General features: G+C 34.4%; 1 protein-coding gene across 1 annotated transcript; it reads left to right on the forward strand.

The window, feature by feature from the left end:
* Nucleotides 1-20,528: 20,528 nt before the first annotated feature.
* Nucleotides 20,529-53,754, forward strand: LOC114325810 (maltase A1). Its single transcript, XM_028273934.2, has 7 exons — nt 20,529-20,628; nt 20,686-21,211; nt 28,794-28,919; nt 31,216-31,457; nt 39,599-39,800; nt 47,080-47,672; nt 53,606-53,754. The coding sequence occupies exons 2-7, from the start codon at nt 20,714-20,716 to the stop codon at nt 53,670-53,672; spliced, it is 1,728 nt and encodes a 575-aa protein (XP_028129735.1). The 5' UTR covers nt 20,529-20,628; nt 20,686-20,713; the 3' UTR covers nt 53,673-53,754.
* The last annotated feature ends 7,194 nt before the right edge of the window (nt 53,755-60,948 follow it).

Here is a 60,948-nt window from a genome sequence, read left to right on the forward strand (position 1 = left end):
TTCCCAACACAAGGGGAGACGGCTTCATGCTAAAGCATGATAACGCTCGATGGCACACTGCGCAGATAACGAAAGATTACCTGACCAACACCAATATAACAACAATGGACTGACCTTCGTTAAGTTCGGATATGAATCCCATCGAACACCTATGGGATAAGTTCAAACGCAGAGTTCGGGTTCGTAGTCCAATACCAGTCACAGTGGCGGAGCTAAAAACTGCATTAGATGAAGAGTAGGAAGCGATTCTTCAGTAACTTCAGAAAGTTAATAAGGTCGCATGGAAAGTGTTAACAACGCAGAGGAGGAAATACACAGTATTGATTTTGATTTACTCAGATTTTTTAATAAGTTTCATTCATAACATATTTTCTGACATACAATATTAAGTTGTCTTTCTTATGTTCTTTAGTTACTAATTTTATAAATATTTGTGTCATTTTAATAAAAATTACTACTGTTCACCATATTTTACTTGTAAATTTACATTGTGTGTGGATAGACTATAACTTATTTTACTTCTGACTCGATTTTTTTTGCTCTTAAGTGTAATTTAGCTCATTTTTTTTGTATCGTGCTTTCTGTCGTTCATGAAATAGCTATTTGTATAACAAGGGAGAAAAGTGCTACTTTTCCTCCCGAGAAGTAGCTCGTAGTAGTTCCTCCCGGGCAGTAATCATTCAAGGGAGGAAAAGGCACTTTACTCCCATGTTATACATATGGTTTTTCCACCTTCCTTAAATTAATAACAAATAAGTTTTCATTTTTACCTAAATAAGTTATATTTCATGAATGACGTCACTTTTACTTTTCCTTCTTAGGGAGGAAAAATATTTTCCTCTCTAGGGAGGAAAAGTACAACTTTGCTCCATACAATCAGGTCAGGAAAAGTATACTTTCGGTAGAGGTAGGTGGAAAATAAATTATCTTATATTTTTGACTAATTCAGCTTGAACTTTTCTATTACTACTTGGAAATGGGCAAACAATTAGTATTGGTATCTTTAATTTGGTTAATCTTTAAATGCTTTAAAATTGTCATGTTCAAACCAAAACATAAAATAAAAATCCACGAGGAAAATAAACTTCCTGTAGCTGGCTGTATACCATAAATCACAAAAATACTAGATTTGTTGTAAAAGGTATATTTTAAAATACCCTAAATAAGGGTCACAATGAGACAAAACGTTTTTGAATTAAGAATTAATTCCATCATCAGTGTTCTAAAAGCCCAAAAATAGCATGTCTGAGCCACCAAAATGTGTTGACAACTCTGTTGTCAGTTGGCCATTGAAATCCAATATGTGAGGTTTTCTCAAAAAAAAATTCCAACCACGTGGGAAGAGTCCTGTGTTGCCCTGGATAACATCCAGGCATATCTAGAACATCATTAACATTTTATTCAAATATGTAACATAACATAATCTTTTACATTTAAAGGGTTTTTTACCCAACACATTTTGGTGGCTCAGGCATGCTATTTTTTGCCTTTTAGAACACTGATGATGGATTTCTTAATCCAAAAACGTTTTGTCTTGTGACCCTTTTTTAGGGTATTTTAAAATATACCTTTTACAATAAATCTAGTATTTTTTTAAAACATAAAATGTTAAAAACCAAATTGAGAATTACCTGAATCCCGTTCATATCTCCCAGAAATTATGCATATTACGATGTTTGTAATAAAAATGCACTGATTATGATTATGTCTATTAATCTTAATTTGTTTACATATTTCCACAATATTTTTCTGGTATAAACACGAAAATTAGTTTTAATAAATCTTACTTATTTCAATTATTTAATAATCTGACAAGGGGATCTAATAATAAATTATCCTCTACTATTAGTTTAATTTGCAATATGTGAGAATGATATTCTGAGAAGGCGATATAACTTCGAATTATACGGGAAGTATAAAGAAATAATAAATGGTAGAGATGTAATAGAGAAGCAAAAAGACGAAAAGAGCTATGAACAGAGAAGTATACATGGAGTCTTTTAGACCTTAGGAAGGCATACGACACCGGGCCAAGGAAAGAACTATACAAAGTAATCTCAAAAATAAGGATATAATCTAACCTAACACAAGCAATAAAAAACATCTTCTTCTTTGTGTGTCGTACTTGTTTTCAAGCGTTGATTTTTGGATACGAAGAAGATTTATCCAAATAATAGCAGTTATATATTGCATTGTTAGCAAGTTCGGAGCTATTCTGGAAATTTCAGTTGCCTAGGTAGCCTAGAACTATTTTTAAAATGAATCACAAAATTTGCGGAGACAGTGGCTAAGACGAAGCCAAGTATATAAAAACGTTTTAAAAATAGGTTGAGACAAATTAGATTTTGTATAAGACAACTCATAGTGTAATAGGAAATAAAAATATCAATTAATAAACAAACAAAAAATGATATACTAAACAACAGTACCATGTATCATGATATATACAGCAAAAATTGCGATCATAAACAAAAAATAAAGCAACATTCTAGCGACCAAAATGGAATACTGGAGAAGATACTGTGGCCTGACAAGAAGACCGGATATAAATTAGAGATAAGGAGAAGAATGAAGGAGGAAACAGATACCCTGCAGTACCTGTATAGATGAAAAGAGACTAAAATGGTACGGCCACGTACGTAGAGCAGAAAACACATGGAAAAACAAGGGTGAAAAACACCAAAGGCAGAGAGCTAGCAAAAGTTATCCAGGATAAAATCTACTCATTCCTATCGACGGGATCACCGACATATTGGCCAACCGATCCAAATAAAACACCAGACCTATTGGATTTCTTTATTACAAACGGAATATCTCAATCATATACAGATGTAGTACCAAGTTTTGATTTATCATCAGATCATAGTCCCATAATTGCCACAATTAGCACAACGGTGATAATCAAAAAACCAACACCTCGACTGCATAACTTCAAAACAAACTGGGACACATACCGGCTAATCATATAACAGGAAGTAAATCTACTAGTGAGATTGCAAACTCCCGAACAAATAGAAACAGAAACTAATAATCTAATCAACTTACTTTAAAATGCTGCCAAACAGTCTACCCCTCAACCTGGACAAAAAAAATTTTCAACCAACATTCCTCTTGAAATAAAAAGACTAGTAGCAGAAAAACGAAAAGCTAGATCAATTTGGCAAAGAACTCACAGACCAGATGACAGGACAATTTATAATAACAAAACAAGAAACTTAAAAACAGCTCTAGAACAGATGAGAAACAACTCATTTGAAAACTATGTATCAAACCTTTCGCGTCAAGATAACTCTATCTGGAAACCAATCAAAAACAAAAATAAACCAATAAATACTTCACCTCCAATTCGGAAAAACTCATTACCACCAGAACCATGGGCAAAAAGCAACAAAGGAAAAGCTGATTTATTTGCTGAACATCTAACTGAAGTCTTCAAGCCACACGACAATGACCAAGTAAAAGAAGTAGAGCAGGAACTAGCCTTACCAATTAATCAACGAGAGCGACTAACTTTAATTACACCGAAGGAGATCAAAGATGAAATTAATCATTTGAATGAAAAGAAGGCACCAGGCACTGATCTCATAACAGCAACAATGCTAAAAGAACTTCCCAAAAAAGGTATAATTAAGTTATTGTACATATTAAATGCAATCTTAAGACTTAATTATTGGCCTATATTACTAAAAATTGCCCAAGTAATTATGATACCGAAACCTGGTAAAGCTTTGACGGATGTTTCATCATACCGCCCAATAAGTCTACTGCCAATAATGTCAAAACTTCTTTAAAAGCTGTTACTTAAAAGAATTATGAGCGACCTAGAATTCCAAAACTGGATCCCAGAACACCAATTTGGATTCCGGCAAGGTCATTCTACAGTGCAACAATGCCATCGCATATCAAATATAATTAATAGAGCTTTGGACAATAAACAGTATTGCACAGCAGCCTTTCTGGACATCAGCCAAGCATTTGATAAGGTGTGGCACCCAGGATTACTTTATAAAATCAAAAAATCCCTACCCAACAAATACTTTGACTTATTAAAATCATATCTAAATCACAGAGAATTTGAAACTAAAGTGAAGGATGAACTATCAAACCGTAACAAAATTCAATCAGGAGTCCCACAAGGTAGTATATTGGGTCCACTTCTTTATGTACTGTACACATCCGATTTACCAACCTCTCCACAAACCACCATTGGAACTTTCGCTGATGATACAGCAATATTTGCAACTGGAGAGGATCCAAGAGCTGCAGTATTAAAACTTCAAGAACACCTAGACCAAATTGGACAGTGGTTAAAGAAATGGAAGATAAAAGCTAACGAAACTAAGGCAACACATATAACTTTCACACTAAGGAAAGACCAATGCCCAAATATTAGCCTTAATCAAGTCAACATACCACAACAGAACATCGTCAAATACCTGGGGCTTCATCTTGATTCTAAATTAAACTGGAAACAACACATTTTAAAGAAGAAGAAACAAATTGATTTGAGAGTGAAAGAAATTAATTGGCTTATACGTAGAAAATCTCGACTCTCAATTGAGAACAAACTGCTGATTTATAAAACAGTCATCAAACCTATATGGACGTACGGTATAGAACTATGGAGTTGTGCCAGCAAATCAAACACAAAAATTATCCAAAGAACTCAATCAAAAATTCTACGCACCATCGCAAATGCCCCGTGGTACATTTCCAACCAAACCCTTCATACAGACCTGAGAAATTGGAAGACCACCCCAACCAATTAATATTACCATTACTGCAGCCACTAAACAACAGAAGATTGCGAAGATTATGGCCCATAGATCTTCGCTGAAAGTGAGGTGAAACCGCTGGGTGATGTACCTCATAACGCCATTTTAGTGTACAATAATACATTGATATATATGTTATTGTACTTGTTATCACATTAGCTTATAGAATATGTAATCCTGATTGTTAATAAATGCTTACAAAAAAAAAGGGTGCAGAATGGACCCCAAGAGAAAAAGAAGCAGAAAACAACCCAGAAGATTATAGCAAAATGAAATTGTCGAAGCCATGTCAAAGAAAGGATTGGAAGATGAGGATTGTTAAGATCGTGAAAAATGGAAGTCCTTGTTGACGGGAGGGAAACAGAACTAGCTGTAGACAACCCTTTGAAGTATATAGTCAAAATTATAAAGTAAGTAAAAGTATACAGTAACATTACAAATGAACAGTACGGAGTTTATGTAGAACAAACCAAAACTCACATGATGGCGATGATACCACAATAAACGACAGTGTTTAATTAAAATCTTTTCAATTCAACAGATTAACTATTCCAATTTTCTTAATTGGTAGTAAAGACTGTATTTCTGTAATGTGTTTTGAGTTTTTATTTGTTCAGAATATATTTTATTGATATAAGTGCATAAACCTCGATACAACGTTATTCTTTTGTCCTGCGCGATAAGATCCTGATGTGAGTATACCGGGAAGCAAACTATGAAATTAATAACGATATGTAATGACACAAAAATTGTACTCCAAAATATGAATATAATGACATATCTAAATTATCAGTTAGTTTCGAATCATACACGTTACTTTGTAAATAAATTAAGATTATTTCATTCATAGGAGATTCTGACCAATAGAAAGCTACAGAAATCTGAATTAAATCGATAATTTTTGATAATCTCCCGTCGCTAAGTATATTACGTCAGATGCCCTTCGTTGCTACGAAAAAATACATTCAGTGACATTAATGGCAAATAATGTTTTAAAAATTATAAAAGTGATGACTTTCAATCGTCAAATATTTATAAAAACTGTGTGTTTAATGGTACTTACATAAATAAATTACAATAAAATTTTGGTTTTGAACAGTTTTATTCATGAAATAATCGCAACAAATTGCACTCGACCTCTGAAATTAATATAGAATTTTTGCTCTCGTGACACTTTGACATAATTTCACTCGCCTTCGGCTCGTGAAATTAAAACTGTCAAAGTGTCACTCGGGAAAAATTCAATAATTTCAGAGCTCTTGTGCAATTACCACTGATAATTTGTTTAATTAAAAAATGTATTAAGCAGGCGATATGAAATTCGAAAGTAAACGAATTAAAAAATCTTTATCAACCAAAATATTGGAATAAAATAGCTGCAGATGGAAAATGCAAATGAGGGCATAAAACTAAACGGTGAGTTAACCAACAATATAAGATATGCCGATGACACGGTGATCCTTGCCAGTAAGATAGATCAATTACAACAGGTAATGGACAGGGTTAATTCAGTTAGTGATGAATTCGGCCTGAGCCTAAACTTCAAAAGAAGACAAAATGGGTGCTGATAAGCAAAAAGCCACAACCTGCTGACAGTTATGGATAAACAACATACTAATTGACCATCCAGAATCTTGAATCTGTGAATGTATTTGTTGGTACCAACGTAAATGAAAAATGGGAACGGGACACAAATTAAGGCCAGAACAGAACGAGCTATAGCAGCATTTAACAATATGAAAAAGCTCGTCATAATCAAAGATTTATATCTTCCCCTAAAAATACGTCTAGTTAAAGGCTACATTTTTTCGATTTTACTATATGGTGTGGAGGCCTGGAAGCTGACAGAGACGCTCACGAAAAAACTAGAAGCATTTGAAATGTGGGTGTACCGACGCATTCTGAGTATATTCTGGACCGAACATGTCACCAACATAGAGGTAATCCGCAGAATCGGAAAAGAGAAAGAAATCGTGAGCACAATTAAACAAAAAAAACTTGAGTATCTAGGCCATATGTTGAGACACGATAAGTACCGTCTACTGCAATGGATTGTCAAGGGGAAAATAGAAAGTAAGCGGGGGCCAGGCAGGAGAAGACACTTGTGGCTCCAAAATCTGCGGAAGTGGTTCGGGCTCACATCAGTCGAACTATTCAGAAGTGCCGTAAGCAAGATCAGAATTCACATGATAATAGCCAACGTTCGCAACGGACAGGGCATTTGAAGTAGATATGTTGAAATAGTATATATTCGTTACAAAGTACTCGTTACTTACGAATACCTAAAGTAACGATTACTGTACAGAGATGCAAATCGTTACTTTGATTACTCTGATTACTTCGTTAATTCGTACCAATCGTATCAGAGCGAGTAACGACTATTGTATCTACTTTGATTACTTTAATTACTCTGATTACTTCGTACCAATCGTATGAGAGCGGGTAACGACTATTATATCTACTTTGATTACTCTGATTACTTCGTAGTAATCGTATCAGAGCGAGTAACGACTATTGTATCTACAACCAGTACACTTGATTACTTTCTACCAATCGTATCTCAGCGAGTAACGGACGGGACCGGTGTTTTACGAGTGTTATCGAATATCGCTATCGGTATTAAGCGTTTTAAGGATGTGAAGACCTACTGAGAAATACGATTCTCGATATTATTACCGGTACTCAAATACAAAAGTAACAAAAGTAATCATAGTAATCAAAGTAACGAATACTATAAATGATTCTTGATATATGATGATACTTGATGATACTGAATACTTTATACAAAAGTAACGATTTGTAACGAATACCCGAAAGTAACTATAATCAACATCACTAATTTGAAGATGAAGAAGCTTCAGATAAACCAGACACTATAAAAAATTTCCACAAAAACATCACAAAAGTGTGTATTTATTTAACTGCTACTTTTATTCTCACAATTATGTTTTACATATTTTATGTATTTTACTAATTTTTATAAATTCTTTGTTTTTGTTTTCTTATGCTGGTATATTCCGTTTATTTATAGATTCCTCTTTTTATTACACAATATGATTTTTACATATTTGTTATGTCTAATTGATAGGTAAATGTTTTGAGTTAATGGTTGGAAGACATAACACCTTATGCATATTCAATTCACGTCGGCGTCGCTCATATCATTTATTATACAGAGTAATTCTATTAGGCAACGAAATATATTCGCTCACTGACTTCTACAGGTGCACATTTTCAGAAAATGGTGTTTTGTTTAAAAATCACGAAATTTCACTTTATAATAAAACGAAACCGGCATATAGATAGTCTGCATAGAATCCCGTAGATAGCGTTGTAACACGTGCATATTTCCCTCCATGCCGTTTACTTTCGGTGTGCTTGTGTTGCTTTGCTTGTACGTGGAAAACCGGCACGTATTAATTGTGACTGTGATATTGATCTAAGTAAGATTTGTTAAAGCAATACTGACATATTTTTTAAGTTAGGCCGGTGCTACTCAAAATTTTGACTATTTTGGTTAGATTATTTTAGTAAATGTTGACACAACTAAAGTTATGCCACTTTAGGATGTTTATAACCTTCAATAAAAATATCTTATTTTTTAGTCTATACCGGCACATTAAAAGTTGTGCCAGTATGAAATTAATTTTTTGACAAAAGCATATTATTTATGCCACCAAAATATAAGATTGTGTCGGTATAGAACTTATTTTATTTGAAAAACTTTACATTATGCCATGAAAGAACAAAGTTATATCAGTATAGGTATACTTTATTTTGCTGTCCACATTTGTAACACTACCAAAGTCAATACATGCGACAGAATGCTCCCAGTACAGAACAATTTCTTTAATAAGCCACACACTTAAGATATTCCTCAAAATAATACATGGAAGACTATACAAAAAAATAGAGGAAGATATAGATGACACCCAGTTTGGTTTCAGAGGAGGACTAGGAACGAGAGAGGCTCTGTTCGCTTTTAACGTTCTCGCGCAAAGACGACTAGATATGAAAAAAGATCTCTATGTCTGCTTTATAGATTATCAAAAGGCTTTTGATAGAGTACGACATCAGAAACTCATAAAACTTTTAAAAGAGAAGAAGTAGAGATATTCCGGGTTATTGTCAATCTATACTGGAATCAAAAAGCAACGGTTGAAATCGAAAATGTCGAAACAGAGGCCATAAAAATCAAGAGAGGTGTTAGACAGGATTACGTGTTGTTTCCATTGTTATTCACTCTGTACAGCGAAGCTATTTTTAAGGAAGCAATGTCAGAGGAAGAACAGGATATATCAATAAACGGAAAAGTCTTGAACAACAAGATTCGCAGACGACACCGCTATTTTTGCAGACAGTCTAGATGCACTGCAACTATTAGTAAATAGATTACATCAAGTCAGTATGGACTATGGACTACAAATGAACATTAAGAAAACCAAGTTCATGATTATTTCTAAGCAACATACAGTAGGAAGGTTGGATATCGAGTGAAAACAAGTAGAAAGAGTGAATAACTACAAATATCTGGGAACCTGGGTAAATGAAAACAATGACCAGGGTAGAGAAATCAGGACACGCATTGAAATTGCAAGCCAAGCATTTATAAAAATGAAAAAGATGTTTGTTAATCGAGACCTTACTCTGGAGCTAATTCTAAGAGCCTTGAGATGCTACTTGTTCTCGACTTTGTTGTATGGAGTGGAAAGCTGGAAGCTAAAAGTAGAAAATATTAAGAAGTTGGAAGCCTTTGAGATGTGGTGCTATAGAAGGATTTTGAAAATACCATGGATCCAACGAGTTACAAATGCAGAAGTGTTAAGAAGGCTGCAAAAGGATTGCGAGGTGATAAAGAACATCAAAACAAGAAAGCTAGAATATTTAGGCCACATTACCAGAGGTGCGAAATATGAGATATTAAGGCTCATAATGCAAGGTAAAATAAAGGGTAAAAGATCTATAGATAGAAGAAGAATTTCCTGGCTGAGAAACTTAAGAAGAGTGTGGTATAGTTGCAGCTCAGTAGATCTTTTCAGAGCAGCCGCCAATAAGGTACGGATAGCTGTGATGATAGGCAACCTCCGATAGGAAAAGTAACTACGAGAAGAAGGTATACTTTTTCTTATATTTCACTTAGAATGTAAGAAGAATAAGAATCTAAGAAAATAACGAGAAAAGGGAAAGCCTTACCTTATCGGTGGATAAAAAACCGAATTAAACGCCTCCGAAACTCGGGACAATCTTATCAAACGTACAAAAGGAAGATGGACGTTCCAGCCATATCAATTACAGAGCCGTGTGAGCCGTGTGTTTTATGAACTCTTTGTGCCACTACATACGACCACCTTTGCCAAAACCACTATAAAACTTAAATTCAATACTAGGGTGGTCCGAGAAGTATTTAGCCTTAAAAAAAACGAAAATTTTGTATAAGTGGCGATTTATTTCTGAACGTAGTTTCCTTTTAGCTCAATACATTTGACCCAGCGATGCTCCACCTTCTTTAACCCTTCTGAAGAATACATTTTCTCAAGGTCTGCAAAATAGACTGCCGTGGCGGTCATGAACTCCTTATTCGACTTAAATTTCTGCCCATCGAGTGACTTTTTCAAGTTTAAAAACAAAAATAAGTCGTACAGGCCCAACTCTGGAGAATATGTTGGATGGAATAGCAGTTTGTAGCCAATTCGCCCAATTGGAACATGCCGATGGCGGTGGTGTAAGCCGGAACTTTGTCATGGTGAAAGAGTATTTTTTCTTCCCTAATTGTGGCTGTTTTTTTCTGAAATTCGGCGTCGAGTCGGGCTAATAATGCGGTATAGTAAAGCCTTGTGATCGTTTTGCCCTTTTCCAGAAAGTAGATATAGATCACCCCTTGTGAATCCCAGAAAATTATGGTCACCCCCTTTCCGGCCGTTTGGACAGTCTTCACCCTCCTCGGAGCATGTTCGCGGGGTGACGTCCACTCTATCCACTGTTCCTTGGACGCTGGTATAGGAAAGGTCGGGTACAATTGTAACAATTTTTACTTGTAATTTTTTATTTAAAAATGGGTTCCAGATAAGTGGGATATAAACATAGAGGACTATAGGTTGAACATTTGACTTCAATTTCCAATTTTATTTTGTAAGTTTTATTGATTACGTAACTAGAAAAATGCATAATTTTAACAACAACAAGTGTTACATCTGTACCCATTCAAGGGACAATTGTAACACATAAAGGGGACAAATGTAAAAATGTCAAAATCATGGAATTTTTTCCAACTTATTCCCAAAGTAAATACTTATAAACAGGTGTCTTGTAAATCAATAAAGAATTAAATATTATATAAAGACCTACTTACTACTACTTCAAATAAAATCAAACATATAAATCAACAATGTTTTCCAAAACAGACACACACATTAATAATATAATATATACATATATATTATTAATAAATATATTTATGAATATATTTATTTATATATACACACGCATACATAGTGATACATAGGTACATTATATAATGTGTATGTAGGTATATACTGGTATGGGAAATAGACGTTACAAATGTACCCGTTGCTAGTGTTACAATTGTACCACAACGACATGCCAATGGTTTGTCAGAATTTTATAACAGATCTCGAAATCTGATTTCAATTTACTAAATACATTGATAAATATATAATATGACTCAATTATTATGCCACCCTTTCTAAACAATAACTCTAAAACTAGAGCGATTATCCAAAAAACACAAAATTTAATTAATTTTACTGGCCAGGCGCAAAAACCAATATTCTCGTCTAACAACCTAACCCCCTCACTTAACATCGCCAAGCTACGGTCAACATTACACTACTAAATACTTTCTCACATGCAGCGTTGCCAGCTCTAGTCGACCAGAAACAAGATGTTTAGAAGCAATGTTACATTTGTACCGCGTTACAATTGTACCCGCTCTCCCCTATACCAGTGAAACCATATTTCGACGGTTATGAGACAACGTAGAAACTCATTTAGAATACGCTTAAACAGCATCAGACACTGTTCTGAAGTGGTCTCATGGTTGAGTTTATTGTTCAAAGATAGAAAATGCTGCAGCCATCGCGCCGACAGCTTTTTTGTGTTCAAAATTTCATGCAGGATATGACCAACGAGATCTTTTGAGATGCCTACTGTCTCAGCTATCTTACGTACCTTCAGTCGGTGGGGGTCTAGGACGTTTCATCGCCGCCAGTTCATCGCCGCCGTTTCGATGCCGCCAGTTCATCGCCGGCCGATTCATCGCCGGCCGTTTCGATGCCGCCGGTTCATCGCCAGTCAGTTAATCGCTAATTGATATATTTCCGAATTTTCGACCAATTTTCGACAGTTACATTTATTATTTATTTTTAGTATTTATTAGGAATTCTAGGAAATGCGAGATATGACCATTCCCGTTGCCATACTTAATCTTTTAATAGACTTTTAAACTTTTATAATATAAAATATAATTTAACACTACAAATTTAATACTGTTTAGTATCAAATTTAGGGGAAGTAGAAATAGAACAGTAAATTAATATAATAATATTTTTTATCTATTTATTTGTCATAAGTTTTGGACTGAATTTAACGTCGTGTCGTGTCATCTCCCATAATACAAGATCAACTGACTAACTGGCGATGAAACGGCCGGCGATGAAACGGCCTGCGATGAAATGGACTGGCGATGAACCGGCGGCATCGAAACGGCGGCGATGAACCGGCGGCGATGAAACATCCCATTCCGGTCGGTGGTGTACCAATACGAGATCGTGGATTTCTTTCTCATTATCCTCAGTGGTAGCCGTTTTCGGGGCACCTGGGAGTGATTTATCAAAAACGATGTGCCACCACGTTAAAACTGGTTAAACCATTTTTTGACGGTGTCCATCGAAGGAAAAGAGTAACCGCTTACAGCATTCAACTGCTTTTTAATTTTGCTACGGGATTTCGCTTCTAAAAACAAGAGTCGAATCACCGACTGAGGTTGCTTTTTTTCATTTTTCTAAAATCTCCAAACACGCCCGCTTACACACGCTGTCAAAACAAAATTACTGAGTCCGATTTGGCTGATATTTTGACATAGGCCGTCTACAAGAATGTATTACACGATGGTAGATTTCCCTTGCGACAGTGGCGCCATTGGGCGGAGAGGCTAAGTACTTATCGGATAAGCAAAAAGAAAGTCACGAAATAAAGTCACGTCAAAGTTCTCGAAATTCATACAATGGAAAAGATGTAATATCTATCCCTTCATTATCAAGTATTTAGTTTCTTCCGTCGACCTGTTATCCATAAATTATAATTTTGAATGGCATTTATGATATTATGAAACTTCGTGGTGAATTATGTCATGAGTTCATTTTTGCGGTTGTACCACTATAGAACTCAGGGATCTTCAGAAAGGTTTTCGCAGTTAGTGCAATTAAACCTGCAGCTAAAATTAGTAATAATAAAATTAAATTTACCAGGCTTTTGGGTTGAACCTCGTCTATATCCTCTTGGTCGAGCTTTCGACGTCTTTTCTAACGTCATCTTCAGGGCTTCTGGGGTCTTAGTCTCCTGAGCACCCATATTTCTTCACTGTACTGTTCACTCATCACTGCACTCTTCTGCTGCTGGAAACGACGGAGGGTTCATTTATACCGTCAATGATGACGCAGTTTACTGACGTGGCGTTTGGGTGGGGGTTGGCGCGAAGACTCTTGACAGCAGGATCTAGATTGAAAGGTGGAGCAGACGATGTTTTCTTTAGGGAAGGTCTCCTTGTCAAGACAACCGTATGCCAGACATAGTTAACATCATTACGCCGTACATCTAATATGGCGTTTGTTATATACTACAATATAACGTCAAGATATGGTCAGCAATAAACGCCGTAGGCAGCGTAGAGCGTCAAGCTGTGGTCTCCAATAAACTCTGTACGCTGCTTACAGCAATACGCTATAAGTCGCATACATAGTTTGTCGGTCGACGGCAACTTTAACCAGTATATATTATATTGTATTAGTACTGCCCATGTTATAACACTATATATTGATTATGTTTATATTATTCAAAAATATGTAGGTACCTACTTAATAATACATTGTAACATTGTAGTAAAGTCAGCTTTTATCTTATCGTTTTAATAACTCTGAGTGCTGTTACTTACCTTATTAGTGGTCAGTGCATAATAATATTATTTATTTAATGAGAGACTAAGCCAACAAATAAGTACTTTTAAGGGGTAAACTTATCGGATTAATTAGAGTAATTATAACTTTTACGTATAACGTATATACAGATAGTCACCAGCAGTAATTTCTTTTTTTTTTATGCAGCAATTTGCCTCCTTCTACTACAGGGGCTTAAAATTGGGCAAATATTATTAAAATTGTTCTGAAGCTATTTCCTTGCGGCATTTTTATAATTAAGTATTTTCTATGGGAAGTAAGCCACAATTTTACTAAAAAATGAATTTATTAACGTTTCGAAGCCCAAATCGGGTTTCGTTGTCAAAATACAAAATATTATTAAAATAAACAAAAAAGTTGATGCTGAGTAAAAAAATTCTTCTAATAATTTATTTAATCTGACTCATTTATATTGGCAATTCAGACGTATATTATACATTTTAAAGTAGAAGACTTTAAAATGATATCGCCAATATTTATGAGTTGCGTTCCTGGGACGCCTTTACTAAAAGATAGTTCATTCGATTACATGAAATCAATCCCAACTCAAGAATATCCGTCACAAAAAAATCATAGCATGTGATCTGTCTTTAAAAAGACAACCAAAGGCAACGATGACAGTAAAATTCTCGCGTTAGAGATTCCATAGTAAATCACGAGGGAAAACCAGTAGACTAAGAGCCGCTATAGGTGAAATTTCTTAATCATTTTAGGCACGATGGGACCCTATAATTTAAATAGTAGAACCTAAAAGAAAACGTTTGAACACTGTGCCGTCACTTTTCAGTGGCACATGCGTCGACAGTGGCGCATCAAACTTTCCACTTATGGACGGGATAAATAAATTAAAAGTTAACAGAACTTACTAATAGAATTTATTTTTTTTATTTTTTTTTTGAGTTCTATGTGATTAACATATAGGATTCATCGTAATTTTAACCCACCACCCCCTTCCCCCTGCCCCCTCCACCAAAAACTTCATTTTTCGTTTTTATTTTTTGGTGAGATGCAATAAATTTTAAAATTTCAAAAAATTCACACGCATAGTTGAGGCTTTTATAAAACATGCCTATTTTTTATAGACCCATAGGTAGAGTGTACATAACCTCAAAAAATTAAAAGAAATTTTTTTTTCAAAAAAGCATATAACTTTTTTGAGGAATAGCTGCAGATCTAATTTTTTCTTAATCTTGTGTGTTTTATCAAACACTATATTTCTAATTTTTTTCAGATTTTTCCGTAAGTCTCCCGACCTTCAAAAATCCGAAAAACTGTTTTTGGGGGGTTTTGGGGGATTTTCCCTATTTTATAACTGAGTAACTTGAAGTAACTGAGTTCTTTAGAATATTTAAAAATCAGAAAAACACGTTCAAACCCCCCAAAACCCCCTTAAAAAACAGTTTTTTGGATTTATGAAGGTGACTAACGTTACAGAAAAATCTGAAAAAAATTAGAAATATAGTATTTGATAAAATACACAAAACTAAGAAAAAATTAGATCTGCAGCTATCCCCAAAAAAAAGTTATATACTTTTTTTAAAAAAAAAAATTAAAATTTTTTTGAGGTTATGTACATTCAACCTACAGGTCTATAAAAAAATAGAAGTGTTTTATAAAAGCCTTAACTATGTGTTTAATTTTTTTGAAATTTTAAAATTGATTGCATCCCACCAAAAAAAATAAAATCGAAAAAAAAAAGTTTTTGATGGTGGGGGCAGGGAGAAGGGGGTGGTGGGTTAAAATTACGATGAATTGTATGTCTTATTCACATAAAACTTAAAAAAAATGAAAAAAAATTAAATTCTGGTAATGAGGGAGGGTATTTTTTAATTTATGTATCCCGTCCATAAGTGGAAAGTTTGATGCGCCACTGTAGACGCATGTGCCACTGAAAAGTGACGGCACAGTGCTCAAACGTTTTCTTTTAGGTTCTACTATTTACGTTATAGGGTCCCGTCGCGTCGTGGCTAAAATTATTAAGAATTTTCACCTATAGCGGCTCTTAGTCTACAGGAAAAAACCTCGTGATACTATCCCGACATCGTAAGTATTTGGTCTTACATTTAATTTACCTTCAAAAAATATTAGCAAAAAATATAAAAAATATATTCAACGCAACTCATAAATATTGGCGATATCATTTTAAAGCCTTCTACTTTAAAATGTATAATATACGTCTGAATAGCCAATATAAATGAGTCAGATTAAATAAATTATTAGAAGAATTTTTTTACTTAGCAACAACATTTTTGTTTATTTTAATAATATTTTGTATTTTGACAACGAAACCCGATTTGGGCTTCGAAACGTTAATAATTTCATTTTTTAGTAAAATTGTGGCTTATTTCCCATAGAAAATACTTAATTATTAAAATGTGTAATTTCCATTTCAATAGTCTTTTAGTATTCTAAATTAGAATTAATATTGTTGTTCTAATTTTTTCCTTTTAGGTGACGGTATAACATGCCATCTTATTAATTTGCCGCATCCGCATTATCGAGACTAACCTTTTATCATTGTACATTTTCAGTTAAATATTATGTATTTATCTGAATATACATTATACATATTGTTATGTGCTATTAATATTATCATTTATACAGGGTGTTTCATTGGGAAAGTAACATACGTTAACTGTAGAAAGAAGACATTAGGTGGTCTCAAAAATACCATACTTAATGGGTCTTACTTTATTAATAACAAAGATACTGGGTGTTTTATCTATTTTGCCATTTTGTTATTTGGTACATAACTTTTTAACCGCACTGTATATTTATTTTATATTTGGTACGCACATATTTTTTAAGGTGTACAATCAACTGATTTATTTACAAGTATAAAAAATCCAGGTCCGGATTAAAAATATTGGAAAAATATTCCGACCCAAAAACCACTCCCTGTACATTAATCCTTTTTAAATGGATTTTGCATTTGAAAGGAGGATAAAAAACCAATTTTAGTGGTATACTTTGAATTTTCGGCAAAATGATTTTTCTGGTAAAAACTTTGAATATCAATTCTGAAATTATGAGAAGTAGAAAAAAACTGAAATCCGACTTACAACTTGTCAACCACACTGTATATTTATTTTATATTAAATTTTAACACGCGAATATTATTTAAGGTGTCCAATCATTTAATTTATTTACAATTATAAAAATCTAGGGCAGAATTAAAAAATATTGAAAAAATGTTCCGACCCAAAAAAACACACTGTCTATTAAATTTTCTTAAAATGGATTTTGCATTTGAAACGAGGATAAAAAACTAATTTTACTTTATAAGATAGTTTAAATCAGCGATACTCAACCTGCGGCCCGCGGGCCGCATGAGGCCCTCTTACGTTTTTTATGCAGCCCGAAGGCTAACTGAAAGACCATGTAAATGATCAAATTGTTTAACTCAAGTAAGATAGTTGGTGGTAGCTTTTAGCATTTTTTATTTGCGACATAACAGAAAAACTTGGTGAACTTAATCGTCGTTTACACAATAAAAGGTAAACCTAAAATTATTTTCGTAGTTGACAAAAATAAAGTACTTGATTTCGTGGATAAGCTAAAGATGTACATCAGGGAAATTAATATAAAAAATCTGCATAACTTTCCGACATTGGTGAAAGCTCCAACAAGGAATTTATGTATTTCCAGGAAACTATGCTACTTATTTCTAATTTTCTAGTTTTCTTCAGCGATGAATTTCAGAAAAGATTTAATGATTTATGAAACATTAGGAAATGTCTTCTATTAATGGAAAATCCCTGGCACTTAGAAGTAGCCGCTACTATACAACTTGCGGCCGTTTTGATTTAATAGCGCAAACTTGTAACATGAACTAATTAATTTTAAAAATGATACAAATCTGGTGGCAATTTTTAAAGAAAAAAGAGACGTAAATCAATATGAAGAATTCTGGAAATTAGTATCGGATAACTATAAAACTCTCAAAAGTTGCGCTTGCTTTTTCCTCACGTTGTCCTCGCTTCATCATACCTGTGCGAATCCTCATATTCAGATATGGAATATGCAAAAAAATGTTTACCTATTCTGAAAATGATTCGCACCTGGACGAGGTTGTTATTTCGTAAGCGGGCGACTTTAAATCCTGAGTCAGGTCGATTTTTATTTTTAAATTATGATTTTTTTAAATATATATCATACTATCGTCATTCATCTGGGCGTGATGACGTAATCGATCTTTTTTGAATGAGAATAGGGGTCGTGTGCTAGCTCATTTGAAATTATCTATATAGAAATATAAACATTAACATAATTAAGTATACAGTATGTCCAAAAAAAAATTTTGTTTTGCATTAAATTAATTGACAAGAAAATGTATATTTGACAAATAATAACCACTGCTTTTCTCTTAAATCCAAAGTTCAAACTGCAAAGAGGCAGGTGGTTGGAAGCTTGAACAATAAATTTAAGGGAAAAGCAATGTTTATTTGTGAAATAAATATTTTTTTATGTTTTCTGACAAAAATAAACTATATTTTGAGTTAAATAAATGACATATATTCTTCTTTTTGTGTCAATTAATTTAATTCAAAACAAAAATTTCTTGGATATCCTGTGAAAAACCTTTTAAATGAGCTAGCACACGACCTCTATTCTAATTAAAAAAAATGGCCGATTACGTCATCACGCCCAAAGTGGATGACGTTACTAGTATGATACATATGCCAAAAAATCGCAATTTAAAACTAAAAATCGATGTTTCAGAATTCTTCCTTTGCCAGCTTACGAAATAACGAATTTATTCCTTTCATTTGCACCATACTGTATATTATTTCAGATAGATTGTGGCCCGCAAGCTGTGGCAATAGCTGCTATGTGGCCCAGGGAAAAAAAAGGTTGAGTATCGCTGGTTTAGATAGTCACTTAACACAAGAATATCATCATCATCAATGGTGCTCCATCCCTATAAAAGAGCCTCGACCTTCCCAAGTCTATTACGCCAGTTAGTTCTATCCATTGCCAACTCACCCAACTGTTGCCAGTTTGCTGCGCCTATTTTTCTACACCGCCACTCATCTACACCACCTATTTCTACTTCCCACAGGTTGTGACATAAGGATTCTTCTAGGAGGGTTCTTGTTCTGTCCTGCTGTGATCTTGCTAGATGTCCTGCCCATCTTAGTCTTCGTACTTTTATAAGAGATACTGTGTCCTTACCACCAAATATATGTTTATATCTGTGGTATATCTCGTAGTTGCACATCCTCCTCCAAACACCATTTTCACAGATACCACCGAAAATTCCTTTCAGAATTCTCCTTTCAAATATAAGCAGAAGGTTTTCATCTGCCTTGGAGATAGTCCACGTCTCCGATCCCTATGTCAACACTGGTTGTATAAGATTTTTGTATAATGGTTATTTTTGTTTTTTGGTTTAAGTTTCTGCTTCTCGTACGTCTACTGAGTCCAAAAGAGAATTTGTTTGCTTTATTCTTTACTTCATTTCTTCCGTCATAACGTTCTCCTTGGTGATCAGGGAGCCTAAGTATGTGAATTTGTCCACCACTTCAAGGGTAGAGTTATCAACCGTGAATTGGTGACCGATGTTTCTGGCTCTATTGTTGGGTGTTGATACTATCATCTTAGTTTTCTCCTTATTTACTTGCAAGCCCATATTTTGTGAGGCATTTGAGAAGGTGGTACACATTTCTTCTAGCTTGCGTGCTGTACGGGAAACTAAGTCCATATCATCTGCATATAGCAATATTGTGGATAAATATTTAAAATGTTTCTTATGTTATCTATTAGGGCATCTCTGACCACTTTTTCCAGAGCTATGTTGAAAAGCAGACACGTCAGCGCATCTCCCAATCGCAGCCCAGCATGCGTTTCAAACGCCTGTGATTGTTCGCCCTATATTTCGACTTTGCAAACAACTTTACGCATTGTAGCCTTAACCAATCTTATCAGTTTATCGAGGTTGTGAAATTCATCCATGTCTTTTCTTAGGACACTATCATAGGCCGATTTAAAATGTACGAGAAGGTGGTATGTGTCGATACTGAATTCTTTGGTTTTTTCCAGTATTTTCCTTAGCACAAAGAACTGGCCTAATGTTGATCAACCAGGCCTAAATCCACTTTGATATTCGCCAAGAAGCTCCTCTGAATATGCACTTAGGCGACCATATAAGATACTCGAAAATATTTTGTATGCTAAGGAGGGTCATTCCCCTATAGTTTCTACATTCCAATTGATCACCCTTTTTGTGTTGCGGGCAAACGATTCCAATACACCACTCTTCCGGGATTTGTTCCTCAATCCAGGCTCTCAGTATTATTTTATATATTTGATTAGTCAGAGTAGCACCTTCACATTTAATATGTGCCGCGGGCTTACCTGTATAGCATCACTTCCTGGTGATTAATTATTTTTCAGGTGTTTTATTGAATCCGGTACTGACAGAATACACCTACACAAGAATATACATATTTAAAATATGTGTATTACCTTTCTACATCATTATGAACTAAAAAATTAAATTCAAGAAATTCTACCTGGAGTGTATTGCATGGTTAGTTCACCCTATATAAAGTCTAATCTTTATCATAATGCATAAAATCAATGATTTACGAGTATATATAATTTCAACTTGGAATGATTATTTGTCAATTATTTTACTGTCACAGTAAAAAATGTGCTAGGTATGTACGCTCATAGTATCATTTGAACAAGATAATTATAGCTGTATTACGATTTAGTTTTTAGAAGGTATATGAAATTGAGAACATGTGGAAATTAACAATTTTCTTCTACCTTTGGATTTGCTGTTTACAATCTAGTAAGGCATATCATTTATCGACCGACGATGAATGGTGGAAGACAGCTACATTTTATCAAATCTATCCAAAATCCTTTAAAGATTCTGATGGTAATGGGATAGGTGATCTACAAGGTGTGATCGAAAAGTTGGATTATATTAAAGATCTAGGAGTCACTGGCGTTTGGTTGTCTCCTATTTTCAAATCTCCACAAGCTGATAATGGATATGATATAAGTGACTACAGAGATATTGATCCGCAGTTTGGGACTCTGGAAATATTTTTGGAGCTATTGAAAGAAGCACATAAACGAGGGATAAAAGTTGTTTTGGACTATGTTCCCAATCATACGAGTGACCAGCATGAATGGTTTAAAAAATCTGAAAATGGAGAGAAGCCTTATGATGAATACTATATTTGGAAAGATGGAAAAAATGGATCAAAAACTGAACCCCCAAATAATTGGGTAAGTTTTTTACATTTTAACAAAAGAATGATATGGATGATTAATTAATGATATCGAATAACTAAATATATACTTTTTTTTCTTTTTGGCCAGCACAGTCTGTGTAGAATTGTTTAGTTAAATAAAAAAACACACAAATAAATAAACACACTAAACATACTAACAACAAAAAAGTAGTTTCAAATTAGAAAATTTTTCAACTGAATAAAGCTACGGAGACCTAGAGAGTGTAATTCCAAAGTATTTCAGTTCCATTACTTGTTCATACTGATACCATCAATTTCTAAGTTTACATTTGATTTGTTCTTTACTGGTTACTATTGTTTTAGTTTTCTGATGTGAAATTATCGTATTGAGTTCTTTTGCTCTTATGTTTAATCTGTGGACTGATTTTTTCAGATCATCTTTATCTTGGGCTATCATTATTGCGTCATCCGCGTAACGAAATATTTTTACTTATTTGTTTCCCGTTCTGTATAGTCCAGAGAAATAAGGATCTTCTCAGGACACTCAAAGATCCAGGTAGCTGACTACTTTTTTAGTTATTGTAGACGGAAGAAAACCTACCTGTTTCCTGCCCAGAGTTCGGGTCCGTTTTTTAATTATTAACAATTTAGTGCAAAAATCGTGATTTTTTAGATTTTTGCACCCCATTAAAAAGCTAAACAGTTGACATAAAACTACAAAGTTTAATTTTTTAGAACATTAAAAAACCTTCAAAACGCTGATTTTTATAAGTTAAAAAGTTAATCTGTTGCTTCACAAATTGCAAAATAAATGAAAATCGATATTTGTGATGAACTTTTACTAAATTTAACTTAGAATTTTAGGGCTTCATCCAAAGTTGGGTATTGTGGTACTTAATAAACCCTCAAAATTTGAGACCGATCCATTAATTAGTTTAAGTTATTCTATTTGTCTATCCCAGATACCTTTATTTTGCAATAAGATAAGACAGAAAATAATGAAGATAGGGCAATTCTGCGTATGTCAAATGAAAGTAGAAAAGTGATACTATCAAAATATACTAAAAAAAATTAAAAAATTATCTAATATAAAGTCAAAAATCCTAATGCCAAATTTTTGAAATTTTGTAGTTTATAAACATTTATTATAACTTGAACAATAATAAACATAGTGGCTTTGTACTAAATAGTTTATTATGTAGCAACATAGCTAATTGTAGACAAAAATGACAGAAATAAAAATTAATAATTGAAAGATACAAATGGTAATGGTAATAAAACATACATAAAAATAAAATTATTATTATTAAATTAATGGGAGAAACTGTTTCAAGAAACCTTCCTCATGCTGAAAAATCAATTTCTTCCTCTCCGGAGCTTCATCTGGAAAGTATTACAGTATATTGTTATTTGTAATTATTTGTTAGTCTGCTTTAGTTTCCTCCTATGTCTCAACCGTTGTAACTTCTTTTCGCGTGCTTCTATAGAATTTGCTATTAACTGGCTTTGTCCAGATCTAGATAACTGATAAAACTCTGTGAAAAGTGTTTTTCGCGTCTCTTGAGTAATTTTTTCAAAGCACTTGTTCCAACATGTGCAGTGTCTTTAGTTGCTTAGTATGTTGCTGGTCTTTAGTTTCTGGTATTGTTTTTTCCGAAACCGACTTATACTTTTTACACAAACTGGAACATGAAGTAAAAACCACTTCTATGTAAAAGGTATATTTACTAAAAATTTTTAGAATCCCAATGGATTCAATAAAATGAGTTCATCAGAACGTTTTCAAACCTATCGGTCCATCATCAGTGATTTGAATACTTGCAAAATAGCCCCAGAACCAAACAATGGTTGTGATTATAAATAAATCTACATTATGTTGAAATAAATTTAAAATGGCTAAACGCCGATGTTCAAGGATTAAACCTCTGGGAACATGGTGAAACTCTACCCGAGGACCCAATCAACCATCTTCGGTCAACGATGACTACGGTGGTTGATTGGGTCCTCGGGTAGAGTTTCACCATGTTCCCAGAGGTTTAATCCTTGAACATCGGCGTTTAGCCATTTTAAATTTATTTCAACATAATGTAGATTTATTTATAATCACAACCATTGTTTGGTTCTGGGGCTATTTTGCAAGTATTCAAATCACTGATGATGGACCGATAGGTTTGAAAACGTTCTGATGAACTCATTTTATTGAATCCATTGGGATTCTAAAAATTTTTAGTAAATATACCTTTTACATAGAAGTGGTTTTTACTTCATGTTCCAGTTTGTTTAACTATAAGGTATACAGCCAATCCAGGGAACTACCCCTTTTTAGTTTATATACTTTTTACCTTCTGATTTTCTCACGTTCCGTGCCAATCGGGAGGATTGCGCTTTCATTTTCTTGTAATGTCATCTTTGTCCTGTTTTCTTCTTCCTCTGTTACTATCTACTAAAGTTGTGTTGCCAATACTTTCAAACTGCTCGACTATATACTGGTCGTCTGTTGGTACATATTCATCATCACCAGCTTCAAACGATTCTAGATCGCTAGAATCTGTATAACTTACCATTACTGTAACTCGTGAGTTCGAATCTCACCAGGGTCAGAAAGGACACCGCACACATCTTATGAAAAATATAATGTCACTCAAATGAAATAAAATTTACATGAATAGATGCGTCCTGAAATTTCAATAATTTGAAACCATTGCGCCAACTCTGTATTTTGATTAACAAGAGCTTAAATTGGTAAAAATAAATCTAAAATCAAATAGGAATGTACGTGTGTCAAAGAGAGAAAAAAGATCTTGTTATTCGCTTACTCCATAAATCTTTCTCTAGAGATTAAGGCAGCGGCTTACTCTTATCTTTTCCTATTATTATTGATGATAAAGTAGGTATAATTTGGTTAGTTCTACCGCCTCTGATCGGCTTAAGCTAGTGGTGAATAGACTGTATTCAATAGCCGCTAGACTAATATTATTTATGAAAGCCAGTTTTCTGGACTTCAAAATGCGATTTCGATAAACTTTAATTACAATTAACGCACTAATTGAGCAAAATTTAGAGTTGGCGCAATGGTATCAAATTATTGAAAGGACCAGGCAACATTCCTTATGGAAAAGTGGTCCCGGTCAAATTTGATGAAAGTTTGGTCAATGATACTTCTTGATGTGTAGATTAAAAAAGTCCATGGCACCTGGGTCTGAATAACTACTATTCTCGAGTTACAGCCTTCTGAAGTTATTGGATTCGGGTGCTTGGTTTACGTTATGTACACTAATTTACGGTCAAGTGAACGAAAATATTTATTATTAAAAGAAGAGAAACTCATGTTCTTCATACATACTTGCCTGTTGTATATGAATTTGTGGTCAAAAATAGTTGGATCGTATTTTAGTCTTCAGAAAACCTCCGAAAAGTCTTCAGAAAACTAAAGAAGTGCGGTATAAAAGGTGCTGCTAGATCGATATAAGCATTATCATGTTTTCATGAATGCTTCTCAGTTATGGAATACCAGCAAAACTACAGTTCCGCCTTATCTTTAGAAAACTACTGAACAGTGGCGGATCTAGGGGGGATGGGGGTAATTCCACTCGTAACATGTTCCAGAATAATTAAAGAAAAAATTGTTGAAACATAAAAAAATACATTAGTTGACATGAAACTTGTGCCGCATATCAGATATAGGACAGGTAGAGAACATGGACTTGATTTCAATACAAAAAAAACAAAGTAAATGGTAGTTTGTAAATGCTAAATATTAATTACAATTGTCTATGGAAAAATCGGGTTTAAATCATCTTCGACTATTCGTATGTTAACATTTTGCTGATTTCGGTTAGATGCATCATACGTCGTGTTAACTAACGACCTATTAGGATACTTAACATTGGGTTGATGTCTTGCAAAGCCTAAAAACCATAACACACTGGTGATATGAGCACAAGTACCTACAGTTCTCGCACCAGATTGACAGGTACAGTAGTACCCGTTAATCGGTTCTTCTACAGGCTCATCTTCATCATTATCTTCATCAACCGTATAGGAAATGAATACTTGGTGTTTTGTAGCTTGCCGAAACCTAGAAAATATTCGAACTCTTATGAATCCCGGTTCATCCATATTCTCATCAATTTGAAACTCTTCGTCATTTTCTCTTATTATTTTATCTTGTATGTAAGATGGTGCCAGTTTAATTTGATATATCCCAATCGTAAGGTCTTTTAGGTAGTCTAAGTCGAAAACAGGAAAGTTAGCAAAATCATGATTATGAAGCCTTCTCCATTGACCATTTCTTCTATATGATTATACCTAAGTATGAATATTATAGTTGTTATAAAAATAACCCTACAAAATTATTCTCCATAATATTTTGTATTAAAAAGCTCATCATCATTGGCTGTAGAACCCCTGGTGGACCTCGGTCTATTCGAGAATCAGCTTCCATTCCATTATATCCTCCGCCTTGGTTTTCCAATTTCGTACTCTTAACACCCGTAACTCATCTTATCTGGTCCTTAAATCGTACTCTGGGCCATGGGCACATACCCATGGGCAGGGGGCCGTAACCCTCCTGGCTTTTCGGGTGCTTTGAATTATATATGGTTATTCAAAGTACATATACAAAATATAATGTGCAACATCTTCACGTTTGCCACCCCCCTAAAAATTTTTAAATGGGCGCCCGTGCTCTGGGCTTACGTCTTTTCGTCACACTATCCGCTCTTTGGTTATAAATGTGTTGTGATGGCTCCATCTCGTCCATTTTCGTTAAATAAAGTTATTTCATTAATTGTGGAACATGTTACCGGTGGAATTACCCCTATCCCCCCTAGATCCGCTACTGTTCAGTAGTTTTCTAAAGATAAAGCCGAACTGCAGTTTTGCTGGTATTGCATAACTGAGAAGCATTCATGAAAACATGATAATGCTTATATCGATCTAGCAGCACATTTTATACCGCACTTCTTTAGTTTTCTGAAGACTTTTCGGAGGTTTTCTGAAGACTAAAATACGATCCAACTATTTTTGACCACAAATTCATATACAACATGCAAGTATGTATGAAGAACATGAGTTTCTTTTCTTCTAATAATAAATATTTTCGTTCACTTGACCGTAAATTAATGCATAACGTAAACCAAGCACCCGAATCCAATAACTTCAGAAGGCTGTAACTCGAGAATAGTATTTATTCAGACCCAGGTGCCATGGACTTTTTTAATCTACACATCAAGAAGTATCATTGACCAAACTTTCATCAAATTTGACCGGGACCACTTTTCCATAAGGAGTGTTGTCTGGTCCTTTCAGGACGCATCCATTCATGTAAATTTTATTTAATTTGAATGACATTCTATTTTCCATAAGATGTGTGCGGTGTCCTTTTCCGTTTATTATAAATTATTAAATGAAAATATTAAGAGGAAAACGAAAAGCCCTAGATACAAAGTTTACTACCTTTTAAACAATTAGAATAATTGAAATAAAATACAGTAAACAATATTTTAAATCCAAGACTTTTCGTTAATAAACTGCTTTCTGGCTGCATCCCGTATCTCTGGATTTTACAATATATAATCACAGAGACGACGAAAATAGGAGAAAGCAAAAAGGACACTTAGGCCACGCATTTACCTTCTCTTCGTCTAGGAAAAGGACCGAAAGACAGTTTCTAAATACTCAGAACTGAGTAAAAATGGAAAAGATAAATGCAGATTTTTGTTTATATTCGGTTCAGATTTGGACCACCATCTCCATATAGCCATTTCAGCATCCTCATGCCTCATCAGTGAAGCTATGCAGTCACAAATCAGATTTGTGACTGCATAGCTTCACTGATGAGGCATGAGGATGCTGAAATGGCTATATGGAGATGGTGGTCCGAATCTGAACCGAATATAAACAAAAATCTGCATTTATCTTTTAAATGAAAATACTCGTAATTTCTGTCTTTGTGGGATCGGTACTCACCGGAGCGACCGCAGACGTTCGGATACAATTAGCGTCTCTTTGCAAAGACAATGACGTCGACTTTGCAAAGTAACAAGACACTTACTCAACACACACACTACACATGACACTAGGTACCTAACTGCAAAAATTCATCGTACCTACCATACCAGTGGCCATTAGTTGTCGAGACATTAGCTAAATTAAAAAAAAAACTTGCTGGCATTTGAAAAATCCTTAACATTGGTATTTAATTTATTATCGAGAACGTCATAGTTTTCGCTCTTAAAGTCGTTAACATCAACATTTTCTTCAACATTTGCAGATCTGAAGTGAAGGGTACACTTCAAATCTGCAAATGTTGAATATAAATACATTAAACAATATTATGTTTACATATTAAGGAAACATGATTATTTAAAAAATGGGCAAAATGAATTAAACGTATCTACAGGGTGTAACAAAAATAAAGGTCATAAATTAAACCACATATTTTGGGACCGCAAATAGTTCGAATGAACCTAACTTACCTTAGTACAAATATGCACACAAAAGAAATTACAGCCCTTTGAAGTTACAAAACGAAAATCGATTTTTTTGAATATATCGAAAACCATTAGAGATTTTTTGTTGAAAATGGACATGTGGCATTCTTATGGAAAGAACATGTTAAAGAAAAATTATAGTGAAATTTGTGCACCCCATAAAAATTTTATGGGGGTTTTGTTCCCTTAAACCTCCCCAAACTTTTGTGTCCGTTCCAAATAAATTATTATTGTGGTGCCATTAGTTAAATTCAATATTTTTAAAACTTTTTTGCCTCTTAGTATTCTTTCGATAAGGCAGTTTTTATCGAGTTGCGGCTTCTTTTTTAATGTTTACATAAAAATTTTATGAGGATTTTGTTCCTTTAAACCCTCCAAATGTTTGTGTACGTTCCAATTAAACTATTACTGCGGTACCATTAGTTAAACACAGTGTTTTTAAAACTTTTTTGCCGTTTTGTATTTTTTTGATAAAGCATCTTTTATCGAGATGTGGCTTTTTTTTAATATAGTTCAAAATATACTTAAAAACGTAAATCATAAATAAATTTTCATATTATTACCAAGTCTCCATAATCGTACTTTACCATATACAAATTATGTGGTGGATTTGACAAATATTCAAATATCTCGATAAAAACTGACTTTTGGAAAAAGTACTAAGAGACAAAAAAGTTTTTAAAAACTTGTGTTTAACTAATGGCGCTACAATAATAATTAAATTGGAACGTACACAAAAGTTTGGGGGGGGGTTTAAAAGAACCAAACCCCCATAAAATTTTTATGGGGTGTCCAAATTTCATTATCGTTTTTTCTTAAAATACTACTGCCATAAGAATACCACGTGTCCATTTTCAATAAAAAAAACTCTAATAGTTTTCGATATATCGGAAAAAATCGATTTTCATTTTGTAACTTCAAAGGGCTGTAACTTTTTTTCCGTGCACATTTGTACTAAGGTAAGTTAGGTTCAATCGAACTATTTTTGGTCCCAGAATATGCGATTAAATTTATGACCTGTATTTTTGTTACACCCTGTATATTATAGCTTTTTAGGTAGTCATACATTAATATCTACATATACCTACAATATATAAACTAATAAGTTTAAAAATTTTGCAGCTTAGTGTTTTTGGACATTCTGGGTGGACTTGGAGCGAAAAAAGACAACAATTTTATTACCACGCATTTCTTAAAGAACAACCTGATTTGGATTATCGCAATCCATTGGTCAGACAGGAAATGAAAGTAAGTAGTATTTCCTCTTTCCCATAGTTAGAATCATATAATGATATACGCATCAGATACAATACCCGACACATCCACAGCACAAAGACTACTGAAAGTGGCATAGATAAGAGTACCAAAAATAATTACAGGAAATACACTGAGAGATCTAAAGAGAAGTGAAGATATTAGAGAACCGTTTCTATAATCTACCTCAGTGGTCGGCAAAGTGCGGCTCCTGAGCCGCATGCGGCTCTTTGGCTCCGTAAGTGCGGCTCTGGCACAAATATCCACGGAAAGCACAATTATATTTTCATTAACAAAAAACTTGGTAGGAAAAAAATTACATCCTATTTTGAAAAATTCTTCTTTTTTGTATAGACATGACTCTGTCTGTTTTCTCAATGTGCCTCTAGTAAGTTGTCGTTCCATCGTTTTCGTGGTCTTCCCACTGATCGTCTTCCTATTGGGGAAATGTCTCTCGCTGTCCTTACTACGCTATTTATTGACATTCAGCTTTGGCGGTTCAGCGGTTCTCTGAAAAATTACCATTTGCAATATTTAGCATTTGTAAAAAATCCCTTTGATGCTACGATAACCAAGTTGAAATTATCTCCTTTTGAAATTGACATTAGTAGCTTTGAAATACATTTGCTGGATTTAAAAAACAAGGAAGTATCGCGCTCTAAATTAGAATATATTTGTGTTGAATTGGAAATATTGGAGAAAAAATATAATATTGGAGATGGAAGACATGATCACTTCCAACTCTTGGAATAGTATTCCTGATTATTACGATCAGCTGAAAAAGCTCGCATTTGATGTTCTTTCCCTTTTCGGTTCTACATATCAAAATTTCAACAAAAAATAAGTTTTGCGCCAAAAATTTATAAAAATACAATTTTGTAGGAAATAAAAACCCTACAAAATGAAAGAAAACAGAAGTTTCTACAATGATTCGAAAAGAAGACATTGCCAAAAAAAACGAAAAAAGTACTTTTTAATTTTTTGGGCTGTTATGGCTAGTGCTAGGGGTCTAAAAATTCTTTTAGTCGGATACTTTTTGATGAAAAACAAAATGGTATTTTCTTTTTTGGAATATCGCTAGTGAAATTTTTCACCAGCTTAAACGGCTAGACCCTATAGTTTTATTTAGTGTACTACTTATTTATAAGTAGTGTAATAAAATTTGCTGAACAAGCAAATTTGGCTCCCCATTTTTTTTTAATTGTTATTATTTTCATATTTGACTCTTTGGCGACCACTGACCTAGGGTATCACAATACATCGTTCCGATCCCAACGCCATCTATAAACAATTCGAAAAAAAAATTGTTTAAATAAAAGTTGCTCTTGCATAAGGAATCTAAATCCGCAATAAAAAATCGGAATTCTATTTAATTTTTTAAAGCTACCCCTCCCCCCACCTCCAGAGAATGGAGTGGGGAATCATGTTCGGTATCATTCGATAGATTTTTCAAAAATATTAAACCTATATTTTTCAGTTTTTCGACCCAATGTTCAATTCGCTAAATATTCGAGCAACCCGCTTTTTTTCACTCACCTTGTATATTATAATATACGCCCTAAAATTAATTCTAGAAAGCTCTTCTGTATACTTAGTCTGATTAGAGGCACATACTAAGTACAGCGCCTCCATATCAGTACAAGTTTTATTGATATTATCCTATAACTTTTATCACAACTCATGTCACGTAATCTTTCATATATTTTTCATCCTATTCTGTACATACACCTATACTCTCACCTTATGTATTTAAAATAATAGATATAGTAATTATGAATGAATGATCATCAGCATTTTAATGTAGCTACGAAAAACGTGTTGTTATTTTGCAGTTTTTATCGTTTAATATCGAATTTATGCTATATTTATGTACCGCCAACACCCGGAATATGACACGAATTACAAGCAAGACAGGTGATTTCGACCAACCCAGACGAATCTGGGACACATAGAACAGAATAATAACAAACTGTGGCATTTGCTTCGACTCACTTTTCAGATGGGGAAAATACCCTCTCCAAATTGCGATTGCAGTGCTGCAAGAGAAATGGTTAAACATCTAGTGGAGGAATGCACGATCAGATCCTACAGTGGCAATCCGTCCGATTTCTTAGTGGCGACCAAAGAGTTAATTGAATATATTTGTCAACAAAATTTTTTTGTTTGTAAAAATTAATTATTGTTATTTACCCTCTTTTAGTGAATTATTCGCTTACCTTATACACAGAAACTCATAACTGTAATGTAGCCATACGCTAGATACATAATTTTGGCTATATCATGTTTTTAGGACGTTTTATCATTCTGGTTAGATACTCATAACGTCGATGGTGTCAGGATGGATGCAGTCAGTAAACTAGTTGAAGATGCTGCATTTCTTGATGAACCTAAGTCTAATGCACCTGGTGTAGCTGACTTTATGTACGACTATCTAACTCACACTTATACAGAAAATCAACCAGAAGGTTACGACGTGGTTTATGAATGGAGAAGTCATTTAGAAAGTATTTCTAAGAAAAAGGAAAGTTCAAGGTACATAAATTATGAAGAATTTTATTTGTTTTCATGTTACTTAATTAAATAAAATCAACAATTTAAAGAAATGATACTATAATAACCACGAATCACACAAGAATCAACCCTGTGATGTATTACCAAAGTTATTTTTAACGTTTTGTGTTAAGTTAAAATAACTCTGGCAGATAACTGCTACTTATTCGCTTCATTTCTAAAAACAAGCCAAAATATGAACCTAACCTTACAAGTCCTTACATAACTACAAAGCTATCTCGTAATTTGACGTATAACGCCCATAGATATAATAACAAGTAGATTAGGCCAGGTCCAAATAATAGCGTAACGCAGAGCAGTTCGGGTCGGTGGTCTATCTATCTCTCTCTACCGGCGCTTAGCTTTCTCTCTCTAGCATATGATGGCCGCCGTCTCTGTGTTTGTGTCGTTCCATTACTCCCACCTCTTGGTAGATACACTCACATTCGCACGACAGACAAAGATAGCTAGACCACCGTACTTGATATTGGCGTTACAATCCGATGCATTGAGTGGTATATAACTAGCCTGGTCTATTGTTAATATGTCTCTGATAACACGCCGCGTTATAAAATGACAGTTGACATATCAGATAACTCAAGAAGTAACGTAAGTAGTTAAGTTAAATATGATAAAAATCATAGCAGTTCGACGATTATAACTTAACTACAAGATACCTTTACGTTATATTTAACTTGAGTGATACATCACAGGGTTTAATCTCTCTCTAATCGTTTTCTTATTACTTAGGGTCGTGATTTTCTACCTTACGAGCAATTATCTCTGTCTTTCGGCTTCTATCCTGGGTTAGTCTCATGGAACAGAGAGTATCTTGCCACTGGCTTTCGTCTTTCAGTGATTTATTTCGTGTTCTGTCCGTGAGATATTAAGTATTTTTCTCCGGTACCACATCTCGAATCGTCAATTTCCATTACCTTGTTTCGAAACCATAGCATTTTTGGCCGGTTTCGCAAGAGCACTACTGCAGTACTCATGCAAGGGCCTACATCATTAAACCCGCTAATAACTCCATACCGGTCCAAAGCTCCTGATGTTCACAGTGTTTTAATCAAGGGTTATAATAAGTTTTGTTCTTTTGTTTTGATCTTAAGACCACATCTACTGTTTTCGATTAAAAATAGCCGTAAAAGTTTTGGCAATTCTTTTTTGAAAGCAGTTATTGAAGTTGAGTCTGTAAATTTAAAGCTTGGGATCGTTTTGCCGGGAATAGAGATAGCGCCATTCCATTTGTCAAGTAGTGCTTTTCTCATTATATTTATATTCTCCATAGACTTTAAAAGGGTTGAATTTGTGATTTTCAATTTTTATCTGCCCGTTCTCTGGCTCAGTAGTAAGAGCGCCTACCTTTGGACTCCAAGGTTTCTATCCTTGTGGGAACGGCACTCACCGGAGGGACCGCAGACGTTTGGATACAATTAGCGTCTCTTTGCAAAGACAATGACGTCGACTTTGCTAAGTAACAAGATATTTACTCAACACACACACTACACATTACACTAGGTAGGTACCTAATTGGAAAAATCTATTGTACCATGCCAATGGCCATTATTTGTCGGGGCAATAAGATAAAAAAAATTATCTTGTTCCACTATTCTCTTATTTACATACTAGTAATTTTGCCCGTCGCCATGTGACGGGGAATACAATCAATTATTGCCTTCTGCAGTCAATGCACTCAATTTTTTGTGACACCCTCTTATTTTATCTTATCTCCTTGCAATTTTTCCTGACCCCCTTTATTTTTTTCTGATTCTCTAAATTTTTTCTGCCACCCTCCAATTTTATATTTACCCTTCATTTTTTCTGGTTCTTATTTTTTATATTATTTTTTTATTTTATATTTTGAATCGTTTTACATGTCTGCTCTAATGGGATCAAGGATAAGATTAACTATATAGATACTTTGGGTCGAAATGGGGCTAGTGGAAGGAACAGACACATAAAGCTTCATGCATACGACAGCTCATTTTTTTTGTGCGGTGGCAGGTCGTGGAATCGTTAGGGGGGGGTAAGAGGGTATAAAGAAGACTAACTACCATATCCAAATAAGCAAAGGATACTTACACAGACTTGAGAACTTTCCTACTATTTAAAGAAATTTGGACGCCGTTTGAAAAATCCTCAAATTCACATATCAAGTACTTACTGGACATATTCCGTACTTATGGGAACCAATTTAGGGACATTCATCTTAGATTCCTCGTTGGGTAAAACTGGGCTATTATTGACCATCCTATGGCTTCTATGCCATTTCTTTTTCTTTACTCTAAAACTTATTTCGTTTGTATTAGACATCTGGTTAATAATTCTCCAAAAAAAAAGGTTACAGAAATAAAAATAGGTACATTTTACAATGTTTATTCAAACCTTTAGACCTTATTATTTTTACTTTGAGAATAAACATATTCTCAAACAAGAAATGAATAAATAAAACAAATAAATGATTTCACAATTCTTAACCCTATTTTTAGCAGTGTATCTCTAAACAAAAATTTGACTTATGGTTGTCAAAAGTCAGTGCAATTTTAATTACTTTACATAAAACTTTCCATTTGTTACCATGTTGAAAACAAACTATTTAAATATTTAAAACCTTTACCAAATTTATAACCACTTGGAATTTAATTAAAATAAACAATATTTCATACCTTTATTTTTAAAACAAAATCCAATCGTCACTTCGCACATAACCAAAATTTTCCATTGAAGAAGGGCGGGGTGGGAAGACATTCAATTTTAACCAAACAGGAAACGGTTGATACCAAATAACATATCATCGGGGTACTTCAATACAGGAATTCTTACAGGAACAGGAGCAAATCCATAACATCGTCATTAAAACAGGAAAAGACAGGAACCACGCACTTTTCTACCGGCAAACCAAACTGCATCACAATAATACTGTATAGGTACTCGATTTTCACATGAATATATCCAACGTAATGCTGTGAAACTTAGCACCAATATTCCTTAATATTTATAGGACAAATTGCAAGCCCTTTTCTTCGTTTATCATAACGAAAAAAGCCATGTCCAAGCCGGCAAGTGCGATTTTCTGTGAGTCTGTTGAGTTCTACCCAAAAAGATGTTCAACCTTCAAACATACTTTTAGAACTAACTTTCCTCATCACCTTTCTCAGTGAGAGACGCTCACGCGTCAAGCCGATCACACTCTCTCGGCTGAAACATTGGCCAATCGGCGGAGAGAACTCAATGATCTTTCAAAATTCTGACCAATAATAACAGGGAATATTTCGCGCTCAAAGAAAGGGAAATATACTCGGGACTTTTCAAGGAATCCTTCTTCGTAGTTAATAAATGCTTACAACATAAACAGGAATTTTCCTAAGTTTTACAATTTTGCGAAATATTTGAAATATTTCCAACAGGAGCGGCTTAAGAAATTTTACTGATATATAAACTCACCAAATATAAATTAGAAAAATAGATGTTGTTCTGAAGCTATTTCCTTGTGGCATTTTTATAATTACGTATTTTTTATGGGAAATAAGCCACAATTTTACTAAAAAATGAATTTATTAACGTTTCGAAGCCCAAATCGGGTTTCGTTGTCAAAATACAAAATACTATTAAAATAAAACAAACATGTTGTTGCTAAGTAAAAAAATTCTTCTAATAATTTATTTAATCTGACTCATTTATAATGGCAATTCAGACGTATATTATACATTTTAAAGTAGAAGACTTTAAAATGATATCGCCAATATTTATGAGTTGCGTTCCTGGGACGACTTTACTAAAAGATAGTTCATTCGATTACATGAAATCAATCCCAACTCAAGAATATCCTCAAGGCGGATATTCTTGAGTTGGGATTGATTTCATGTAATCGAATGAACTATCTTTTAGTAAAGTCGTCCCAGGAACGCAACTCATAAATATTGGCGATATCATTTTAAAGTCTTCTACTTTAAAATGTATAATATACGTCTGAATTGCCAATATAAATGAGTCAGATTAAATAAATTATTAGAAGAATTTTTTTACTTAGCAACAACATGTTTGTTTTATTTTAATAGTATTTTGTATTTTGACAACGAAACCCGATTTGGGCTTCGAAACGTTAATAAATTCATTTTTTAGTAAAATTGTGGCTTATTTCCCATAAAAAATACGTAATTTGAAAAATAGATATTTTTCTTGGGATAGGATATAAAATTAATGGATACTATTTACAAAACATTGTAGCGGAAATCCATCTGCTACAATTTAAGTGTGTAAAAAATGTGCTCTTTGCAAAAGAATATCTCTATTTTTGAAAATATCCAAAATTAATATAGAGAAAATATGTTGATAATTAAAAATAATTTTAAAACATTGTTTATTTACAATAATAAAAACTATTTTTCAACATTGTCTGCGATAAAGTTGAAAATTCAAATTTGAGAGAACCAAACAATTGAAGTACAGAGAAGGATCCGATTGGCGTGGGCAGCGTTTGGAAAGTTAAGATGGATACTAAAAAGCACAAAGACACAACAGTACCTAAACACCCGTGTATTTGATTAGTGCATCATTTCTGTTCTGACGTATGGCTCAGAAACATGGACATTAACAAAGGCCAACATAAACAAAATAGAAATAACTCAGAGATAAATGGAAAGATCCATGTCGTAAATAAAACTACAAGACAGAAAATCAAACAAATGGATAAGTGAGAAAACAAAAGTAAAAAATGTAACTGAACATATAACAGGGTTAAAATGGAGATTTGCGGGCCACAATGCGAGAAAGGAAGATAAAAGATGGAATGCTGAAATACAAAACTGGAGACCGTGGACAGGAAGAAGAGGAAGAGGAAGACCTCAGATGTGATGGAAGGACGATATTGTAAAAGCTGCAGGAACTAACTGGAAAAGCGCAGCCAAGAACAGACGGAAATGGAAAGATTTGGGGAAGGCCTATGTCAAAAGTTGGATAGAAATGGGCTAAAGAAGAAGAAGATCCCATGAATGTGAGAAAATATTCAAGAATAAATAAAATAAAATTAACTTTGACACCCTGTATGTCGGTTAATATCAACTTTCGTACTAAGGTAAGTTAGCTTAAATCGACATATTTTAAGCTCAGGAATCTAAGGTTAAGCTATGGCCCATTCTTTACCATATACCCTGAATATCTAACTATATTCTCCTTTCCTAATAGAGACTCTAGGGCAGTTTGGCTATTAGTGCACCCTATGTAACCCACAGCGGAATCTTATGTTTGTGCGTCACAGTGTTGCCATACTGTTTTCTTTATTTCCTTCATAATTTCAATCCATGTTAAATGTACCTACAAGAATAATAGAATATTTTATAAAAACGTCTCCGTCATGATACCAGGTAGAATCACAAATGAGGTGTCAAATGAAAGCTTATAATGCAATGATGGTACTAAATGTGAGAAATTAGACCAAGATTATCTGTCCGTCTGTCAGTCTCACAGCGAATATAACTCCTCCGTCACTATACCAGGTAGAATGACAAATAAGGTGTCAAATGAAAGCTTATAATCCAAGGATGATACTAAAGGTCAGAAATTTGACATAGGCTGTCTGTCCGCCTGTCTGTCCGACCGCGAATATATCTCCTCCGTCACTATACCAGGTAGAATGACAAATTAGGTGTCAAATGAAAGCTTATAATCCAAGGATGGTACTAAAGGTGAGAAATTTGACATATGCTGTCTGTCCGCCTGTCCGTCCGACCGCGAATATATCTGCTCCGTCACTATACCAGGTAGAATGACAAATGAGGTGTCAAATGAAAGCATATCATCCAAGGATGGTACTAAAGGTGAGAAATTAGACCTAGGTTGTCTGTCCGTCTGTCCACGAATATAACTCCTCCGTCACTATACCAGGTAGAATGACAAATGAGGTGTCAAATGAAAGCTTATAATCCAAGGATGGTACTAAAGGTGAGAAATTTGACATAGGCTGTCTGTCCGCCTGTCCGTCCGACCGCGAATGTAACTCCTCCGTCACTCTTCTTCTTCTTCAAGTGCCATCTCCGCGACGGAGGTCGGCAATCATCATAGCTATTCGGACCTTAGAGACGGCTACTCTGAAAACTTCGTTTGATGTACATCCGTACCATTCTCTCAGGTTGCGCAGCCACGATATTCTACGTCTCCCTATGCTTCTTTTTCCTTGAATCTTTCCCTGTATAATGAGTTGGAGCAAGTTGTATCTCTCTCCACGTGTAATATGTCCGAGATATTCCAATTTTCTGGTTTTAGTTGTATTTAAGACTTCCATTTCTTTATTCATCTTTCTCAGAACCTCTTTGTTTGTGACGTGTTCTGTCCATGATATTTTTAGAATTCTTCCAGTTTTTTCATTGATGCCGCATTCAAGGTCCAAGCTTCCATTCCGTAAAACAGACTCGAGAAAACGTAGCACCTAGCCAACGTTATTCTTAGCTCTAACCTTAGATCTCTTGTGCAGAGCACTTTTCTCATTTTGTTAAAATTCGCTCTAGCCTTTTCTATTCTAATTTTAATCTCCTGGAAGTAATCATTTGTGGAGTTAATCATTGCTCCAAGATATGCATATTCACTTCCGTCACTATACCAGGTATAATAAAAAATGAGGTGTCAAATTAAAGCTTATAATAAAAGGATGGTACTAAAGGTGAGAAATTTGACATAGGCTGTCTGTCCGCCTGTCCGTCTGACAGCGAATATAACTCCTCCGTCACTATACCAGGTAGAATGATAAATGAGGTATCACATGAAAGCTTATAATCCAAAATTCTACATTCTGTTCTCATCTTGGTAAGGCACGTCGAATGATATATCGTTTATACTATTTCCGTGACTTTAAAACAGTACTTACGGTTGCAAATCTAAAACCGGAAGTCCGATGTCAAATTTCTCATCTTTTGTCATTCTACGTGGTATAGTGACGGATGAGTTATATTCGCGGTCGGACGGACAGACAGCCTAGGTCAAATTTCTCACCTTTAGTACCAACCTCGGTTTATAAGCTATTTGACACCTCATTTGTTGTTCTACCTGGTATAGTGACGAATGAGTTATTCGCGATCGAACGGACAGACGGACAGACATCCTGTCAAATATCTCACCTTTAGTACCATCCTTGGATTATAAGCTTTTATTTGACACCTCATTTGTCATTCTACCTGGTATAATGACGGAGGAGTTGAGTTTACAAACAGACAGACAAGACGGAGGGACGGACAGACGGACGTGGATAATTCAACGTTTTCACATTTTTTCAAAATTGGTGAAAACAACAACATAATATACTTTATTTAATTTATGTTTCAAAACTACTTATTTTTTACACATTACACAATATTACAAGGTTTAGTTAAACTTGATTTAAAATAATCAAGTAAAAACCTATCTATACATAACATAGAACATACTTAAAATACACTAATGCACAAAAAAATAGAGGATACGGCAACGGTGTTACATGTCATGCTCGGATCCAATGCCAAAATCTACACAGACATATTAGGGTGCACTAATATCCAAGCTGTCCGAGACTGGTTATTGTATCTGCGCCTCCATTCGTTAGTCACTATGTCTCTGCAAAGGCCATATTATATCATTCGAAGTGAGCGGCCGTGGAGTAACGGCATAAACGCTGGCCTCATACGCCAGTAGACGTGGGTTCGAGCCCTGCCAAAGACAAACCATTTTCATTTCCAATAATGACACGAGCCGTCTCACCGTGTCTCGGAGAGCACGTAAAGCCGTCGGTCCCCCTGGGCTAGTGTACATCGGCACTAGTTACTTAAAACAGGGTTAAAGTTGTAAATGGCGCCGGAACTATCCGAAAGGATCTCCCCGGCAAAAATGCCATACGATATTATTAATATTATATCATTCGAAGGATTTTACGTTACCACACCAGCAATTTATTTACTTCTCTTTTTGTTTTGTTAGCGTCCATGTTTCGCTTCCACACGCGACTGCTGCTCGTATTTTGGTGTTATATATCTGAATTTTTGCACCTCGTGAAGGAAGTTTTGACTTCATTAGATGTTGCATTGCAAACAAAGATCTGTTTCCTGCCATTATTAAAAAAACTATACCTTTCCACTAAACTAATAATTTATTTTTAGAATATGCATGGCTGAAGATGGGGCAAATTTCACACTAACATTGCCTTATTATGGTACTCTTAACGGATCTGTATTAGGAGCCCACTTCCCCTTCAATTTCTTCTTTCTGCCACTAAACACCACTTCTAACGGAGGGCAAATAGCGAATATAATAAACGAATGGTTAATTAGACTTCCAAAGATATATACTTTGAACTGGGTGGTAAGTATGCATACTCTAAAAAGGACTATAATTAGAACTTCACGATATCGTATCGAAAATCCATACGATACCGATACAATATATACCATAGTAATAATGTCGATACGATACTAATTATAGTCGATACGCTGGCTTCGATATTATTGAGAATGTCGATACAAAGAAAAAAAAAAATAAAACGTCACGTGAGTGCTGCATAAGGTCTATTATACAAAAATATTATTAAAAAAAATCGAAAATAGTTTCACAAACAAAATTAGAAATTCCGAAAAAATTACACATACATTGATGAACTCTAATGGGTTCTCTTCTTCAGGACAACAATCTCATTAAACCACAGGTTAAAAATAAAATAAATGTATTGAGGATTTTTATATACAGTGCTACATGGAATTAATTTATCTACATAATTACACACACACACACTTGTGTGTGACTCGTAGCTCATTACACTTCAATCCAGTGTGATCAAGATCAAACGTCGACAAACGGCTACCCATCCGACAGCTCCTGGTCGGAGATGGCAGCTACCGCTCACTGCGGTTACAGTTCCGCAGAACACCTCTTCAGTGCGGGTCACTTCCACCTCGGCAGAATTCCGATTCATTCCATTGTATAACTGCTGCTGGTCGGCCGCCTGCTGGCAGCATCTGTTTGAGTTCTTTTCAACTCAGTACATTAATTGGAACTGCCATCATGATTCTCGTTTCTCCTCTTAAATACACTCTCGGTTACCATCATTCCTTGGTTCCGTTGGAGAGGTGGCACGTAGTCGGGTTGCGCCGGTATCGAAGCGCGTACGGTTGTCTTCTGACGAGCTGTTGAATGCCGAGCGGAAGGATATCATTACAAACTGCTGCAATATTTTTGATATCAAATATAAAAAACCGATTTCTAACTGTAAGACTAGATGAAACAGCACATATGAAAGATTAGCTGTAGCTATATATTTCAAAGATGCTTTGAATATGCTGTCCAAAAAAAAATAAAAATTGAAATACTTTTCTTATAAACAAAAAGTAATGGATATTTTTTGAAAAAGTTATTAACTATTTGAGTAATTTTAAAATAGTTACCGAAAGAATTAGTGGAGAGAAGTATGTTACACTTTCAGATGCGGTGATAGCGTTTAATTGTTTACTCGACTACATTGAAAAACAATCTTTTGAACTTGATTATAAAGAAAAATTTAATAAATCCATTCAAACTGGAAAAAATAAGTTGATTAACCCTCCGTTAGTCGCTAGGATAAACGGAGCATCAAGAGTCGCTACGGTGTCAGAGACCGACAATTTAAAAAAATAGTTATTGCTATAAAATTCATACAAATGTTTTATATTGTGTATAGGAATGACTGAAAAATATTTTTAAAAATGTTTTATAGTATGGTATAGTTAGACCCAAACCCAGACATCCAAAGTGAAAGTTATCCTCCAACACCAAATTGTTCTATATGGTCCACATAATGTTCAGAAAAAAGTCACACCATTTTGAGCGTCGGGTTTGGGGGGGGAGAGGGGGAAGAAATCTGCAAATTCGTAGTTTTTTACGTTTTTCGTCAATATTTCTAAAACTAAGCGGTTTAGCATGAACAACCTTCTACACAAAATTGTTCTACATTAAATTTAAAATAAAAAAGGCCCTATGCATAACCCTTCTAAAATGAACGGTTCCAAAGTTACGGAGGTAGTATAGTATAATTGGTCCAAAAAAGGCCTAACCCAGACATCCAAAGTAAAAGTTTTCCTTCAACACCAAATTGTTCTATATGGTCCACATATTGTTCAGTAAAAATTTACACCATTTTGAGCGTCCGGTTTGGGGGGGATATGGGGGAGAAATCGGTAAATTAGTAGTTTTTTTACGTTTTTCGTCAATAGTTCTAAAACTATGCTTTAGCGTAAGGAATGTTCTATAGGAAAATGTTCTACGTAAAATTTAAAACAAAAAGGGTTCTATACATAATTGTTATAAAATCCACGGTTCCAGAGTTACGGAGGGTGAAAAGTGGAGGTTTTCGATACTTTTTATATTTACCGATTTCTCCCCCCTCTCCCCCCAAACCCGACGCTCAAAATGGTGTGACTTTTTTCTGAACATTATGTGGACCATATAGAACAATTTGGTGTTGGATGATAATTTTCACTTTGGATGTCTGGGTTTTTGGTATAGTTATATCATAAATATTGCCCAAAAAATATAAAAAGTATCGAAATCCTCTGGAAACCACCCTCCGTAACTCTGGAACCGTTGATTTTATGACAATTATGTATAGGACCTTTTTTGTTTTAAATTTTACGTAGAACATTTTTCTATAGAACATTCCTTACGCTAAAGCATAGTTTTAGAAATATTGACGAAAAACGTAAAAAAACTACTAATTTACCGACTTCTCCCCCATCTCCCCCCCCCCCCCAACCGGACGCTCAAAATGGTGTAACTTTTTACTGAACAATATGTGGACCATATAGAACATTTTGGTGTTGGAGGAAAACTTTTACTTTGGATGTTTGGGTTAGGCCTTTTTTTGGACCAGTTATACTATACTACCTCCGTAACTTTGGAACCATTCATTTTAGAAAGATTATGTATAGGGCCTTTTTATTTCAAATTTAATGTAAAATAATTTTGTATAGAGGGTTGTTCATGCTAAACCGCATAGTTTTAGAAATATTGGCGAAAAACTTAAAAAACTACGAATTTACCGATTTCTCCCCCCTCTCCCCCCCAATCCCGACGCTCAAAATGGTGTGACTTTTTTCTGGACATTGTGTGGACCATATAGAACAATTTGGTGTTGAAGGATAACTTTCACTTTGGATGTCTGGGTTATGCCATCTTTTGGATCAACTATACTATACTATTATTGAAAAACAACAGATGTGAAATGAAAAACCCTAGTATAACAATATACATATTGTTATTTGTAATATAGAAATATTCGCTATTTCCCATAATCCCAACAAACGTTTTGGTTCGGCTTCAAAAGACATCTATAAATAAGATTTGACCAAAACTTACCGATAAAATGCAATAATAAGATGCTAAATCTTTACCTGAACTGCAAGTTATGCCAATAAAGTAATAACCACACCGTTAGTCGCTACGGAGTCTTGCACCGAAAATAGCTATAAAACTCGCACAACTGTACCCAATTAGGTAAGAATGTATACTAACACGAGGTTAGTTGATAGGAAGAGGTACAGAAAGTGGCGATAGAAAAAACCAGTTATTTTGTAAATCCCGAATGAATAATTCTGTCGTCGGTGTGTGACACCGATAGCGACTAACGGAGGGTTAAGTACTATGCGAAATGCAATTGGATATACTGCGCCTCGTTGGTGCGAATCAAAGCTGATGGATTAGACCCAACTCAATGGGGAAAAGAAATGAAAGAAGAAACACTAAAAAAATTTAAAAGTGTGTACTAAAAATTTGGTAATCAAAATGGCGACGAAGAGCCTCTTCATAAAAAACGTAAAGAGGACGATGAACCCAATAATCAATCAATTTCGATATTTTATTTTTAAAATCAGCAGATAATATCGATGTTTTTGAAAAGGAAATTCAAAACTACTTGCAATCTTCAAGACCTGGACCAAACAAAAATATTTTATTATGGTAGAAATCATATACTTATTAGGCCCGGTTTTTCAGTGAGCGGTTAAAATTTTGGTTAGCTAACCTAGTTTAAATTTTAACCAGTATTTTAACCCTCATAGCGTTTTTCAGTGCTTTAAATCAAGTTAAGAAAATCTCGATTAGCTAACCACTTTTTTTCTTCTGTTGGCAGAAGTAACTGTACGTGCGCATGTGCAATTCGAGAAATAATGATCAATTTGACAGAGAAATAAATAAAAGACAATTTCATAACCAAATTTAAAAAATGATTAATGCAATGCAATATCAGGTTCAGAATCTTTGTTTAGTTCATAATGTCTACCTCGGTTTCATAACAGAAGAGAATTAGAATTACTGGGACAATTTAGACTTTTCTTCCGATTTTGTTTGTCAAAGACCACGGTCTTATCACTGTTTGAACAAATATGACCAGGAAATAAGAAGTCAGACTCTTTGGTAAATAATTAGTATTTTGCTGTGTAGACAAATATAAAATAATCTTTTTAAAATATTACTAGGAATCATGCATTAAATCCTGTTACAGTAAGTGTAAACATAGGTACCTTTTACAGTTATATTTAAATATATTTCCTTATAATTCCTTCCTATATAATAACGATAATAATTTATAATTTCAATAATAATAATTTCCTTATAATAATAGGGATGTATTAGAATACTTCCCGCGATGAAAGAAAATAACATAACCCAACTAATCCCTTCTGTCACTGTCGGGCAGGTACTCAAAAAAATAAACATGATTCATTCACTGCACCAATGCGCAAGCGTAACCGCAAAATTCCCAGTTAAACCGTCTAACGAGGATCGGTTAAAATCGTGGTTAACTTAAACGAGTTTAAGCTCTAACCTAGTACTGAAAAACTGATTAACCATGAATATTGCGGTGACCAAAAAATAAATAGGTTAACCCATCACTGAAAAACCGGCCCTTAGTATAGTACTTAGTAGTATTTTTCCCGTTTTATATCGGTTGGATACGGACATTTTAGTTTTCCAATCGACGTCCGTACCAGTCAAGCAGCTTGTACGCTGCTCTGAAATAGAGCTTTTATATAGTCCAGTCGGGTTAGACGAATAACAGGCCTAACCTTGCATTAGGAGCTGCCCCAAATTTTATTTTTTTTAATCTTTAGGGAGGGTCAATATTAGTATAAATTTAAAATCTCGACTGAATTCCACCGTTGCGTTAGCCGCCATCTTGATTTTAAACGAGAACTGTTTTTGCTCAATATCTCCGCCATTTTCAATTTTTTGACAAAAGTATACAAACTGAAATTGTTTAAAATGCGATTTTCTAAAATTTCATTAATTATAATTTTTTTCGTGCGGTCGATATTTTCTGAGTTATGAGGGGAAAATAGTGAGAGTTGGAGCATAATTATTGAATTAATGAATTATCTCGTTTATTATTAGTTTTACAACAAATATGTACTAATACAAAAATGAAGAGAATTAAATTCTACACAATTTTGGTCTCATTCATTTTTTGCTAAAATTAATATTTAAGGTAGTACGTATGCGCTAATGGCGCGAGCGTAAGACCGGATTGATTTTATAGCAATTGTTTTTGTTCAATATCTACGCCATTTTCAACTAAAACTGTTCAAAATAAAATTTCCTACAATTTCTTTTTTTAACAATTTTTTTCATGCGGTTGATATTTTCCGAGTTACATGGGAAAATAGTAAAAAGTGGTGGGGGAAGCATAATTATTGAATTGAATTTTGTTTCCGAGCTGCCTCAAATTTTATAATTGTATCCTTTAGCAAAGATCAATAGTACTGTAAATTTAAAATCTCGACTGAATTCCGCGGTTGCATTAGCCGCCATATCGATTTTAAATGAGAACTGTTGTTGCTTAATATCTCCGCCATTTTCAACTTTTCAACCTAAATGGTGGGAAAGAAAATTGTTGGAAATGCAATTTCCTACAATTTCTTTGGCACAATTTTTTTATACGATCAATATTCTCCGAGTTAAGGGGGAGAATAATGGAAGCGGAGGTGAAGAATAATTATTGAATTGTCTCATTTATTATTAACTTTACGACATAATTATACATAAACAAAAATAAAGAGAATTATATTTTATACAATTTTTGAAACTTCCAATGAAACATCAACCAAACTAAGTATATAAAAGACATAAAAAGACATTATATGCATTAAGTTCACTTAATTTTATTAACTAGCGGGTTTGATTGGTTGAATTTTTCTGTCGATATTTTAAGTTTTATGTCAGCTAATATATCGTGATGTTTCAACATTTTTTTTTTTTAATTTTGGACCCTGTTGGGGGAATTTTCCCATTTCCCCCCCTTGTAGACCCGCCACTGGTTCTTTCGAAAAATTGTAGTAAATCGTAATTGCAACAATTTCAGTTCTTACACTTTTTGTCGAAAAGTTGAAAATGGCGGAGATATTGAACAAAAACAATTGCTACAAAATCAATCAGGTCTTACGCTCGCACTTTTACCACATACGTACTACCTTAAATATTGATTTTATCAAAAAAATGTACGGCATCCAAATTGTACAAAATTTAATTCTCTTCATTTTTGTATAGGTATATATTTGTTGTAAAACTAAAAATAAACGAGATAATTCAATAATTCAATAATTATGCTACAACTGTCACTATTTTCCCCTCATAACTCGGAAAATATCGACCGCACAAAAAAAATTATAATAAATGAAACTATAGAAAATCGCATTTTCAACAATTTCAGTTTCTACACTTTGTGTCAAAAAATTGAAAATGGCGGAGATATTGAGCAAAAACGGATCTCGTTTAAAATCAAGATGGCGGCTAACGCAACTGCGGAATTCAGTCGAGATTTTAAATTTATACTAATATTGACCCTAAAGATCAGAAAAATAAAATTTGGGGCAGCTCCTAATGCAAGGTCAAATGCTATCCCGACTGGGCTAATACTAACGAATAAAAGATGAAAGATAAAAGTATCAAAGAAGTCATTTGTGTGAACAGATAATTTAAGACCTCTTTAAAGGATAATATTTGTGAGGTTACAATGTAATTTATCCTATTTGTTGTACATTTTAAGAGATTTTTTTAATAAAGGTAGGGATAAATGAATAAAGGATCGTTTTTTATTAATTCAATTCTTTTATGTCGAAATTTTATCGATAATTGTATCGATGTCGTATCGAAATCAATATCAATACGATATTTTTATAAGAAATTATTGCCGCTTTTTGGATCGGATTCTGGTGACGCTAATATTCGGGATTTTTAATACTTGCAAACCAAACGAATGCTAAATGAAAGAAAACCCGGGAAAGTCTCAAATTTGCACTTCCCTAGCTGTCTATTGATCAAGGTAAAACTCAAACGAATTCTTGGTCGTAGGTATAAATGTATGTAGTTTGTATCGTATAAGGCGGCGTATTATGCCCTAGAAAACAAGAATACCTGTCTTTTCTCTTAAAAAACTTGTTAGCTTAGTTCACAGTATATACGGCATATTTAGTTATCCTTTTAGCTCAATTAAAATCCAAGACATACTATGAACCAAGAGAAGGGCTTTTAGAAAGAAAAGTCATGCATTCTTATCTTTTAAGGCATAATCAGCCCTATAATAATATTTCATATAAATAATAGGTTTATTTTTTTCCAGCTAGGTAACCACGATCTGCACAGAATAGCTTCAAGAGTAGGCAAAGAAAAGGTTGACGCCTTAAATATGCTCACAGCAGTTTTACCAGGCATCCAAATAACTTACAACGGTGAGGAAATTGGTATGGAAGATGGAGAAGTGACTTGTGAACAAGGCGATGACCTGAAAAGTAATTGTACTCTCTATCCTTCTGTAAGTAGAGATTTTGAAAGAACTCCCTTCCAATGGGACAGCAGCGAGTTTGCCGGATTTACCAACGGAACATCTACTTGGTTGCCTGTCAGTAGCAAAAAAGATAACTGCAATGTTGCCGATCAACTTAAAGACGATAGAAGCCATTTGAGTATTTATAAAAGTTTACAAAAATTGAGGAAGACATTAAACAGTAGATCAGAAATCGAAGTAAATGCCCAAGGAAACGATAAAAATGTATTGGAAGTAGCAAGGTTTAACAAAGTTAACGGTTCAAATACTGATTTGGTTGAATTTATTTGTAATTTAGGAAACACTGCGGCTGATGTTTCTTTGCTTGAAAATAACAATGTTGGATATAAAGTGCTTATAAGCAGTAAAAATTCAAAACGAAAGCCAGGGTAAGTATTTTTTAATTTTATAATCAAAATTATCTCTCTAATGTAGTTTGTGAGGTAATAACAATATTTATTTAATACAATCCAGGACGCGTTTCGGCATCTCTTTCGTCATCAGCTTTATAAAACAAGAGGAACTAAATCTAAAATGCATAAGAATACACAATTTTAGGAAATAACTTAGTGTACAAAAAGGTCTTAATGTAAAAATTGTTACCTACGGAGTGTACTACACGGAGTCCAGGGCCGGATTTAAGAGGGGGCAGGCTGGGCAGCTGCCCGGGGCCCCCACATTCCAGGGGGCCCCACAAAGCCCCAAATGTAAACAAATCATCACATTGTTCACATAGAATAATTTTTGTCAATCAATTATCTGTGATATTTCGTTACATGGACGGTTTCACTCCTTTTGAAAGGTTTCTCGTATTTTTGCCAAATCACGATCATAAAGCAAAATATTTAATTCTCTAATGACATTGTTGCAATAATATGATATCGATTTGAAAAACTGCAGTGGACAGTCCTACGACAACGCGTCAGCATGAGTGGAAAATACAATGATATTCAGGCTAAAATTAGAGAACATAATATATCTTGGTGTTGTGGATTACTTGTGCCGCCCACTCTCTAAATTTAGTTACAAAAGCTGAAGCTGACTGTTGTTCTGCTTCCATAGCATTCTTTGATTTCTTAGAAGAACTATATAAACTATATGTATTTTTCACTTCCTCTACATATAGATACAACTTGTTAATCGAATGTTTAAAAGCTGCGTCTTTAAGCGAGACCAACGTCGACCATTGCAGAAATAGTTTTGTTACTAAAAGAGTAAATACTACTAGATTTATCAAGAAGTGATTCGGCAAAAGTTATTTATTGTTTATAATCAGATTAAAGGAGCATTATCTAATTATTAAAATTAAATATTATTAAAATTTAAAACTCGTAGCGATGCAAATGGTTTGTATAATCGAATGTGTTTACTAGAAACAGGAATATTTGGAATGAAATCTTAGAGAGGACAAAGAGCACAATTCATATTCTCCAAAATCTAAATATTGACATTAATTCAGGAGTGGCGGCACTGGGACCTCTTAAAGAATTTATATTCTTTTAAGGAGTATTCGACTTGCTCCACTGGATTATGGAACATCTCCAGTTACTGAAATGATAACACCAGAGAAATTTAGCACTCAAAATTTTATCGCTATTATAGGATCAGTTCATTTCCTCCTGTCAGAGGCTTTCTGCATATGAATCCATTCATTCCAATTTTGGATTTTTACATCATTTGGAAAATTTAACTTCCAATGAAATTGAACCTCGCTCAATGATAGGCCAAGAGGTTTGAGTTATCTCTCTATAATGAACATTGAACACGATGTCTTAAAGCAACTAGCATGTCCGACATAATCAAAGAATTTTCAATTAAAGATCTCGAAAAATACCCGGACTTAAACCATACATCTTACTATGTTTATTTTATTTCACTCTATTTTGCTCTAACAAGATACAGCTCTTGCATTTTTTATTTAAAAATATATTTATAAAAAGAGATTAACATTTTTTTTAATTTGCCTGTAAGCTTGTAGTTGGCTGTATACCACAGTTATAACAACATTTTTTTTTAATGATAGGAAGTAGGCCCCACACCAATTCTGCCCAGGGGCCCCCACTGCCTTAAATCCGACTCTGACGGAGTATAAATAAAAGTGGGAAAGTGGGTAGGTTGCCAATGACATAGGAATATTCTTCTTCTTCATGTACCATGTTCTTCCAGAACGTTAGTTATCATCATAGCTATCTTAATTTTATTCACGGCCACCGTAACTATAAGCATGATTGAATCAATCACTTGCGAGTCTCGCAAGTTCTGTTGTGGAGTTTCTAATTTTTTCCACCTAAGAAACTTTTTAAATGCATCTATAGCACCACATTGCGAAAGCCACAAGGTGATTCGATCACACCTCAAGAAAAAGAGCACGTACCAGTAAAGTAGGCGGATTCTTAATGCCAATATTAGGTTATCATCATCATCATTATCCAACCAATTTACGTCCACTGCTGGAGATAGGTCTTCCACAATTCACGTCCTGTACTTTTCCTAGGTCACCAGTTATAAGGATTATGTCATCTTCAAAACGAAGATGATTTTTTCTCCATCTATTGTGATCTCTTTATTGTCCCAGTTGAGCATTTAAAGGCATATTCCAGAACAGTTATGGATAGTTTTGTCGAGAGTGGGTCGTCTTATCTTACGCCGCGTTCAATGCTTATTTCTTTGTTTTATCATATATCTTCTTAACACTCATTGTTGCCTCGTTATGAATAGTATAGATGAAGAATTTTAGGTCTGTGTTTGTGTTACATAATACATTGCTTGGACATCCTTCTTAATGCACATCTGGTCTGCTCTACTATAGGAATATTCCAAATACACGATTGCTATATAATACCATTTAATAGAGGGTTATTAAAAGACTCAAACAATTCTAAAAAATGTTCACCTGTTTTTAAAAGATAAGTTGGACTAGCGCTACTGATATGTGCCAGCTTTGTCTTACTATCAGTCGGTATCAAATTATGTTCGGCAATACTATACGTGAGACAATCACATGTATTTTACAAATATACATAACAATGCTGTTGAAACACAAATTTGATAAAAGGAACCTACTTGTAAAAATTATGTTAGATAGGCAGCCAACATTACTTTTGAATTTAAACTGAAACTTTGAAAATAGGGGGTAGCAGTTGTTGGAAGTATCTCTTATTAAGCTTAATATGGTAATGTAACAGTCTATGCCATGATAGATACAGTAAAGGTATTAACATCATTCCAAATTATTGTGGATTACTGCCATCTCATACAATATAACTACTTATAATAAGTCTGGTAACAACACCGTTCGAGCAATATAAAATGTAAGAGAAAGTATTAATTAAGTCAAAAGTCGAACCCGCTTAATAGAATACCTGTTAAAAGAATATCCCGGATTAAGGAATAGAAATTTGAGGTCCCACAAAGTTTTTACTAGGCACATATGATCGGTTATTTTAGAATATCCCTGTTATAGGAATACTTTTGCTTGGCACTAAGGCTATTCCAATAAGCGGGTTTGACTGTAGTAACAAAACAGTTACAAGTAAAACTCACCTAATGACATTACAAATAGGGTTGGGAAATTTAAAGGTAAGTTCAGTTGAATAACCGCATTAACTAAAGCAAAAGTTTAAGTTGATAGAAATGTAAGGCTGAAATAGCAGAAGCAATTCATTCAAAGTCTTAAGATTCGAATATGTGGGAGTCGAAATATGTAGTTATAGAGAGGTTAAAGAGAGCGTCCGAAAGCAAGCAAATAAAACCAATTACGTGTCAGGATGTCTGAGAGATGTCATCTGGAGAAATAAAGATATGAGGCTGGAAGGGAAAGTACGCATATACAAATCATGTGTAAGATCGATCATGATGTACGGGATAGAAACAAGATGTGACACAGCAGAAAGCAAGAGGATACTGAGAACATCAGAAATGAGAACGTTGAGGTCAATAAATGGGAAAGCACTGAGAGACAAAATACTGAAAGACAGAATAAGAGATCTCTGTAACATACAAGACATAGTACGGTGGGGAAGACAGAGAAGACAAGAGTGGAATCAGCATGTGACGAGAATGGACAGCGAGAAAATAGCCCGTATATCCAGAAATTCAAAGCCAATAGGCAAGAAACCAATAATAAGGCCCCTTAAAAGGTGGCAAGATAGCTGACAGTCAACATCACAGTCACGAATACAAGCTTAAAATCGGTTAAGAACAGGTTAAGAGGCCTAATATAAGAAGAAAAAGAAGAAAAAGAAGAAAAAGAAGAAGAAGAAAAAGAAAAAGAAGAAGAAGAAGAAGAAGAGGAAGAAGAGGAAGAAGAAGAAGAAGAAGAAGAAGAAGAAGAAGAAGAAGGATTCAAAACTATAGCAATGGCATTTAATTTAGCTCCACTAACTTGATCTACTCTAGAGAACCTACTGTCTTACTCGCTGAAGTCAAAGATGCAATTAAATCACTAAAGAGAAATAAATCGCCAGGCATTGATTCAATACCATGTGAAATACTACAGTGACTAGGTGACAAAGGATTACATATCATCCATTCTATCTGTGTCGCTGTTTGGAATTCAGGAAAATAGCCATCTGATTGGTGTACCTCAATTTATATCCCACTACACAAAAAAGGAACTACTACCAGATGTGAAAACTACCGCACACTGTCACTAATAACACATGCTAGTAAAATCTTGTTGCATATCATCAAAAACAGATTAAAAACCTATCTACATTAGCAAATACCTCAGGAACAAGCGGAGTTTGTAAAGGGTAAAGGTACAAGGGAACAAATCCTGAACCTGAGACAACTCATTGAAAAGTCTAGAGAATTTCAAGTACCTAATATGATTATATGCTTCGTTGACTACCAAAAGTCATTTGATTGTGTAAGCTGGATAAATCTGTGGTCAATTTTAATAGAAATGGGCGCACCAATGCACCTGGTGACACTTATTAAAAATCTGTACCAGTCTAATATAGCGACAGTACGACTAGATCAGAAGTTCTCAAACCAATTCAAGACCGAGAGATGTATTAGACAAGGATGCGTGTTGTCACCTGACTTATTTAACATTTATGGTGAACATGTCATGAGGATGGTTTTAGAAGGATGGGCTGGTGGAGTAACAGTAGCTGGTAGGAAAATATCCAATTATTTGCTGATGACACTACATTTATAGCAGCAAATGAGCAAGAAATGTTTGATCTTCTGCAAAGAGTTGAGTACGAAAGCAATAAAGTTGGTCTGAAAATCAATAAAGCTAAGACAAAAAAAAAGGTGGTCGACAGATTCGACATTATTCAACTGACTAACATGTTACAGGAATACCAGATAGTAAACACCTTTATCTATCTCGGGTCTAGTATAACTAACGATGGTAACTGTGAAGCAGAAGTTCGGAGACGTATTGGTATGGCAAAAAATGCGATGAGTCGCCTAACTAAAGTTTGGAAAGACAGATCTATCTCTCAAAATATCAAGATGAGACTGGTGAATGCCCTTGTATTCTCAATATTTCTATACGGGGCAGAGACTTGGACTCTTCGCGCATGCGAGCGCCAAAAAATGGATGCCTTTGAGATGTGGTGCTGGAGAAGAATGCTGCGCATACCTTGGACAGCTCATAGGACAAACGTTTCCATTCTAAACCAACTCAATATTAAAAAAAAAATATGTGTGCAACGAATTCTGTAATTTTTTGGTCACGTGGTGCGCAGAGGTGACGACAGTTTAGAGAGATTAATTGTTTCTGGAAACGTTCCGGGGAGAAGATCAAGAGGACGATCACCAACTAGATGGTCTGACCAAATAAAGCATTCAGCTGGAAACTCATTCTGCGAAGCTCTTAGAGCAGCTCAAGATAGAGACCAATGGAGAAACATTGTTATGAATATTGGAAGAAATCACGATCTTCAGTAATGGGGAAACGACAAGAGAGAGAGAACTTGATCTAGAAGGGAATAGGAGTGGTATGTTGAAAGTATACGTATAGTTATAAGTATTTGTATTTATTAATTTATTTTAATGTTCTGAGATACGGGCCTCTCTTCTCTTTAAATTTTCACTTTAAAATAGTCTGGCCTGACAAATGTAGGTACTGATGTTTGTTCTTAGGCTGGGAATAGTAAAATTACCACATATATATTACCACTCCAGAACGGGATGTACTGCCTATTTCAGAGCGACTTACAATGTGTTACTACAAAATCTCAAGCGTAGCTGAACAAGTCCAGTTTCTTATTCATTCATATATCTTTTAGAAGTGGGACCACTGCATTTTTTTCATCGTTAATAATTTTATACTATTTTGTTAATAAATCATATACTTTTATTTTAGTGACATTGTTGACAACAAAAGTCTGGTGCTGGATCCATACGAAGCGCTTATTCTCGGAGAAGCTTAGTTTGTTGTTAGCATAGCTTTAATATATTAGTTTTTAACTGTAAATTGTATAAATAATATCTAAATTAAATTATATTTATTAATTGCATTTCTCCATACCTTTATACCTTAGCTCATATCAACATCAATCCCTTTTACCAACATGTTCTGCCCAATCATCTCACCCCAGGTCTTCTTTGGTCTTCTTCTCCTACTTATTCCAAAAACCCCCAGTTCAGCAACTCTTCGTATTGGTTGGTAACCGTCTCGGCGTTGAACGTGACGAAATCTTCTTAACCTATGCTCTCTCATGATGGCGTCAATTGGAACCACCCCTAGACTTCTCCTGATATACTTATTTTTAATTTTTTTTTTGTCACTCCTCCCATCCATTTAAACATTCTCATTTCCTCCAAATCCATTCTTTGTTCTCCTTTCTTGTTAATTGCACAATATTGACTTCCGTACATCATAGCCGATTACAGTTGTTTTATAGAATTTTCCCTTCAGCTTCATTAGAATTTTCATGTCACATAACGCGCCACTCGCTTGCTTCTACTTGATCTATGGCCAATCCCATATAAACATAACATTTAACTTAGACATGCCACAAGATAACAGTTTCGGAACCTCTATTGAGTTCTTATAACCCTAGGTAACTTTTCAGACTGCGCAATGCTCCACCGTTACCCCAGAAGAGAAAAGTTTAAGCTCCTTTGTTGTGCTATCTGCTTTTACTAACATTGTCATCAACATCATTAAATCTAATTTATTAATATCTTACAAATATGATTGCATATTGCCACGAGTAAGACTAAATGGGTGATTCATTTAGAGGTACTTTTTTTGGTGAGGATTTGTTGGGAGATCGTGCATGAATGGTATCACCTAAAGTTGCTTTCTTATTCAGTATCGTTTGACATTTTATCCTAGAAATACTTAACTCGGCACAACGTCTAGAAATTATGTATTTAGCTGTATTACGAAAATAGGCGTTCAATGAGGAATGTGTTTCGTGCGCTTAGAGCAAAAAAAAAATGTTTTCCGATGAGGCCCGTTTTTGGGTTAATGAGGACGTGAATAAACAAAATTCCCGTATTTGGGTTGATAAGCAACCCAAAGAGGTTCAATAGTTGCCAATACATTCAGAAAAAACCACTGTTTGGTGTGGTTTATGGGCCGGTGTCATCGTCGGTCCATGTCTTGGACCGGCCAGAATGTTACTGTGAGTTGAGACCATTATCGCGCCATGATAACTGACTATTTGGTACCAGAAATTTAAGTTCGTAGTTTAAGTGACATTTAGTTCCAAAAATATGGCGACAACTACCAAACATCCCGTGAAAGCATGGCTTTACTAAGAAAACGGTTCGGTGAGCAATTTATTTCACGCTTCGGACCAGTGACTTGTCCGCCTATATCCTGTGACATCACACGTCTAGTCGTTTTCCTCTGGGGCTACCTTAAGTCCAAAGTCTACATGAATAAACCGGCTACGATTGAGGCATTGGAGGTCAGTATTACTCGAGTCACTGGTCAAATACCAATCGAAAAGCTCGAACGCGTCATCGAGAATTATAACTTCAGAATGGACCGTCTTAACCGCAGCCATGGTCAACATTGGAAAAAAATTTCTTTAAGAAGTAATTGTAAAGAATGGTTCTTTTTTACGACAATAAAGATTTTCAAATAAAATTCATTTTTTTTTTCATTGTTTTTCTTTTTTAAAAAGTACCTCTAAATGAATCACCCTTTACAATGGTCAGAAATGTGCTGGCGAACGCATTGGTATGCACGCCAAAAGTGGAAAAAGGAGAAATAGACATATTTAAAAATCAAAACACTATCTTCTTCTTTTTAAGTGCCGTCTACCAATCGGTGGTTGGACATCACTATCTTTACTCTATCTGCCGCTGCTCTGAATTGTATTTAAACCATTCCCTTAAATTCTTCAACCATGACACTCTCCTCTAGGTAGATATTCTTTAAACATCGATTGATGAAATTCCGAAGAGTTTTTGCAATACAATATCGTAAACCCCTTTGTTTTTTAATTGCTAATCAAGCGGGTGCGACACTGTAGTATAAGGGGATGGGTATGAACTTTCGGCTTCGATGCTATTTAAATGAGATTAATTTTTTTCGAATCCTTAGAACAGTAATAAGTATTTTTGAAAAATGTAAACGCAGAATGAAAGATTACGTTATTACCGAGGGCCGAAAGTCCCTGAAAACTTCTATAATGTTTATTTTAATGTTACAGGGGTGAAAATCTAAGAGAAAATTTAGTGTGATTTTTAATTTCAACTATCTCATTTAAAAGAAACTTTTTATTCATTCTAAGGGACTTTCGGCCCTCGGTAATAAAATAACCTTTTATTCTGCGTTTAAAGTTTTCAAAAATACTTATTAGTTTTCGCAGGATTCGAAAAAAATTATTACATTTAAAATAAATTGAAAATTTTGACAGGCGTCAAAATGTTCCTTTCCTCGTGAGGACGTTTGAGTTGGCCTAAATTCATTATCTCGAGAATGGGCAATTTTGAAGAGAAATCCTCAGACAGGTCGATTTTTATTTTTAAATTAGGACTTTTTGGCATATACATAATAATAGTGACGTCACCAATTTGGGCGTGATGACGTAATCGATGATTTTTTTGAATGGGAGTAGGGGTCTTGTGACAGCTCATTTGAAATGTTTCTTAATTATCAATTCAGTAATATAATCATTAACATAAATATTCATACAAGGTGTACAGAAAAAATTTTTCTTTTTGTGTCAATTTATATTAATTAAGAAATAGCTATTTGTATAACAAGGGAGGAAAGTGTTACTTTTCCTCCCGAGAATGAAGTTTACTGCCCGACGCGTAGCGGAGGGCAGTAATCATTCAAGGGAGGAAAAGGCACTTTACTCCCATGTTATACATATGGTTTTTCCACCTTCCTCAAATAACAAGTCATTTTTTCATTTTTACTTAATTTATTTATGTAACTAACCAACAAAATTTATTAGAACTAAAACTAACAAGTAGGTACAATATAACTGTCAACTGTCAAATATAAGTCAAATTATTAATGTAAACATTGTTAAATCAAAATAACAATTTACTGTTTTTTACCAGTCTGCAAAATACAGGATGTTTTATAAATAAACGTTAAAATGTATAGATACTTCGTAATAGAAAATAGATATTGTACAGGGCGTCAATAAGTTATATTTCATGAATGAAATACCATTACGTCACTTTTACTTTTCCTCCCTAGGGAGGAAAAGTACAACTTTGCTCCCTACAATCAGGTCCGGAAAAGTATACTTTCGGTAGAGGTAGGTGGAAAAAAAATTTGCACGCCCTTTACAAGTAATTATCTTAACGTTTATATTACTGAATATAGAATTAAATAATCTTTCAAATGAGGTATCACACGCAAAGATCTTATAGACATAGATTTGGCCAACTCGGAAAAATAGCGTAACGCGGAGCATTTCGGGTCGGTGGTCTATCTATCTCCCTCTACCGGCTCTTAGCTTTCTCTCTCTAGCATATGATGCCCGCCGCCTGTGTGTCACTGTCGTTCCGTTACTCCCACCTCTTGGTAGGTACGCTCACACTCGCACGATAGACAAAGATAGCTAAACTACCGTACGTGATATCGACGTTACACCCCGATGCATTGAGTGGCATATCTCTAGCCAAGTCTATTTTCTTTACATGTCTCTGATCACACCACCCCTACTCTAATTTAAAAAAATCATCGATTACGTCATCACGCCCAGATCGATGACGTCACTAGTAATATATATACATGCCAAAAAGTCATAATTTAAAAATAAAAATCGACCTGTCTGAGGATTTCTCTTCAAATTTGCCCATTCTCGAGATAATGAATTTATGAAAACTCAAACGTCCCCACTTATACTACAGTGTCGCGCCCGCTTGATTAGCAATTAAAAAACAAAGGGTTTTCGATATTGGATTGAAAGAAACTCTTCGGGATTTCATCAATCGGAGTTTAAAGAATTTCTCGTATACTGAGTAAAACCGTTTATTTTGCGTTTATCTATGTGTTTGTCTTTAGAATTTGGACTAATTTTTCATGTCTTACTTTGTCAAATGCTTTTTCAAAATCAACATAACAAACATGTACATCCACATTCATATCCATGCATCTTTGAGCTATCACATTAAAAGCAAATAACGCCTCTCTGGTTCCTAATCAGTTTCTAAAACCAAACTGACTCTCATCTACTCCTTCTTCCAGTTTTTTATTGATAAGGCCATGTATTATTTTCAAGAATAATTTGATAATATATATTACTTATTAATGATATTGTTCTGTATTCACTGCAATATCTAGAGTTTGTATTTTTAGCGATAGTCAAAGTACAGTGGAACCCCGATAAGTCGGCCCCTGATAACCCGGAACTCCGGCTAACCCGGACCGATTTTTATCAGACAAAAATTTCAACAATAAAGATGTATTGCTGTTACAAAATCTCGTGAACCTAATTCATTCATTTGGTGACATCAATATACGAACGAAACGATTGAATCCGACATTACTGAAAATATCAGGGTGCAGATGGGACCCTGTCGCACAATTCGCAGCAAATAAAATAGTCGTATGTTTTTGGCTTCATTTTATTTCGGTTATACATACGCATTTTCAAGGTTCACGAGGTTTTGTACCAACTCTACGTAATATAATATTTGAGAGATAATGGGTACTTGTGTAATTTGAACTACATATACCATTACAAAGACCATTAATATTCTTTTTTTAACAATGGTCTTAGTCATCACTGTTATTAAATAACATAACATCAGAGACGGTATTGTGTGTAGTAAAGTCGTATTGTTCGCTTCCAATCGTTCGTAAATCTATTCAGATTTTGTGTGCGTGTTTTTGTCTATAAGGGCAACAAAACGTAAAAATGTTGTAGTGACAATGGAAAAGAAACTAGAAGCATTAAGTAGAATTGATAAAGGTGAATCTTGCAGCATTATATGGTGTCGGTACATCTACAGTATCGGATTGGAAGAAAAATAGAACTAAAATCGAAGATTTTTTTTTCAAAATGATAAAAAAAGACAGTTTGGACAATCGGTGCAAAGCTAATAAAGCTAAGAATGAGACTCTTGACGACGCTTTGTATGTGTGGTTTTGTGTGGAATGCGAACGTGGTTTACCAGTGTCTGTGTGACAATTATAACGGAGTTTATCTGTAAGCATACCATATTTTATTAATTTTTACCATTTTCTCCGGCTAACCCGGATTTTCGATAACCCGGATAGGCCGCGGTCCCGATTAGTCTGAGTTAACGGGGTTCCACTGTACTATCATTGTCACCAAAATGATTATATCCAATCTATTAATATCCTACAAATATTATTGCATATTGCCATGAGCAAGACCAAAAATAGAATACATACTAAGGAATGTATGCTGGCGAATGCACTTATATGCACGCCAAAATTGAAAAAAGAAGAAGGAAACACATATTTGAAAATAAAAACAAATTTTAATGTGTCAGAATGTCATCGGAAAGTCATGGAAAGTATAAAATAAAAATTATAAAAGAAAACGTTAAGTAAAATTACAATATTGACAATTTACTTGGAAGGTATTATACTATAGAAATATGCCAAATAGATTATTTCGAAGAGGTGGAAGAGTCTTAATTGTATTAATTGTCATAATTTGCATTCTAATATTTACTTTTGTCATAGTATTTGCTGTAAAGAAATAAGCACAAGTTTGTTGCAGACCAAAGCCTGAAAATTGTATAGGTAATGCTTTAAAAGGAAAAATGGAGAAACGAAAACTGATGATAGTCATAAAATATTTTATTTTTGGTTTAAAACTATTATTTCTTCGAGTTTGTGATATGTTACTGGTTTATTAAAATAAGGTTTTAATTTCTACTTATTATTTATTTTGTATAAAAGCCTTAAGGTTTTTCGCAGGATGCTGAAAGTCTCTTGGACAAATTTCGTGACCAACAACGAGATACTGAGAAGAATGGGGACTGAGATAGAACTCCTAAATATTGTAAAATAAACATAAGAACGAGTTACCTGGGACGCATTAAGTTACAGAGGAGAAAGATACAACTTTTAGCGACTCATAATGGAAGGGAAAGTGGAAGAAAGAAGAGGTCCAAGAAGAAGAAAATTCCCCTGGCTGAAGAACATAAGAGACTGGACAGGAGTGGACACACATTCGATACGAAGAACAGCTCAAGATAAAGAGCAATTTGCTGCAGTTTTAGCAAACCATCAGTAATGGAGAAGGCACCATACGAAGAAGATTTCGTTTGTACTATCCTCAAATATATAATATCAAATTAAGATTCAACATTATCAAAAAAATGTTTTAGTTTTTTAGATGTTTAAGTCTCAAAGAAGGCTACTGGATATGAGACCCAAGTGATAAAACCAACACACACCAACAGATATCTCAATTAAAAATCAAATCACAATATCAACGTTAAAAAGCGAATCATTAAATCCTTATATGGTAGAGCCAAAATTACTTGTTCTTACGAAAATTCATTTTTAGAAGAAAAACAATTGTTAAGATCTGTTTTATTAAAGAATGATTATCCTTTATCGTTTATAAATACGAAATTGTCAAGATTGGATCGAATGGAACAGAACAACTTAGAACGGGATCCTACAACATTCACAAGAAATAATACGAGGAAAATATCAATACCATATATAAAAGAACTATCCGAGGAACTTAAAACAATAGGAAATAAATTCAACATTTCCACAACATTCAAAACAACAAACACATTGAGATCTATTCTATCTAAAACTAAACCTAACAATGAACAAGAAAGAACAAAGAACTGCATTTATAAAATACCTTGTGAATGTGAACAATTTTATTTAGGTGAAACATCAAGACCATTAAGCGTTAGGATAAGTGAACATCAGTCTTATATTAAACATAGAGAATTTGATAGATCTCAAATATGTCAACAAGTATGGGATAATGAACATAGAGTTCAGTGGAGAGATTCAAGTATAGTCCTTAAAGAATGAGATGGTAAAAAGAGAAAAATCAAAGAAGGGGCTCTAATTTTGCTAAATGAAACCAATTGTGTCGCAAATTCCTCCGTAGAATGCAGTAGGATGTGGTTACCTATACTGAAAGAGGAAGTCATTAGAAATAAAATACCACGTTTAGTAAATAATAACATATCGAGTTAGTACATATTTTATATTTTAGTATTACTTATTGTATATCTATGTATTATTAATATTATTTATAATTTAAACATATT

Source organism: Diabrotica virgifera, chromosome 3 (genome assembly GCF_917563875.1).
Source record: "Diabrotica virgifera virgifera chromosome 3, PGI_DIABVI_V3a".
NCBI classification, from domain to species: domain Eukaryota; kingdom Metazoa; phylum Arthropoda; class Insecta; order Coleoptera; family Chrysomelidae; genus Diabrotica; species Diabrotica virgifera.

Excerpts from the sequence above, each read along its gene's own strand:
- LOC114325810 (XM_028273934.2), top strand. The coding sequence starts at position 20,714 with ATGTGGAAATTAACAATTTTCTTCTACCTTTGGATTTGCTGTTTACAA. Across the intron at positions 21,212-28,793 it reads CTGAACCCCCAAATAATTGG|CTTAGTGTTTTTGGACATTC; the intron begins GTAAGTTTTTTA and ends AAAATTTTGCAG. Across the intron at positions 39,801-47,079 it reads TATATACTTTGAACTGGGTG|CTAGGTAACCACGATCTGCA; the intron begins GTAAGTATGCAT and ends ATTTTTTTCCAG.